Consider the following 72,089-nt stretch of genomic DNA (forward strand, 5'->3'; position numbering starts at 1 on the left):
TTCTCTAATTGTCTGGTTGACCCATTCATTCTTTAGTAGGGTATTCTTTAACCTCCCTGCTTTTGGAGGTTTTCCAGACTTTTTCCTGTGGTTGATTTCAAGTTTCATAGCATTATGGTCTGGAGGTGTGCATGGTATGAGCTCAATTCTTTTATAGTTATTAAAGGCTGTTTTTTGACCCAGTATGTGATGTATCATGGAGAGTGTTCCATGTGCACTCGAGAAGAAAGTATATTCTGTTGCTTTGGGATGCAGAGTTCTAAATATATCTGTCAAGTCCATCTGATCCAATGTATCATTCAGGGCCCTTGTTTCTTTATTGATCCTGTGTCTAGATGATCTATCCATTGTTGTAAGTGGGGTATTTAAGCCCCCTGCAATTACCACATTCTTATTAATAAGGTTACTTATGTTTGTGAATAATTGATTTATATATTTGGGGGCGCCCGTATTGGGCTCATAGACATTTATAATTGTTAGCTCTTCCTGATGGATAGACCCTGTAATTATTATATAATACCCTTCTTCATCTCTTGTTACAGCCTTTAATTTAAAGTCTAGTTTGTCTGATATAAGTATGGCTACTCCAGCTTTCTTGACTTCCAGTAACATGATAGATAGTTCTCCATCCCCTCACTTTCAATCTGATGGTGTCCTCAAGTCTAAAATGAGTCTCTTGTAGACAGCAAATAGATGGGTCTTGTTTTTTTATCCATTCTGATACCCTGTATCTTTTGGTTGGAGCATTTAGTCCATTTACATTCAGTGTCATTATTGAAAGATCATGGGTTTAGAGTCATTGTGATGTCTGTAGGTTTCATGCTTGTAGTGATGTCTCTGGTACTTTGTGGTCCTTGCAACATTTCACTAACAGAGTCCCTTTTAGGATCTCTTGTAGGGCTGGTTTAGTGGTGATGAATTCCTTCAGTTTTTGTTTGTTTAGGAAAACCTTTATCTCTCCTTCTATTCTGAATGACAGATTTTCTGGATATAGGATTCTTGGCTGCATGTTTTCTGTTCATCACATTGAAGATTTCCTGCCATTCCTTTCTGGCCTGCCAAGCTTCAGTAGATAGGTCTGCTACTACCCTTATGTGTTTACCTTTGTGAGTTAGGGCCTGTTTATCCCTAGCTGCTTTCAGAATTCTCTCTTTATGCTTGTACTTTGCCAGTTATACTGTGATATGCCGTGCAGAAGATCAATTCAAGTTATATCTGAAGGGAGTTCTCTGTACCTCTTGGATTTCATTGCCTGTTTCCTTCCCCAGATCAGAGAAGTTATCAGCTATGATTTGTTCAAGTACACCTTCAGCCCCTTTCTCTCTCTTCTTCTTTTTCTGGAATTCCTATGATATGGATATTGTTCTGTTTGATTGCATCACTTACTTCTTTAATGCTCCCCTCATACTCCTGGATTTTTTTCTCTCTCATTTTCTCAGCTTACTCTTTTTCAATAATTTTATCTTCTAATTCACCTATTCTCTCCTCTGCCTTTTCAATCTGTGCTATGGCTGCCTCCATTTTATTTTGCACCTCATTTATAGCATTTTTTAATTCCTCATGATTATTTTTTAGTCCCTTGATCTCTGCAGCAATAGATTCTCTGCTGTCCTCTATGCTTTTTTCAAGCCCAGCGATTAATTTTATGACTATTAGTGTAAATTCTTGTTCCATTATATTGCTTATATCAGTTTTGATCAATTCGTTAGCTGTTGCTACTTCCTGGAGTTTCTTTTGAGGAGAATTCTTCCGTTTTGTCATTTTGGGTAGTCCCTGCGGTGGCTCCAAACTGCAGGGGACTTTACCTGTGCTGTCCGGAGAAACTTGCATTGGTGGGTGGGACCTCAGTCAGACCCGATGTCTGCCCCCAGCCCACTGCTGGGGCCACAGTCAGACTAGTGTATACCTTTATCTTCCCCTCTCCTAGGGGCAGGACTCACTATGGAGTGGTGTGGCCCCTGTCTGGGCTACATGCACACTGCCAGGATTTTGGTGCTGCTTTGATGGGATCTGTTCAAGGGTGTATTAGAGGGGTAGATCTGCAAGATGCACAGGGATGGGAGGGGCAGGCTTAGCTAGCTTGGCTATCAGTGGTCCCCTATGGGAGGGGCCCTGCAACACCAGGAGGGAAGCAGGCCCATCGGAGGGATGGATCCACAGAAGCACAGTGTTGGGTGTTTGCGCAGTGCAGGCAAGTTCGGTGATGGGAACTGGTTCCCTTTGGAATTTCAGCTGGGGGATGGGAGAGGGAAATGGCGCTTACCAGCGCCTTTGTTCCCCTGACGAGCTCTGTCCTTCTTTCCGGAGCTCAATAACTCTCCTTCCTGGTGTCCTAGAGTAGAGCTGTTGACTTCTAACATTCCAGATGTTAAGTCCCACTGGCTGTCAGAACTCACGCAGTCCAGCCCCTCTGCTTTTGCAAGCCAGACTTTGGGGGTTCTCCTTTGCCCCACAGGCTGCCCCTCCACTGCCCTGTCTCCTTTCCGCCAGTCCGTGTAGCACGCACCACCTCTCTTCCCTTCCTATCCTCCTCCGTGGGCCTCTTGTCATGCTTGGCTCCAGAGAGTCTGTTCTGCTAGTCTTCTGGTGGTTTTCTGGGTTATTTAGGCTGATGTGTGTGGAAACTAAGCAATCAGCAGGACGAGGTGAGCCCAGTGTCCTCCTATGCTGCCATCATTTTCTTTAATTTCTTAATTTGTGGACATTTTAATTTGAAACTTTTTTTTTTTTATAATTTCGGCTCTAAACACTTCTTGAGATGATGAATTCAATAAGGCTATACTCCTTGCTATGTAAATGTTTGTTTAGTTATACTCTCAATCTTCTAGATGCTTGAGGTAGAGGTCTATGTAAGGTTTGCTCTGATAGGATATGAAATCATGTGTAATTTGGTGAATGTCAAATGAATGGCAAAGATACTAAGAGGTATAGAATGTCTGATGTTGTATATTAGCAAGAACTTTCATCTCAGTAATAGACTGTGATAAATTAGGTCTTGTTTACCAACTACTTTTTCCCGTTATTTATCTTTTAAATGAGGAGTCTACCTATCTTCAAAAGATAGATAAGTGAAATTATCTAGTTTAAATTATTTCTGTATAAACTTAAACACTAATGTTGAGATTTACTAAATGGGTAATACCATATCATAGCAAGGTTATGGCAATGCCTAGACTCCAAAGATTCTATCTTAATTTTATACTTTCCTGGAAAACCAAAGATTCTTAATTATTTAGTCTGTGCTTAGAGAGCAGCATATATTTGCTCACAACTCAGGTCAATTTAGTTATTTAATTGTGTGTGTGTATGTATGTGTATGCATATAATTGTATTACACCTTTATTTTTCCAACAGAACTCTCTTGATATCAGGTCACAAGAACTGAATAACATTCAAGATAGGAAGTCTCATAATGTATTCTCATCCATAACATCCTGCATAACATATAATAGATACTTAATCAATATGTATATCATTATTTTAAAAAGGATGGCAATTTATTTAGTTGCATTTTCCTTTGTTGTGTTTGAAGATGTAAAAGGAACTAGAATGCAAGATTCCTTGTGAGCAGCCTGCTCAGAAAACAGAATGCTTGTTTCATCCAGAGAGACATAAAGTGGGCTACTTTAAGCTGATAGGATCCGTGATCCTATAAAAGGAAATGTCCTTTTAAAACTCCAAGATTGATTTTGTTTGTTCTAATTATAATTAAAAATAATCAATTCACAAGAGTGGCAGGTTTATTACATATTTTGTAGTCCCAGGCACTACTTATTAAGCATTCCATTTTGCAGTGCCATTTAAAAATTCTTAGGTTAGATATGTACATAGTTGCTTTGTATTAAATGATGTTGGTATTTTAAATCTATAATTTTGAGTTAAGAATTAATCCATTGAAATGATAGTTGAGAAAAATCCAATAGTAATTCCCTTAAAATAAAAAGAAGAAAACAAACTCAAGCATTTTGTTTCATCTCTTCTGTGGGCTCTATGATAAAGTAATTATGCAATCAGTAATTAATCACTTCTAGCCAACAAAAAGGGCATTGTAATTCTGGAAAATAATGCATTCTGCTAAAATGGTTGGATAATAACCAACTAAGCTTAACACAAACATGAGATAATAGAAAAGAAACAATGAAAATAAGTTGTGCTCCTCTGGGAAAACAAAAACAAATAAATTAATATGCAAATATGCAAATTAGAGGGTGTGACTCCTGGATGTACATTAAAATATAGAGAGACCTGGATAAAAATGTTTAACTTGAGTATCCATTGGGAAACTCCTTTCCCTTCTCCTGTTATGGATTATTATTATTGTTTAATAAATTAAATCTCTCAGTAATATTTTAGATGACAAAACACCATCAGCTAAAAGAAAACAAAACTGTATAGACAAAATTAAATGAACTTATGGCCTACAGTGATTTTATTTTTTTTAACAATTTTTTTTAACGTTTATTTATTTTTGAGACAGAGAGAGACAGAGCATGAATGGGGGAGGGTCAGAGAGAGGGAGACACAGAATCTGAAACAGGCTCCAGGCTCTGAGCTGTCAGCACAGAGCCCGACATGGGGCTCGAACTCACAGACCGCAAGATCATGACCTGAGCCGAAGTCAGCCACTTAACCGACTGAGCCACCCAGGCGCCCCAAGTGATTTTATAATAAAATAAAACATTACCCCATATACGAAAACAATTTTCATTTTTCTACCTACCTACCAATTTTGAAAGGATAACTTCATTTAATTTCTGCATATCCCGTTTTATAAACATACAGGAAATAACAAAAGAATAAAAGAACCTACCTCAATTCTACCTTTACCCATTTACTTGGTATCATGCACAGTTTACTAAAACCTTCATCATTTTAGAAGATATCCCACAGTGTTTTTGTTTGGATCAAGTGTGATCATTTGTATGTTGAACCTCAAGATTAGGTGATAGATAATGGATAGATAGATAGATAGATAGATAGATATGTTTATTTTCCTCATTTATTTCTTCTACCCCAAAACTAAGAACCTTCCTGTCTACCATATTTGCCTTAGCATAAGAGCTTATAATTTTGGTGGGCACTGAGTAAGAATTTCTTTAGGATCAGAAATCTTCACAACAACAGACAAAGGCCAGGGAAATAACATTCCATATAAGAGGTACTAAATGAATTGATTTTTGATTGGAAATAATTATAGTTTAATATATGTACATTTTTTTCTGGTGAAAAAGTCCTTATTAATTGATCCAAGCGTTCTTAGTTCATGAGAATGTTAATTTTCATGAAACATGAAATATTGAACAAGAAGAAAAATATTTTTTATATCCACTAGAATTCCTCCTCTTTTCTCCTACCACTGTCACTCCCATAAGAAGGTGTGGTGAGAGTCCATTGATATAGAAGAAATGGTTGATTTCTCTCTACATCATATATATGTTCTGAGAAAAATCACTTGGCCTGAATACTTATCTATAAACATTTGTGGGGAAAAGTAGCAAAAATAAATTTTTACTGTTCAAGCTGTTAATGTTACTCATAGATAGGTAGGTGGATTGAATCAAAACTCTTTCAGTACTAGACCACAGTGAAAAAAAGTTGAAAGGGTTCGTACACCAATTAATACCAGAAAGAGATCAATATTAGGCAGCCTGTGTCCTTGTTGGTAGGTTAGAGGACCATGGTAGAATTTAAAGATTAGGTAGCCTGGTCTTAAAGCAGATTCTAAAAGATGATATAGAACTAAACTTTTGTCAGAGAGAATTTGATATGATATGACCTCATTGAAAATCAGTCAGCCGTTCGTGTAACAAACATTCCTGAGCACTTAACTTTCTAGCTAGGTGTGCTGATACAAATGACTGTTATCTGAATTTCTTTGGAACCGGAGTCCAAACATGTTCCCATTATTGTACTTCTGAAGACATGTGCTCTTGCCTGATCATAAAGAGAGATTCCTGATTAGGAGCCTATGATTAATGAGATTTGGTTGAGTGTCACTTTTTGCATTTTAAAGTTTGAAAATGCCATTAAATCTCGTTGTAAGTTGAATGGTGAGGAAACTGATGATGTGGTAAGGAACTTAGTTAAAAATTTGAATTTCTTTTTCTTGCAAGACTTTATTTAAATTCAGGTTAATTAACGTATAATGCAATGTTGGTTTCAGGAGTAGAATTTGGTGATTCATCACTTATGTATAACACATATAACAGTGCTCATCACAACAAGTGCCATCTTTCATGCTTATCACACACTTAGCCCATCTTCCCACCCAGTACCCCTCAGCAACGCTCAATTTGTTATCTATAGTTAAGGGTCTCTTATGGTTTGCTTCCCTCACTGTTTTAATGTTATTTTATTTTTCCTTCCCTTTCATTACATTCACCTCTTTTGTTTCTTAAATTCCACATGAGTGAAATTATGTGTTATTTGTCTTTCTCTGAATCATTTATTTCACTTAGCTTAAGACACTCTAGCTCCATCCATGTTATTGCAAATGGCAAGATTCCATTCCTTTTGATGGCTAAGTTATAGTTCATTGTGTATGTGTGTGTATATGTGTGTATATATATATATATATATATATATATATATATATATACACATACATACATACATACATACGTACGTACATACATACCATATCTTCCTTATCCATTCATCAGTCAATGGACATTTGGGCTCTTTCCATAATTTGGCTATTATTGATAGCTCTATAAACATTGGGATGCATGTGTTCCTTCAAATCAGTATTTTTGTATCTTTTGGATAAAGACCTGGTAGTACAATTACTGGGTTGTAGGGTAGTTCCATTTTTAACTTTTTGAGGAAAGTTTAGTTTGTAATTGGATAATTGGTTGATCAAATTTGTGTTCTGGTAGAGTAATGGAAGTATTCAGATTCCACTCCAACTTCTGGAATGCCTAGAGTGTTATAAATATCCCTGGATAGTTTCATATGCAATGCAACCTCTGAAAAAGTTATTATGGCCTGTACTTTTGTAAAAATAATAGTAATAACAATAATATTCAGTGAATTTACTTTCCCAAATAAAATGCACCAAATAATGGCAGAGCTATGAGTTAAACAGTTGCCTTTCTTTTTTTTTTTTTTTTTTCAACGTTTATTTATTTTTGGGACAGAGAGAGACAGAGCATGAACGGGGGAGGGGCAGAGAGAGAGGGAGACACAGAATCGGAAACAGGCTCCAGGCTCTGAGCCATCAGCCCAGAGCCTGACGTGGGGCTCGAACTCACAGACCGCGAGATCGTGACCTGGCTGAAGTCGGACGCTCAACCGACTGCGCCACCCAGGCACCCCAAACAGTTGCCTTTCTAATTCAGGTACACAACTAAGACTACTTTCAGGGAAGGATTAAAATAAGGGTTGATTAGTCAAGAGATTTTCAATAGGACAAAGCTTGGAATAAGTCTGAGGATGTAAACTAATAGCAACATTTCAATGATTTGTGGTGAGGATATTTGATTAATTAATTACTGAATGTAAGGGTGAGAGAGCAGGAACAATTAATGATCATTACAAGCTCTATGAGTTGGAAGACTGGGGAGTGAATGAAGGAACATAGAAAAACATGTTTACTAAATACAAAAATACAGAGATTCGTTTGGGACAGGATAAGTGGCCTGTGGAAAATACAGTTGGAGGTCATATAAACCTGTCAAGTCCATGTTGCTGGATGCTTGTAATAAATAAAAATCATTTGAGGATTTAATCTCACTCGGACCTAACACCAATGAAACCTTAATTGATATCAAGGATATTTGGTGTTCATTCTGTTAGTCATTGGAGTTGTGAAATAGTTTCATCTTCAGCTGTCTGGTTCCTATGGTCTGGGTGCTTTGAAATAAACAGAAACCCAATTTAAGTAATAACATTGTATAGTAACCCTCTTACTTAGAATCTGTTTGACAGATTAGCCTAGCTTGCTTTTATGTCTGTAGCCCAAGTAGTTTAAATCCTCTAAATTCCATCACTTTGGTTCCTCTGGATGCTCTTGCCCTCCCCGGGGTGGGCTTGAAATGTCATGCGGTTTCAGACACTTCTTTCAAACTATTAGTTCCTCCTTGAAAGTTAGTGTATTTCCCTCCAGTATTTTAATCTTACTTTCTTGGAGTCCTTACTTTGTCCCATGCCCATTTATTTAGGCATAAGGCATTACTCAGGAAACCTGTATACTTATAACAAAAAGTTGCAGAAGCCAGTGAGTGATACAGATTTTGCCTTTCAGAAAAGAGGTAGCACAATTTAGAGGTGGTGGACTAGGAGCTGGTACAAGTCATAAGAGGACTTCCAAATTATGACAACAGACTAAAAGAAACTAACTGAAAATCCATAAAGCCAGAAATTGCTCTTTAAAAAATTAGATCATTTTTATATTAAAGTGGCACAAAAATATCTTGAATGTTGTGATTGTTATATTCTCACTTAACTAAAGAGCCGAACTGCTTAGCAACCCTTTTCTTTTTTCATAATGGATTATACATGGAATACAAACCTTCAAAACCCATTCCCAGAGTGACTATAAGTACATGTCAAGCAAGTAGGAGATAATGTTTATTTTATTAGCATTACTTTATATATTTAATAGTAATATTTTCAAATATTTTCAACTCTACTATTTTATACTATAGTATATTCCATGGTCCTGAATATTTTCTATTGGTCATAATACAGGGAGTCGCTAAGTTTTTATCAATGTCCTTTATGGATTAGAGCAGTGAATCCTCACGTAACAAAGCAATTACATAATTTGGGTAAGTTATCACATTTCCCTGCCAATATCATAGACTGATACTGATGCAGGAGAAAGTTATCACATGAAAAAAGTATTCCCAAGAAAATTGTACATAGATATAGGTAGATTTTAATTACTATTATACAAATGGAGTGAGGGTCACAAGTTTCAGATACTGTGGAATAAAGGAAAGCAGTGACTCCTGGGGAATAAGAAAATATAATTTTGGAATTCAACAAATTTGCATTCTCATTCTGGCTTTGCCACTTTCTACTTGGGTGATCTTAGACAAGCACCTTAATCTCTTTGAATCAAAATATCACTGTCTTTAAAATTGGGGTAATAATATGTATTATTATATATAGTATGAATATATATGTTTTTCAATTTTCATATTGACTTGAGAAAATATATATTATATAATATACGCATTATATATATAACATATAATATATTATAATATAATATATATAATATATAATATATATAGCTGTATATATTATATAAGCTATAAAGCTTAATTCTGTTTCTGACTTAAAATGCTTAATAAATGGCTATTTCATATTATCTTTGCTTTCTCTGGGAATGATGTTTTAACATGTGAGTCTAGAAAAATAGGAAGATAACCAGTGAGTGGATAAAGTAAACTGGAGAGGATGTGGGAGGGAGACTAATAGGAATATACAAAATAAGCCACACCCATTTCACAGTGCTACCTGGGGCTGCCCTTGCCTATAGAAATTCTAATTGCATCTTTTCAAAAAGTTGTCTAATATACTGATTCAATTTTGGTCATTTATATAAAAATATATTTCTTCAGACTGTTAGTGTACAGTTAATTAAAAATGCAATAAGCTGACTTCTTCCTCATTGTCTTACTGGTCATGTTAAGCGTATATGAAAAATAAAAGATGGACAAAAGAAGAATAAACAAAATAACTGCAGTTTCTTGCTCTGGTTCAATTAAACTCTAATCTGACCTATTTACCACCATAATTAGAATCATCACTCTGTCCTCAGTGAAGGGTTCTGTAAATGTCACTAGTATTCCCAGATACTGAATGAATTTAGATGTACAACATTTGTGTCTAAGGTAAGTAGCCTCTGACATTCCCCATCCCTGCTCTCTCCTGGACCAAGGTTGAGGAATAGTCACAGGAAGAGACATTGTATTGAGATGCAGTGTAAGTGAGTAAAAAATACAGTGTAAGAATTATTCAAGTTTCAGCCTGAATTAGGTTTTTACACCTCTTAATAAGTTTCTCTCTTACAAAATTTGCAAAGTATGGTGGCATTTTTAGTTTGGGAAGTCCCAACCTGAAAATGTCTAAGGTGAACAACTTTCCTTTGATGCCTTAATAAAATTATGTCCTCAGACTGAATTATTTACTTAGTTGACTTACATGGCCTGCCATGTTCTTACTGTATGGTGGTAAGTTGCAGAGGATAATAGATTAGGTCCTGGGCTAATTAGGAAAAGGTACAAGTTGTCACCTCAACCCACCTTTGAACTGGCCAAAATGAATCTTCCACTCGGCCTGCAGTCACTCTCCTCTGGGACAGCATATTATAGTTGCATGAGGACTGTTACAAAAAATACCCATTCCTAGCTCCCACTCCCTAGAAGCCAGTATTAAATCAGAATTTATGGAGGTGGAGCCCAAACATGGATATATTTTTGTAAACATGTCTTTGTTTATTTTAATATGTAGTCAAGCTTGAGAACTCTTGCTATATAGTCTTAGTTCATTTAGGTTGTACACTAGGATTTAGGGCTTAATCTAATTTAGGGCTAATATGGTGCTCAGCTTAGGCCTCTGTGCACATTTCTCTATTGTGTCTTTCTGAAGTGAGTGACAGTCATTTGTGAATGTGATTTGAGTGTCCAGGTTCCTGAGTTCCTGACACCCCATCTTTATATCTCACATAATTTATCTTTTAGAGTTCAAGCAGCAAAGCAGAACCAATGGAGGGGGGTAATTGAAATAACATAATTGCTTAGCAACGCTTTTCTTTTTTCATGATTGGATTACTCATGGGATGTAAGCCTTCATGTGCAGGAGAGAAAGACAAAAAAAAAAGAAAAAAAGAAATTTGTATTTATATAATCTCTTTATGTATATAATATATATTTATTTATATATTTATTATCTATAAAAATTTAATATAGAAGTTTATATATGTATAATATATAAAATAAAATATATATTCATATTTTTAGGAAATTGTGGGGCCTGGCAAAGCAGTCATAACTGTCCCCACATGACTAATGCTGTAATCCAGAGGCATGACAGGTAGGAAAAGAAGATTAAGTGTAGCCTGGACCCCCATGAGCATGAGCAGAAACCCTAACAAGGATGGACTAAAACCTATGCCAATTCCTATTACTTCTGACCTAGCAAGGTATCCTGCAGAATCTGGGAATGTCCATCATGGAGCTAAACACACATACACACCTGGCCCAGGAGTCACAGGAACTGAAGAAAGTACAGGGGGAAGACAGAGAAATTGTAGGTCCAGCTGCTACTTCATACCATTAAGGGGAATCAGATCAGCAGCAATGAGGTGAGTGTGAGGGTCCCAGAATGAAGAAAGATTCTGCAGTTTTCTTTCCTGTCTGCCTTGTGGAGTCTCTGCATCTCATGTAGGGGGCATTAGTCCTTTTTTTTTTTTTAATGTTTATTTATTTTGAGAGATAGAAATAGGGAGAGAGAGAGAGAGCGCACACATGTGCGCGTGTGAGTTGGGAAGGAGAAGATAGAGAGGGGTAGAGAGAAAATCCCAAGCTGGCTTTGCACTGTCAGTACAGAGCCCACGGCAAGACCCGAATCCGTGAACCCATGAGATCGTGACCTGGGCCGAAATGAAGAGCCTGACACTTAACCGACTGAGCCACCAAAGCTCCAGGTATTAGTCCCTTTTTAAAGGCCTTTCACTTAATTAAGTCAGGAGCATCCATGATGTTCTTCCTTTTGATTAACTCAAAATAGAGGATTTTAATTACATCTACAAAATACCTCTGCAGTAGCACCTGTACTAGCCTTTGAATGACTAGAAGAGGTGTGTGTATACTGCAAGAAGGCTGCTGCCTTGCATTGGCCACCAAATCTCATGAGAGAATCTCCTCTGTAGTTTACCCTAACAAACATACTAGGAAGAGAATTCTGGGGAATATATTTTAGCCTAACCAAATTGACATATCATAAAACCATCATTCATAGTTTTTATGAATCAATAGATTATTATTATAAACTTTGTGGATGTGAAAGAAATCTCTGGTTTAGATCTATAACCACTCAAGAAATATCTGTACACCAGAGTACTTAAAAGGTACTGCTAGTATTTGGAAGCATTACTTCAAAGTTAGTAAGTGCTGCCCTTCTAAAGAGAAGTATCTCATATTGAAGCCTTACTTATCTCTTATCCCTTGCTTTCTTGTTTATGTTCTTTGTGTCTTCTTTTATACAACTAATTAATAGAAGCACTGGGACTCAAAATGCCTTCTTGAGACTTAGTTTAGTTTTCTTTCCTTTATGCTTCTGTCCCTAGAATAAGGAAATCAAAATGCTATTGATTTTATAGAACATTTGTAGACTCATCACAGAACTCCTGTGCTGTGCTTAACTCCACTGATATGAGAGATCTGGCTTTTTTGAAGTATGGTCAATTTGCTTCTGGGATTGAATCAATTGTGCAATGATCTGTTCAATTGCTCAGTCACTGACCTGCAAAGAATCAATTTGTTAGTCATGTAGATATGCCTCCCACTCTCACTAATTACTGTAAATGAGTCCAGTTTCTATTTAAGATAGCCATAAAGAGGAGGATTCAGTGAAAAAGACAAGAGCAATTTGGAAGGAAATCACTCATTCTCTCTCATTCATACAGTTGCTTGAAATGCAATTACAACTGACTAGTGAATGTGTTGTAAAGATAGGGCTGCTTATATGTCCTCAGAAGAAAATGATCCTAATGAAATTTATGAAATGACATTACATTTTCCTTTAGTGTCCCCAAATCTAAATCTATCCTTTTGATAACACTGGCAAAAAAATAATAATTCAAATACAGTCTGACAGATAGTAGATAAGTATCTTCTTCCATCTTCTCATGTTTTTTTCAAAACTAAGTGTTTCAAATCTGGTAGGAATATGTTCCAGCTGAGTCTCAGCACATTTAAATCTTCATGTCCTGAAAGAACTTTTTGTAAGGTGGACAAAATACTTACTAGGATGAAATTAATAAGATAAAATTTTAGCGGTGGAGTTTAAAGCATAATTAGTAAGTGGAAACAGAAAAACAATTTGGTAGGCAGAACATATTTAAACTTTGCTAAGCAAGCATTTAGATACTGGTACTCTATGATTGCCTAGAATTTATAAAATTGTTGTAAAGTCTCATGTACGTACTTGATAGGAGGTATGTATCTTTAGATTTAGCAGACAAAGCTATGGGAGAAGTAAAACACTGAAAAAGTCATTAACATATATTTAAATTAGGTCCCAGAGTTGTATGGCCTGAGATAATTTATCTTAAAGTCAACTATTTACTTCTGTGGACTTAAACTGGAGTATAACATTTTATTTTCCTTTTGGGGTGTGGGGTCTATTTCATGGCAGTTTTGTTAGCCTCAAAAACTCTAATACATTGGAAAGAACTATGGATGTCACATTGCGTGGTATTTTAATGTTTTGATGTGATGTTTTAATATATTTTTTTACATTTTAAGCTGTTTGAAGAATATGTACAGATATGGTGTATGCTTTAATTCATGCATTTTATTCTTCCTAGGTCTTACACAATCAGTAAGAAAGTCCTATTAACTATTGCCCTTAATTGTTTTAATGAGAATCTATAAACTAGAAGTAGTATAAGTTCCAAGGACAGGCTCTATTTCTGCAGTTTTAAGTGAAAATGAAATTTGCTATGACTTAAGCTCAGCACAATACTTGCAGCTTGGCACCCAGTTTCTGAAAACAGCCAGCTGTATTTAGATTATTTGAAGCTGTCATCTCTCCCCTAAGTTGGGGACATGTTTTATTTTTTTACTTTTTGAAAGCTTATTTATTTATTTTTAGAGTGAGAGAGAGCAGGTGAGGGACAGAGAGAGGGAGAGAGAGAGAATCCCAAGCAGGTTCCATGCCATCAGTGCAGAGTCCAACGTGGGGCTCAAACTCATGAACTGTGAGATCATGACCTGAGCTGAAATCAAGAGTCAGAGGCTTAACCTACTGGGCCACCCAGGTGCCCCGGGACACATTTTAAAAGAATGAAAATAAACCTATGAACCTAAGGGAAGAGAAGCAAAAATAATACAAAAACAGGGAGGGGGAGAACATATAAGAGACTCTTAAATATAGAGAATAAACTGAGGGTTCCTGGAGGGGCCATGGGTGGGGAGATGGGCTAAATGGGTAAAGAACATTAAGGAAGACACTTGGAATGAACACTGGTGTTATATGTAGGAAATGAATCCCTGGATTCTACTTCTGAAATCATTATTGCACTATATCATAGCTAACTTGGATGTAAATTAAAAAAAAAAAAAAAAGGGAAAAAAATCTGGGAATATGTGGTCTAAAGCCTTAAAGGAGAATCAAATATATATTTCCTGTTAGCCTAAATATGAGTCAGGAATACCATTTTTTTTCTTCCTATTACAATTCTGTGCCATAAAAATGACCTTAAAAGATTACTTTCCCCATAAAAGATTATATCTGGTTTTCAAGTGTTTGATTTTGGGTAAACTAGGTGAAAGAGGAGTAATCATTCCTCTGAACTACATGTAGAGAATCTGAATTGTGTCCAGTATATTTGCATCTCATAGCACTTTTCAAATAGATGCTGTATTGAGGTATAACATACATTCAGGCAGTTCTCAAGTGTAGTATTGCTGGTCTTCACAAATTGAAATAATCTCAGTAACACCCAGATCAAGAAAGAACACTTAAAGGACATGTGGGTGGCTCAGGCAGTTAAGCATCCAACTTTGGTTCAGGTCATGATCTCACGGTTTGTGAGTTCGAGCTCGAGCCCTGCATTGGGCTCTGTGCTGACAGCTCAGAGCCTGGGCCCTGCTTTGGATTCTGTGTCTCCCTCTCTCTCTGCCCCTTCCCCTACCCACATACTCTCTGTCTCTCTCAAAAATAAATAAGCATTAAAAATTTTAAAGAAAGAAAGAAAAAGAACGAGCAGTAAGTACCTCAAGAAACCATACCCTTATTGTTCTTCTTTCAGCCATTACCCTTCTCCCTCTCAAAGAGTGACCACTGTCATGACCTCTAACACTACGTATGAATTCAGCCTGATTTTGAACTTTGTATACATGAAATCATGTAGTATTATTTTTTAGGAGAAGGTTCTGCCTTCTTTTGCTCAATATGTTTGTGAAATTTATCCATGTTGTTACATTTAATTGTGGTTCCTTCATTCCCTCTGCTGTGCAGTATGCCATTATACAAAATATATCATAATTTATACATTCTATTGATAGACATATGAGTTGATTCCAGTGTTACTGCTACAGATTGTGCTAACATGAACATTTGTTTGCATGTCTTTGGGTAAACATATGCAGACATTTCTGTTAAGGCGTTTACCTAGGAGTGAAATTGCTATGTCAGGGGATAAGCATATGATCAATTATAAAATATACTGTGAAGCAGTTTTCCAAAACAAGAGTGCTAGTTTATACTTCTACCAGCAGTGAAGAATTCTTATTGCTCTACATCCTTGTCATCACTTGTATTATCTGCCTCTTCCATTTTAGCCATTCCAGTGGGTACACAGTAGTTTTACATTGTGGTTTGAATCTGCATTTTTTAAAATTTGATTTATAAAATTGAATCCCTTTTCATAAAAAGAAAAAAAATAAAAGAAACCTAACCTCAAAGCCAAACAGAACACTCTGTTATGATTATTGACATGATTATGCATGTTTGTCTCCTTTTCCTTGTAAGGCTATACTAAAATAATGCAAAAAATTAAAAGGTGCAAATCCACCAAGATATGAAAACAAGATGGGGGTCATCAGCTACTAAGTGATTCAACAAATTTCCACATCAGGACAGAATAAATGGAGGCATTTTGATAAATCAAAGGAGAGGAAGCCATATCCTTGAGCATGTGACATGATAGATCAGAGCCAATGGGAGAAGTCAGCCCAACAGAAACCTGAGAAAATTCTGAAGTGCCAGGTCCCAAAGGGTGGCTGAACACAAGACCTGGGATAGGAAGGAGAGTGATTACTTAAAGGTCTTGTATGAAGTAGTTGTCCCTTAGCCAGTCTTTTTCTTCACCTGGATGGGCTTCTAGGCAAGTATACCTGTGGTGAAATCTCCCATTTAAAAACACTCTTAACAAACTCTAGAGACCTCTGTTATCTTTTAATAGATTTATTTTGAAACACACACACATGCATGTACATACACATTGGTGGACACATATTCATATCCAATCAGAAAACAAAAAAGAAGGTATTTTAGGACTTCATGAGGGATAAAATATAAAGAGCATGAAAAATACTACCTATCCTGGAGGAAACAAATGATTTGAGTGAAATTAACTTCATAATTATCCCAATAAATATATTCTAAGAGAATCATGAAAACACAGCATCCATACAAAAATAATTCTATAGGAAAGAATAACATAAGGCTTTTGGAAACTTAAACTCTAATGTCCAAAATGGAAGAAAATTAGTAGAATCAGAATAAAGTTGGAATAAATATTTGGAGGCTATGGGAGAAGTATAAGTGAAAAAAAAGTAATTATCTTTTATAGTATTATTTCAGTGATTAAATCAATAGGTAACATGGGCATAATGGATATAACAGTAACTACCAGAAGAAATAGCTATTCGATAGAGAAACTGGAAGTGTTGCTTTTCATTGAAAGCCTTTTTGAACTATTCAGTGTTTTAAATAAGCACAATACATTGTTTTCATTTTAAAAACAAAAAAATTATATACAAAACTTAATAGCATTTCTTTAGATATCTACATAGTACATCATAATTTAGGTTCTGAGATAAGAATTAATTGAAACAGTGATTGACCTCTATATGTGAATCAAATTTACATCAATTTTAATTTTCTGGTGGTTTGTTTGTTTGTTTGTTTAAGTACCAGAAAGTCATGACCATGAATTTAAGACTATATAACTGAGCTGAGTAATAGAGTTTATATTAACATCATGTCACAGAAGCTGTTGTTATAACTGAATTGTTGAATTCATTCAATTTCTTCCCATCCAGCAATCTTTCTTAAACTTGTAGGATAGATCTATTTCCTGCCATTACATTGAGGTGTAGAAACAAAAGAGAGAGGGACATATATGGTTCCTGTTTCCTCTCTGTCTGAGAGATAAGAGGAAAAAATGATAGTTTTCCATATACCAGAATGAAGTAACTGAAACATGATATAGCTCTAAGAAAACTCTGCTAAAGAAGAGAAATTGTGTTCCAGTCAGGAGAAGGGTAAACTTTTCATTCGTTTCCCAACAGCAAAGAAGACAGCTGCCAAATATTGTTCCCTAAGACCAAGAATGGGAGTTTCTAGATCAAGCCCAGCTTTCTCTTTGCACTGAAAATTAGATTTCCAACAGATTTTGTATACTGTTATTTTGCTTCACCAGTTTACTGTGATATTTTAAAATATACTGATTGAAAGCATTTTAGCACATCTAACATGTAGACAATAATAGTAAAAAAGAGAGAAGAAAAAATACATTAAAAATAACATTAAGTTCATCTGAAATGTATTTTTCATTTTTCATTTAAAGTTAATAATAAAAATAAGTGTGATGTGTGGATATCCTTGCCCAAAGTTATCTGCATAAAAACAAACCAAGTTGAGGGGCACCTGGGTTGCTCAGTCCGTTAAGCATCTGACTTTGGTTCAGGTCATGATCTTGCAGTTCATGGGTTCAGGCCCCACATTGGGCTCTGTGCTGACAGCTCAGAGCCTGGAGCCTGCTTCAGAGTCTGTGTCTCCCACTGTCTCTGCCGTTCCCCTACTCATGCTCCCTCTCTCTGTCTCTCTCTCAAAAATAAAAATTTAAAAAAGTTTAAAAAAAACAAAAACCAAGTTGAGCAAAAAATGTAAAAACCCTAAGAGAAGTGTGCATTAAGATAATCAAAGTCATTAGATCTGTATCAGATCAGTTAGACTAACTGGATAGACAGGGAAATGTGTAATTTTGTTATTTATGTGGTCCTCTCCAAAGAACATGGAAATTTCCAGCTAAGTAAGAAATGTATGGAATACCTACCCCATGGCCTACATGTTTTCTGATATTATAGAATTATGAAAACAGCTAGCAGAGGCTTCTTTAGGGCCTGTCTTATCAGATTTATTCTCTTACTAATTCATTTATTTGACTATTTAAACAACAAGTAGTTATACGGATCATCCTCTATGCCGAGAACTGTGCTAAGCAATGGGAAATCAGAAGATAGATGTGTTCAGTCAACATTGATTGAGTTTCAAACACTGCTTTTATCATTCTGGGAGACAAAGAGAAGTATGAATATCCTTTGTTCCCAGTCCAGTAAGCATTCCATATAGGCTTGCAATGGCCAGTTTGTGTTGCATGAATTCATATCAACTCGTTTAGGGATCACTGTATGTTAGACTTTGTGTCTGGGCCTGTCAGGTACCTAAAGATGACCCATGATACTTTCCAAAATGTCTTCCATCTTATCTCTTTCACAAAGATGCTTACCAGAAATGTTTAAATATATTCAAGTCCTTCCCATTTCAAATCAAAGTTAAACAAGGAAAAGATGAAACAACCAAAGAAACATACCACTTTCACAGCCCTGCCTTATTTGCGGGGGAGTAGGGTTTAGGCTGGTAATATTTCTTCTCTCGAAGCCAAACTTGTAAAAATATATATATTTTTCTAGACTTAGTTCATTTTTTTCTTCTCTTACTTGCTATTCCTTACTCAGTCTACCATCATTCCCCTTTGGCTCTGGTCATGATGAACGCAAGTACTCCTACCAAAGTCATTAGTTAACTATACGTGGCTAAACCCAAAGCGCATATGTTGCTTTCCTCCTAACTTATCAAAAATACCTGAAATATGTCTCATTATCTATTTCTTAAAATTTCCTTCCTTTAACTTCCATGACAGTGTAGCCTCTTCTTTCCCTCTTGAGGCTCTTTCTCGTTCTGTGTTTTCTTCTTCTTCTTTTTTTTTTAATTTTGGAGAAAAAGCATGAGTAGGGGAGAGGGGCAGAGAGAAGAGAAGAGAAGAGAAGAGAAGAGAAGAGAAGAGAAGAGAAGAGAAGAGAAGAGAAGAGAAGAGAAAATCTTAAGCAGGCTCCACACTCAGCATGGAGCCCAACGTGGGACTCTATTCCAGGAGCCTGTGAGGATGACCTGAGCCAAAATCAAGACTCAAACACTGAACCAGCTGAGCCACCCAGGCACCCTGTGTTTCATTATTCTTCACCATGATGTTGAGTAATGGAATGTCTAAGCCTCCTCTCCGGGACTCCATCTTTTTTTTCCCACCCTTATTTTTCTCCCTACTCCATATTGTCTATGCCTGTGGTGCAGATTACTCAGTGATGATAACTTCTAAACTATTATTCCCTGCACAAACCTTTTTCCAACCTGAAGAGTATATAACCTGATAAAATATTTTTTTCAGACATTTTAAGAAAACTTCCAAAATGAAAAGGCCCCGAACTGAATTCATACTTTCCTATAAGCTTTGCTTCTCTCTGTCCATCTTTGTAAGAGGCACCAATATTCAACTAATTGCCAAAACTGGAAATGTGAATATCCTTGAAACTTCTTTTTCCCTCCCTGCTTGCACATAACACATAACAAAGGCTTATTGATTTTGTCTCATAAAACTACTTTGAACCTGACCACTTCTTATCCATTGAGACCACTTTTATCTGTGGTAATAACTATATTACTGTTCTCGTCATCCAATTCCATCTTGTTGAAATTTATTATCCATTTTGTAGCCAGAGAGGGCATATGCATATGGAAATTTTATTGTAATTTCCCTGCTTAAAATATTAAATAGTGTCTCAAGCTCCTAAACAAAGCCTACAACTTTGCTGTATGAATCTTGGTGATCATGGGAAGCTTGTCAAATATCTGTAAGCTGCTTTATTTATCATCTCTCTATGAACTTCACACATCCAATAAGTAATTATTGAGTTTCTGATACATGAAAGACACTGTACTATGCACTAAAACACCGCTGAAAAAGACAGCATGTAAAAACTGTCATGAAAATTATATTCTCAGGTGGGAAGACGTAGTGGTGCTGGTAGAGATGTCACTTTTGCAATCGTGATAGAGGACAATGCTATGGAAATGGAATCACTTTACTTGCTGTCATGAGACATCAGCTCCAAATATAAGTGTGGTTCCTCAGACCTAAGGAGAATACACTGAGTCAACTGTGAAATGAGAATTCCCTTTAGGTCTAGGCAAAGGCTTATTACTTAAGTGACCTCTATAGATTCTCCATTCCTTGGGGGCCAGTTTAGCTTCTGCAAAATAAGATGTACTTCCCAGTGAAATTGAGGTGACACCAAGCTAGTTTTTCCCCATGTTCCTAGAAAGAGAAAGCAAATAAGACAACATAATTTTAAAGAGAGGGAGTTTGAGGAACCAGATTCTAAAATGGATGGGCCCTACAGACAAAACACTATTTAATAAGTTTCTTTTTACACTCAAACTCTGTCTTGTAATGCCCCAATCTTTTTAATCTTAGAATCATAAGTCTAAGAGCTCTTCCTTGCAAACACATTCATACACAGAGAAAGAGAGAAAGAGGTGGGGGAGGAAGACAGTGAGAAGGAAGAACAGGAGAAGTAGGAGTAAAATATTAAATACAAATATAAGAAAGATGGGAAGAAAATCATCAATCAGTATGGAGGCAAGCCCACACATGGAAATCTAGGAGAAAAAGGAAATCAGTATAATTGGAGTAGAGATGAAGAGATTTTGTTAGACATAAAGATTGACTTGTACTTAGGGAGCTTATCATTATTATTCTGAATGGCACATAGGAAATATGGATTTTATTCAAAAGGCAATTATGAGGTTTATAGATTTTTTAAAAGAATGTAATAAGATAAAATCTAGGAAAACTGTTTAAAGCTCAGAAAATTAATATTTATATTAGGAGAGCCAATTGAAATTTATTTGGTTCCATTAGGGAAGCCAAGAGGCAAGTTTCAAATTAGAAGATGATTTTGTAAGTAGCAGAATTAGAAATACTAAAGCATTCTATCAGTCTGTTCTTGTCATAGTTTTTCAATTTTACTGCTGGCTGCACCAGCCTTCCTTCCCCAAGCAGATCTTGAAAAAGACTTCTCAGTTTCACCACCTCTACCTTACTTTCCTTCTTGCTCTTTGTATCCTGGACATCTCCATAGTTGTATTTTAATCAAGGAATTCTCCTCCTATTTTTACTAATCAGTGGGCTTTTTCAATGCCTGACTCAAGCCACATTTCCTTATAGAATATTTTGACTAGCTTCATTTTGAATATTACCCTTGAGGTGTTTTGTGTTTGTTCTTGCTTCTACTTTAATTATTTTATACCTTCTCCTTATGTTCACTTCTCCATAGCAACTCTTACAGTGCTGGACACAGAAGAGTCACATAGCCTTGCACTAAATGATGCACAAGTGATCTTGTTTCCAAATTGACCATTTATTTCACTATGTTTGGGACACTGTATGATGTCCAAAAGAATAGATGTTGTCAGGATCTTTGAGGAATTTAAGATAGGGTTTTATGAATAAATGAATCAGGAAGCAAAGAAAGGAACAATGAGGAAGCTTATTGCATTGTGTAAATCTCTTCCTGGGGGTAAATTAGACTCTAAGAAATGCTCGTGAAACTTTATTTTCTATTTAGTAACATAAAGAAATTGCATAGATGCCTGTGAGTCTGCCATGATATTGTTTCCTTACACACTTTAAAATACCAAAGAGAAGTTTTGTTTTCAATCTATAGTATTCAAAGAGGAAATTTTAAAAATACTGTTTGTTTCTTTGTTTGCTTATTTATAGCACTGGAGCCTCTGTTCCTCCCTTTATCTCTGTTTTCATAGTATTTAATGCACTCACATTTTAAAGATACATCATTTCTTATATATCCTGGTAGAGGCTAAAAGAGGACTAAATTATAGGACCAGAACTGTTAATTAATAAGTACTTGTTTCTTAACATCTTCATTGACTAACAGCTGAAATACCATCCTACCCCATTTGTTACGTTTATCTGCCATACATTTTAAGGCCCACCCTTCCCTCTGTACTTCTTCTGCCTTGCAAAAGTACAAGCTAAAAAGAAAACCCAAATGCCCTAGAAGTTCAAAATATTCAAGACCCTGCTTTCTCATGAGAACTAGCACTCCAGCCCCACAATCCTAATTACCATCATTACAGAGCATTAGAATGTATTATTACAGTACATCACATTATAAGCATTGTAAGTCCCAAACCAGATTTTGGCTGGAGATTCATAACATTTCTGTGGAGTGACTACAACATGACCTTTCTCAATTTTTAGACCTTTCTTCAAGAATGCTTATTTAAAAATTTTTCTTAAGATAGATCTATGAGATTTATAATCAGGTTTGTTTTAACTTTCTTTTAAAAAATCAAAGAGAATGAAAAATAATTTCACAGGATATAGAATTATTATATGTCAATTATATTCCCTCAGTAGCTGAGGATATTATTATGCTGTCTTCTGATAGGCTTTCTTTCTGCTGAGCATTTAGCTTTCATATAATTACCGTTCTTTTTAGATATATTTTATCTCAGGCTATTTTTTATAATTATCTTGGTGTCATTGGTTTTCTATAGTTACATTAACTTTTTTCTCAGAGAGAGAGAGAGAGAGAGAGTGTGTGTGTGTGTGTGTGTGTGTGTGTGTGTGTAATTTAGCTTTGGATGCATTAAACTTACTGAAGTAGAAATTTGGCTATTTCATTCATCCAGACATTTCCCAGATATTATTTCTCCAAATATTGCTTATGCCCATTTTTTGTCTATTGTCTCTTTTTTGGGACACAAATTATATGTATGCTGGACCTTTTTATTATATACTCTGTATTTTAAATGACTTTTAAAATATGTGCGTATATGTATATATCTTTGCTTCATTCCATGTAATAGCTTACTGTCTTACTACAAATGTCCAGGTCACTAATTTCCTCAACTGTGACAAATCTGAAATTTAAGCTCAATGTTTTATTTTTACATAACTTATTTTATTTTTTAACCCTAAAATTTATTTAATTTATTTTCAATTCTGTCAGATTTGTTAGTGTTTTACACCTTTATCATACTTTCATTTTATTTTCTATTTCCTTAAATATATAAAACCTGTTTGTATTATACTCTATAACTACAGTATTCAGCTTAGTTTTTTTGTTTTGTGTGTGCGTGTGTGTGTGTGTGTGTGTGTGTGTGTGTTGTTGGTTTTTATATTGTTATTGTTGTTTCATTGATGGCTTTATGGCTGCAGATCTTCAGGTATTTAGTTGTTTTTGAGTGTGAACCTCTATTCCTTGAATTCTGTTTTGAGAATTATTTGTAATTGTGATTAAGGGTATCTTAATCTAAAGAGGACTTGCATTTGTTTCTATCAAGTGCCTGTGGACTCTGCCAACTTTGAGCTCTTCAATCTCAAAGTATTTTTGGTGGGGGGAGGGGGAGAGTGATACAAACAAATATAAACCTGTGTGAATAGAGACTTAGAAATTCTCCAAGGATGCCTTCTACTCTGACTCAGGACCAAGGCTTAATCACTCAGGCATCCTCCCCATTTCCATAAAATTGGATTTTCTTTCAACTTCACTTATTGAGAGAATTGCTTCTTGAATTATTTGATTTTATGTGGGGTCCTTCAATCTGAACTCCCATTCTTTTGGGCCTCTCTTTTTGTCCCCCAATAACTTAGTTGTATAACTCATTCAAATTCTGACTCTAGGCCACCAGGAATTGAATATAAGCCCAAAGGAAATGCTGACCTGACGCCCCTGCTTCCAGTCAGAACTCTCATTTTCTTGTAGTTTCTGTTCTCTCATGAATCCCATTATTTGCCGTGAGCTAAGCCAGGCATTAAGGTTTTCTAAAAAAAATAATTTATACTGAAAACTTATGTGTTACTTTATTTGGAATGATTTCTTTAAATAGCCAGTTTGTTCTATGACCAGAAATAGAACTTCCCTTGCCATTGCTTCAAAAAATATTATAGTACCCTCTATCATTGGTGATACAAAAGTATTTTAGAGTACATGAGTTAAGTTTTATATATATGATGAAAATGGTCAATTTGGAAGCAAGATCACTTATGCATCATTTACTGCGAGGCTATGTGAATCTTCTGTGTTTTATTTTTTGAGAAGAGAGAGTGTTAGCGGGGAAGGGGCAGAAAGAGAGGAGAGAGGACTGGAAGCAGGCTCCATGTTGACAGCACCAAGCCTGATGGCGGACTGGAACTCGTGAACTGTGAGATCACGACCTGAGCCGAAGTTGGACCCTTTGAAAATCTATTTTTAAATACTCCAGCCCTGTCCTTTCACTTTAAGATGTTCATTGATTGCTTGTTGCCTTTCTTTGAAGTTTAGACCTGTTAGTGTGCCCATGAATTTTTTTTAATAATCTCAATTTTCCTGAGCCTCAATTTTCACTTCTAATTTTTCCCCTCAAAGATCTGCATTCTAGTACAGATTTACTTACAATTATTAAATGTGTTATAGACTGTAAGGCCTTTGGTTTATATTATTCTCTCTACTGAATAATCAAAATCCTTCCTGTTTCTGCCCTAATCATTTCCGCTCATAATTAAGCTTTTGACCCACTAGGCACTTGAGAAGAGGGATAGTCCCAGCATTCTCTCCAGCAACACTAGCTGTCTCCTTTGATATGTGCATAAAGCAAACCATGTCGTCCTCTGGTGTAGCCTTGCCAGATTACAATGTCATTATTTCTCTTAAGTCCTAATAGGAAGTCCCTGTTTCACAGGTATCATTATAGACTTTAGCATGTGCCTTGTACATGGCAGATAGTCAGTAAATATTTGTAGTATTAAGGGTATATCAAAGATTCTACTTTAATGTAAGAATTATTTGGAAATCATTTATCATTCATAGTAAAAACTAACTTTTTAAATGTTCTGCAAAAAAACAACCAGAAGGTTGTCTTTTTTTTTTTTCTTTGAGGGTTTCTTAATTGAAAATGGATCTACTTAATATAAGGCTAACATAATACTTACTAGGTTTTTTCTGTAGAGTTACAAATCAGTTTTACAATTTTTCTTAATGTTTATTTTTTGAGAGAATGGGAGACAGAGCATGAGTGAGAAGGGGTGGAGAGAGAGTAAGACAGAATCTGAAGCAGACTTCAGGCTCTGATCTGTCAGCACAGAGCCAGACACGGGGCTCAAACTCATGAACTGCGAGATCATGACATGAGCCAAAGTCAGATGCTTAACCAACTGAGCCACCCAGGGGCTGAGGGTAGCCGCTAAGGACTATAACCTTTCCCTTCTATGCAGAAAACAGTTATAATAGAAGGCCTGACTGCTATTCTTTGAAAGTTCTGCTTATAACTTTGCCCCTTAGCTAGCCTTGGGAACTTAGATTTCGGGAGGATTCCCACCATCCCCAGAACTGACAAGAGTGGCTTATTTACTATGTCTAAACTATTTGTATAAACAGTATAAATAATACTGAACACCTGATTTATGCTGGATGTCTAGAATTTTTGTAAGTGCTAGACAGAAACTGCCTACATGACCAGACCCCAACAAAGACCTGGATGCTGAGTCTTAAAAGTGCTTCCTGGGGCGCCTGGGTGGCGCAGTCGGTTAAGCGTCCGACTTCAGCCAGGTCACGATCTCGCCGTCCGCGAGTTCGAGCCCCGTGTCAGGCTCTGGGCTGATGGCTCAGAGCCTGGAGCCTGTTTCCGATTCTGTGTCTCCCTCTCTCTCTGCCCCTCCCCTGTTCATGCTCTGTCTCTCTCTGTCCCGAAAATAAATAAACGTTGAAAAAAAAAAAAATTAAAAAAAAAAAAAAAAAGTGCTTCCTTAGACAGATTTCATAAATGCTGTCACAACTTGCGATTGGGGAATTAAGTGCATCCTCAATGACTGAGAACCTTTGGAAATGTGAACCTGGTTTACCCAGGACTTCACCTCGTGTGTTTTCCCTTTGGTAATTTTGCTTTATAGTCAGTCACTACAATAAATCATAGTCAGGAGTTAGACTATATGTTAGATCTATTTAATGAATCACCAAACTTGGGTTGGTCTTGGTGACCCCCAGTGCACCTTCATACCACCTCTTTCTCAATATTTTCCCTCTTCCCTATGTAAATCTGCCTTATGTCTGCTTACCATTCTTTCTTGCCACTTTCTTTCCATTCCCTTATTCTTGCTTCTCTCCATAGAAGACAGCATCTGCTAGCTATACACTTTCCTGCAACTTAATTAATTTGCATATTAAATCTTACATTCCACTTTGAAAACCCACTCATTCAATCAGTAAGCATGTAACAGATATTTCCCATATGCCAGGTTTCATGAAACAGACTTAGTAAGAGAGTCATCTAAACTATTCAGTCATCTAAACCTTACATTCAAGTGGAGAAAACAAATTAGCAACGAGGCAGTTATTTTGTCCTGGCTATATAGTGCATTATGACAAACCACCCCAAAAGCTATTGGTTTAAAGCAACAATTTCATTTTGCTCACATTTTGTAAATCAGAAATGTAGAACGAGCTCAGGTGGGCGATTCGCCTGTGATGCACATAGTATAAGATACCGTGTCAGGCCTGGCAGATCCACCTCCACAGTGGCTTCTTCATTCATGTGGCTGGTGTCTCATTGCTCCTTCACCCTCTCTCTGTGCAGGACATCTCACTCACCATGGATGGCCTCATCATAAATAGGCATTTTAGGTAATAGGCTAATTAATACCTGATGGACCCATAATAATGACAATTCTTATCTGGATACTGGCTTCAAAATGGCAGGAGTCAAAAGCCGCCAGGCCTCATAAGGGTATTCTCATATCTGTTATGTTGTTAATTCTGCCATAATATACTAGTCAAGTCAGTTACTAGTCCTTCCCAGATCCAAGGGGTGGAGATATAGGTTCTACCTCCTCACAGGAACATGGCAAGTCATAGTGCGGAAGAACATACGAGATGGGAGATATCGTGGCAGCCATTTAGGAAAATGAAAACTACTACACATTCTATTGCACAACAAGTACTATACAGATTGAAAGATGACAGTTTGTCAGAAAACCAAACTGCAGCTACTCAGAACAGTGAAGTTCTGTAAAGTTTTTCCTGGAAGGTAAATTGATTTTGAAGGAAGAAAGGACTTATCCAATGAGGAAGATAGCAGAGGTAAATGTTTCAGACTTAGAACTGAGGTAAAGCCCAGAGGTGAGAAGGAACATTTTATTTTCTAAAAATTCAACAGTTTCCAGGGACTTCTTGTTTAGAAAATAGGTGTCAATGTTGTAGTAAGAGGTAAGGCTAATGCAATGGTAATGGTGTATGTAATGGACTCTCCACAGGTTCCTAGCACAGGGCTCTGCAATCTTCTTCTATAAAGGGCCAGAGAGTAAATATTTTTGGCTTTACAGACCAAGAGGCATAATCAAACACATTGTTTAAGTAACTATATAATTATTTAAAATATAATCAGTGTAAAAATCATTTTAGCTTACAGAAATAAATAGTGGACTGGATTTGCCCCATAGGCTATAATTGTAATTGATGCAGTAGATATTTTGAACTTTATAGGCAATGATTTAAAAAAAAGTTTTATTTAGGAAAAACACGTATCAGACATGAGGTCTGAAAAGACAAATCTGACAGCACTGTGGGAAGAGAGGCAAAACTAGTGACAGTGAAACTAGTTAGGACTTTCTTGAAGAGATCAGTTGATGTAATAATCTCTGAGCTAAAGAAGTACAGTAAATAGGACTGGTATTTCCTTAGAAATGCCATGAATAAGTAGTATGGAAAAAGAGAGGTTAAGGATAACTCTTTATTCTGTTCCTTGTGAAATCAGCCACTACTTGTGAATTTGATGATGCCATTTAAAAAGAAACAAAATAAGCAGAATCAGACCTGTAAATACAGAAAACAAACTGATGGTTGCTGGGGCGGGGAGGGAGCGGGGGAGTAGGGGGAATGGACGTAATGAATGAAGGGGGAGTGGGAGATACAGGCTTCCAGTTATGGGATGAATAAGTCATGGGAATAAGAGGCAGAGCATAAGGAATGTAGTCACTGAGATTGTATAGCATTGAATGGTGACAGATGGTAGCTACACTTGGGGTAAGTATAGCATAATGTATAAACTTGTCAAATCACTATGTTGTACACCTGAAACTAATATACATTGTGTGTTAACTGCACTCAAGTAAAAATTTAAAAACACAAAAGGGATGCATATAGAAATAATGAATTATGTTTTAAATAGAATTAGTTTAATATAGTAACAATAATTGAAACTATAATCCTAACTGGGCTTTACCAGCTGTGAATATGTAAACCTTGACATTGTTAAACATGAATATTTGTATATAAGAATTTCTTTTTTTAGAATGTCCTTTTGTAGCCTTCTTGTAGTTCTCCCTGGTAGTAGCTTTATTTTTTTCATAGCAATTATTCTTAAACTTCCATTTTTCACATTTAGACAATACTGTCTTTTAGTGATCAATTTAAACTCTTCCATTTAACATAATGCACTTAAAATGTGGTTAGTTCTATGTGATTTCAGGATGCCTAGATTAGGATTGATAAGGGACCTCATTTTGTTTCATATATCTTTCATCTTTGACTTTTTGAAAAGATTTTAGCTAAATGGCTCAAATCATGATTAGTTCCAGATTGCAAATAATTGTCCCCAATTACTTTCTAAAAATGCTCTGTGTGACTCAAAATAGCAGAAATCTCAGAGTTTACAGTAACTCTTTCTCTTAAAGAAAAGATAATAATTTGTTAAAAAATAAATGCATCACTTGCCTGGTAAAAAACATCTAGCTCCTCACGGTGTCAAATCTCCTAAGTCTAATATCCCTATATGAGTTGTAGGGAGATCCTATCAAATTAATACTGATACTAATTTCAACAAATACTGATAAGTAAACTTCTCTATTAGCTTTACCACATCATCGTAAATAATTTCACAGGGTCAACCTTATATATTAAGTTTTTGGTTTGTTTGTTTATAGCTGCTATTCATAATGTAATGCACGTTATACATTATCCTCACATCATCCTTGAAAAAAAAAAACACAGAGCAGGTAGAAATTTATGATACAGAAGTTGTAATTAACTCACCAAACCTATAGGCCCTGCATATATTCCCTTTGATCTTTAGACTTGCAAGTTGATAACCAAAGGCCATTCATTCCTTCTTTGGCGCTGAAGTATATTCTGAGTTTAAAGATCGGAGCTTACTCACATGGAAGAAAATGAGCCAAATATTGGAGAATACAAAGTAAATACGTATCTGTAGCCTAAGTATAATTTTCATAGGCCAGTGCAATTTCCCATAATGAAATGATCTTTTCCCTTTTTTTTGCAACACTTGGAGCAATCACCTTCACTAGTAGTTGTTGGGTGGAAGACCGTGTATCATTGGAGCAGTTAATTGATGCAATGAAAAATAGATTGGACCTATTTTTCTCAATGAAACTAAATGGAGATACTAAAAGTGCTGACCTAATCAAATAATTGTTTTAGAACTCTTGAGGAAGTCGGTAATTTATTTATTTTTATAGTCAGGACTAGACTAGTATGAGATTTGTTTTACAGTATTAAGCATATTGATCTATTAAATTTCTGTAGTAAGACATAGTCGATGTAAGAATATCAAGGATCATATAAGAAATCATGTTTCAGAATTATATTTATCTTTCAATTTTTATTGGCTACTTATTATGTTATTAGTCATCACCCATATCAAATTTTGTCACTTTTTCCTTTGGATCATTGCTAATTGATATTTCTTGTCTTCCTTTCATTTAGTTGGGACAATGTAGTGTGTCCTATTAACAAAATGTTCCTCTGGAATGAAGTGATTAAAAGCAGGCCTACCTTCTCCTCTAGAAAGGCTATATGTATAGTATTAAGGGAAAGAACTGCAGACACTAGAAGCTACTACATGAAAGGATATTAGTTTCTGAATGACCCATAACAAATTGCAATCTGATTAAAAAATACACCTTTATTAACTGAGCCACTGACATTTTGGGGAATGCTTATTTCAGCAGTTTCCATGATTTACATAAACTAATGCAGCTTTTCACTTGTCACCATTAGATTAGAAATTGAGTAACCACCAACCATACTCATTTTGAGATGTGTATGAGATTTACCTGGAAAACTTCTTTTAAAATGAATGTCTGGCCCAGTCAATTTAGGTTGATGGTGAGAGCAGAGCAGGCATGTGTACATCTCAAAAAAATTACATATAATTCTGATGTTCACTTTTGGTTAAGAATCACTCTGTAAGATTCTCATTTTATGAGAAGTATATTATCCTTCACATAAATCAGTCCATTCAAATTCATTACACATGTATCTATATCACTGCCAGATTTGGAGATTTGGTATTTTCACAATTTAAAATAATTATGATTGATATCTTCCAGCTCAAAATTCTGAATAACTTATTCTGTGAGTACAAAATGCATAGGATCTATCAAAAGTAACTTCTGAGTAGATAGTTTAGACAAAAGGCAGATCTAAGCTATCATGGTCACGTGGCTGATACTTTGCTGAAAATTACTCAGTTTCCCAAGATGTGATTTAGACTTACATATCTTGCATTTACTTTCAGGAAATATCTTGCATTGATTTCCAAAGGGGAAAAAAAAACCTATTTATCGTCTAGAAATATGTATTTTAAAAAAAAATCCCCACAAAAGCTGCAATTCTCGCATTTCCCCATCTTCTTCCTCTTCTTCAACACCCCTGATATAAAGGACATTATTACACCCTGTTATAACTTGACTGAAATGTCCAGACGATGCTCCATCTATGTATTTTTCTGCATTTGCGAGCTGCATGTTCATATAGCCATCTGCAGATACCAGGTGGTCTTTGTACTCCATTCTGGACTTGAGTTTTGTCATTACTGGCTTTCCTGTTAATCCTTTCAGGAAGGTTTTGGGATTTAGGGGCAAACTCATGGTGACTACAATCAAATGCTGCAGGCTACTTGCCACAATCTGAACTGCTTGCTGTGTGTCCCTCATGACTGGAGTAGTTACAGCAGGCACATTTGCTTTCACTTTCTTAATTTCTACAAAAAAAAATAATAAATTCAAACATGTTTGGTATGATTTAACAGAAGGCAGTTTTCTTTATTAAAAAAAAATTTAATGTTTATTTAGTTTTGGTGGGGAGGGGCAGAGAGAGAGACACAGAATCCAAAGCAGGCTCCAGGCTCCAGGCTGTCAGCATAGAGCCCAAAGCCAGGCTCAAACTCAGGAACCACGAGATCATTACCTGAGCTGATTTATTTTTAAAAGAGAAAAAGAGTGTGTACATGTGAGTGCATCTACTCTGTCAGTGCAGAGCCTGATGTAGGGCTCAAACTCACACACTGTGAGATCATGACCTGAGCTAAAGTCAGTTACTTAATTGACTGAGCCACCAAGGTGCTCCCAGAAGACAGTTTTCTTAATCTCACATTTCATCTCAGAAACTGAGTATATTTGTTGGGGACATAAGAAGACTTGAGTGACAAGACTATATAAAACATCTCAGATGGGTCAGCAATACCCAAGGTATTCAAGAAATACCTAGATAATATACACAGACATGCAGATACATAATCCCAGAGTGTGAGCTGCTTACTAAATCATGAGAAACATTCTTTATTCATTTACTTGTTTATTTATTCATAACAAATATCTGTTGGGAAATCCTTCAATCCTATGTTTGAAGCCTATACACTGAAAATAAAAATGACTATGGTCTCTTTCTTTTATAATAAAACAGAGTTCACAGTGTCTTTACCATCTGCTTTCAGAGAATAAGCATTATTTTCACTGTAAGCTCAGTGGTCTAGCTTCAGGTTTGGAGGAAACAAGTCATGGATTCTGAACCACATTGGCGATAGTCCCTCAGATAGCAAGGCAGGAACTCAAGCTAAGACAAGTTGAACAAGAACTAAAATGCTTATCCAAATAATGTTTTTTTCTGTTATTGGTATTATGGTTTTATTTTACAAGTAATAAAAAGAAAATCCAGCATTAGAAAAGAAACAAAGAATTTGGAAACAAATAGAATTTGGGGTTAATTTGTGTGGGTAGTTTACTAAGTGACTCGCTTTGTGGGTTGAAGTGCTATGAAACAAGTTTCAATCAAACTAAAGTTTGGAGGCAAAAGGAAAATAGGATGAAATGAAGGAGACTTTTTTAGGAAAATAGGATGAAATGAAGGAGACTTTTTAATTTATTTTACTTTATTTTTATTTTTATGTTATTTTGTATTTTTAAGAGTAACATTATTAATGAGTTTCAGATTAGTTTTATTCAAAGACATTAAGCCTGAGGTTATTTCATTGATGAACTTTTCATGTCAAAGTTATCAGTAGAAACTTCATATTTTCAGAGTGTAGGACAGAGGATAAAAATGGTCAAAAAAGGCTTTAGACTATGACATATGTCAACAGTAAATCCTGAACAGTGTGGTGGGTTCTTCACCTAACTGTAACAAAATCAGTAGGTTTGTGTCAATTTAATTATGTTAAATAAAAGCTTGAGCATTAATGACATACTACTTTACATATTTTGGGACTAGTCTGGAACATGGTCATTGACTCCACCTGCTTTTTCTCACAGTCTTTGTTTCTGTCAGTTTATCAGGCCAGAATATGTGATGTCCTATGACATGAGATTAAATGGGATAATTCATGTAGAAACACTCTGAAAGTTGTAGACTGAGTATTAGTCTATCTACTGCATTATTCATGAATAAGTGCGATGTTTCAGACCAGACAAGCTGTGTAACAGATCACATTGTTATTTTGTTGGCAATAGGAATGAATCCCTGCCTAATATTCTTCACCACAAGTTGCCATAGGAGTCTATAGTTTGAAGTTAGATATTATCCCTAAAGGGAAAACAAGTGTCCTATTTGAAAATGGCATGCTCTTGGGGAAGCTAACATACCAGGTTATGGTCATTTTCATATTAGTAAAGCAGCATATTTTTCTTTCATTTTGATATTTTTCTTTGATAGCAAAACACTGAAAAAGGGTAGATCTTGTAGGAAAAAAATTGAGTAAGAAGGCATAGCAGAACAGATTTCTCTAGGGAAAAAAGGATAATGTCCAGGATACCAGGAAGAAATTGGAATGAGTGAGTGCTGATCAAGGAGTCCAGAGAATCCTGTTTGCATCTTGGCTTTGTTATTGCCTGTTTTCATGACCTTGGACATCTGTAATTTATTCTAAATGTTTATATTTTAATGGCAATATTGTGAAAGTTTTAAAATTCTAAGTAGTTGATATGTGAGAACATTTTAGAAAGCATTTGCCTCTGTGCAAAAGATATGATCATAAATAGATTGAGGCTTAAGTATTTCCCCTAAGCTTTCTGCTACACATCTATTAGCCTGAATAGTATATGGATCTTTATATGTTTATTTTGTCTTTTTAAAAATTTATTATTCATTCTAAATTCTAAAGCAAAATTTATACCAAGCTTATTATTAACATTTCATTGCTTTTATGTTAAATGTAACCAAACTGTATTGAATGGTAGTAAAATCTTATTTTTCATGTAATTATTAAAAAAAAAGAGGACTCAAAGGAACCTCAGTAAACATTGTTTCCATGATTAAATGCACATGAGTAAGAAAAATATAAATTAGGTGACTTTAAAGAGAAATACAATCATTGCAGACAAAACACTTTTTGGATGGGCAAAATGTGTAGAGTTTAAGATGTAGATAATACTAGATTTATTTGGGTTAATCTGTGCTTTGCACACATTAATTTTTAGGGAGTATCTTCTATGTGTCTAAGGATTCATTGTTTAGATTTACTATGAATTATCTATCTCTATCCATTTAAATTATCTATTATACCCCAAGCCCTAATATATTTCTTAAAATCAATGATCTGCCTTCTTGAGCAAAGACACAGCCTACATGTCCTTCTACAAGGGCACCAAGTACTGAAGGTTTGACAGTGAGCACCTGCGAGTGGAACTGGACTACCCCAAATCCACCCTGTGGGACTTCACAGGCTGCCAAGAGTGTGTGGACACAGGACTCCAATGGCCCCACGTGGCCTGTCTGCCCTTCAACCCTGATGGGTGTGCAGAGCCCGGGGTGCGCAGTGACAGTGAGAGGGCAGCGATGAGGGCCATGAGGCTGGCCCAGGTGGCAGAGAGGGGAACTTTGGGGAGGGGACAGATGAGGAAGGGGGCAGCTGAGTGTTGGTTAACACATTTCCTGGTATGTACACACCTCCTGGAGCCCATACCTCCTGGCCTGCCTTACCCAGGACCAAAGGGGGTCTGTCAAGGCCTCTCCACCTAGGAGCCTCACTCCCACCAAGTCTGGGCTTCCAGCCCCCATCCACTTCTCTCTGAGCTATGATGCGCTTGGGCATCTTTCCTGGGGCTCTTCCCACCCATCCTCACCCACACCACCACCCTCAGGGGTCTCAGAACCCCACCGGCCTCTGGCACCCACTGCCAGGGTCCCAGCTGCCCCAGGGAGACAGGGTGCTGACGGGTGCACCAGGCACCAGGCTCAGGGGTTCCTCCCCTCCATTCCCTGTCCCCCAGGGCACTGGGAGAGGGGACACTGTGGAGAAGGGCCAGCAACTCATCCCCTCACGCAGACTGTGGAATGTGGCTGTGGAGCCCCCAGAGGAGCCCATTGTGGTCCTGGAGACTCCCCTTTTTCTTGGGTCAGCCCTAAAGGCAGAGCCACCTCTTCCTTCTTTTCCTTCCCAAAGTAAGCAGGCAGCAAGGCCGCTGTGGAAATGGTACTGTACAGCCGGCTCTGTCCCCTCTGCTTCCCTCAGCCCAGGGCAAATGGGTCTGCCACCCAGATCCCCAAGGCCCCTGGAGGGAGAGGCTTCTCACAGGCTGTCTTGCTACCCCTCCATCCTCAGAACCAGAGAGCAAGTTAAGGGATGGGGCTTGGAGGTCCATGTCCACCCCCATACATTTCTTTCTGTAAAATAATCTGCACTGATTAAATTGTACAGCCAGCCAAAAAACAAACAAACAAAACAAAACAAACAAAAACAAAAACAAAACAAACAATCTAGTAGTTGGAGACAGAAGACAAGCAGAATTGATTGGAAAATCAAATGCAGAATTGAGAGAAATTTGTGCTCAAAAGCAACTTTTTCAGAAGCTCAAGAAGCTCAGCTTTGCTTTATGTGATGTATTTTTCTTCTCAAGACACTTCCTTGTCCTCTGATGTTCAACTACTCTCTTATATTTCAGTATTTCCAGTCTTGCCTTCATGGATTCTGTTTATAAAGCAAAGAGCAAGAGGTCAAAGGGAGGAATTCAACCTTTTGTTTGGTTTTATATCACTGGTTACCATGTTTACACATCCTACATTTTAGTGTCCTGGATACTATACTTTTTTTTTTTTCTTTTTGTTTGCCTGAACTACTTTAAACCAGTGTGAATATAACCTCTGGGCTACAAAACCCCTGTTAAGAAGTCAGTTCACTAATACAGCATGCACTGAGCATCATGGGAAGAGGAAGCTCCTGTTGCCTATCTCCAAATAGTCTTAGTTTCTGAAGGGCTGTCAACAATATCTTCCACATACCTCAGTCATTTCTGCTATTGACCATGAATTCAGGTCTCCTGGTTAATCCTCACCTCATATGTTATAATTTGATAGATTTTTTTTATTTTTTTATTTTTTTTTAATTTTTTTAGGATTTTAAGTCCACTTAGCTAGGATTTCATAGAGACTTCACTAACAGTCCTTAAAAAGAAATATAGTCTCTGCAAAAATAATTGAGAAAAGTCTCTAATTTAAAGTCTTTAGTAATTTAAAAACAGAGAAAGAGAAATCTTGAGTAAGTATAAAAATATGATTTCCAGAGTCACCATGTTATAATACTCAGATGTTCAGTTTTACAACAAAAAATTGCGAAGGATTCAAAGATACGGGAAAATACACCTCTTTCAAAGAATCAAAATAAGTTGACAAACTCTTTCCAAGTGAACTCAGATATCAAAATTACTGGAAAAAGACTTCAAAACAACTATCTTAAATATGCTTAAAGAACAAAGTAACATAGACAAAGAACTACAGGAAATCAAGAAAACATTTTATGAACAAAATAGGGATGCTAATAAAGAGATGGAAATTATAAAGAAACAAAACAAAAATTCTGGAACTGAAAAGTGTAACAATTAAAATGAATTCATTTGGGAGTTCAACAACATCTATAAGCAGACAGAAGATAATAAATAAACTTGAAAATAGGATAACTGAAATTATCCATTGTGAGGAAAAGAAAGAAAAGAATAAATAAAAGTGGACCCCTGGGGGATACCATACAAACATGCACATTATGCAAATCCCAGAATGGCAGAAGGAATATTTGAAAAAAATAGTGACCAAATCTTCCCAAATTTGGTGAAAGATACAAATCCACACATTCAAGTTCAATGAATAAACTCAAATAGATCCTTTCTGAACACATTATAATCAAATTGTTAACAGACAAAGACACAATCTTGGAAACAACAAAACAAAATTGACTCATCACATGTCAGGAATCCTCAATGAGATTAACAGCTTACTTCTTATTGAAAACCATATATATCAGAAGGCAATAAAAAGTCATATTCACAGTACTGACCAGAAGACTATTAACTAAGCAATTATATTCAGAAAAACTATTCATTAAAACAAAGGAGAGAAATTAAGACATTTCCAGATTATCAAAAACTGAGAATTTGTTGCTAGCTGACTTGTCCTGCAAAAAATACTAAAGGGAGGCTTTCAAGATGAAATCAAAGGACATTAAACAGTAATTTAAACCCACAAGACAAATAAATAACCTGATAAAGTTGAATACATAGTCAAATACGAAGATAGGATAAGGGTATCTTTTTTTGTGACTTTTCTTCTCTTATCTCAGTTAAAAGGCAGTTGCATAAAACAATTACCAATTATGTTTCTAGGCTCATAATATGTAAAGATGAAATTAGTTTATTCATAATTTTACAAAGGGCAGTGAAAAATGTAGATATGTTAAAACTTTTGCATAATAAAGAATGTAAATTGATATTAATCCAAACTAGATTGTTATAAATTTATATGGGAAACCATGAAGTAAAATAATTTCTAAAATATTGCCAAAGCAACAAAAAGTAAATTCAAATAGTATGGTATGGAAAATCTGTTTATCACAAAAGAAAGCAGTCATGGAGCAATAAAGAAATGACAAAAGTGTATGGAAAAGAAATACCAAAATGCAGACATATATCCTATCAGCAACTGCATTTAATGCAAATAGCCTAAACAATCCGATAAAAAATAATATTGGAAGAATGGATTTTAAAATATCATTTAATTATTCATTGTCCACAAGGAAGGCATATTAGATATACAGACACAAATATGTGGAGTACAAAAGGACAGAAAAAGATTACCATACACACCAAAAGTATCCTAATAACTGACAAAATAGACTGCAAGACAAAAATCATTACTAGAATTAATTTCAGTTATAAAAGGGCCAGAAAATTGGGAGGACATAATTGCCAACACACATGCAGTTAAAAACAGAACCCTAAAATATATGGAGCAAAATTGACAGAATTAAAGGAAGTAATAGATAATTCAACAATAATAGTTGGACATTTTAATACTCCTCTTTATTTTTACCAGCTTTATTGAAATATAATCAACACATAAAAATAATGTGCATTAGGGTGTATAATGTGAATTTTTGAAATATATGTAAATAGTGAAATGATTGCCACAATTAGCTAATGATTGCCATAGTTAATTAATGTATTAGCACAATAATACCACTTTACATTTTTGTGTGTCTGGTGAGCACACTTAATATCAACTCCCTCTCTCCCTCTCTCTCTCTCTCTCTCTCTCTCTCTCTCTCTGCCTTTTTGAGAGAGAGGGGTTCGATCTCAAGACCATGAAATCATGACTTGAGCCAAAATCAAGAGTTGGATGGTTAACTGACTGAGCCACCCAGGAACCAGGCACCCCTAAAGTCAACTCTTTTAGAAACTTTTAAGTATATAATTCAGTATTATTAACTACAGTGAACATGCTATAGGTTAGATCTCCAGAAGTTATTCATTCTACCTAACTGAAACTTTCTGATGTTTGACCAACATCCCTCCACTTCCCCCGCCCCCCAACCCTGGCAAACACAATTAATTCTATTCTCTGCTTTCATGAATTCATCTTTTTAAGATGCCGTATATATAAGTGAGGTAATGCAGTATTTGTCATTTTGTAGCTTACTTATTTCTCTTAGTATAATGACCTCCAGGTTCTTCCACGTTCTTGCAAATGACACATTTTCTATATCCATACATCTACTGGCAGATAATTAGCTTGTTTCCATGTCTTGCCTATTGTAAATAATGCTGCAGTGAACACAAGTATGCAGATGTCTTGTTGAAAAGTGATTTAATTTCCTTTGCATATATACCCAGAATTACTATAACATAAAGTATCTGTTTTTAATTCTCTGAGGAACCTCCATATTGGCTGACCTCATAATGGCTGAACCAATTTACATTATCAAAAATAGTGCACAAGGGTTTCCTTTTCTCCCCATTCTCACCAGCACTTGTTATCTTTTATCTTTTTTTTTAAGTTTTTAAATGTTTATTTTTGAGAGAGAGAGAGAGAGACAGAGAGACAGAGTGTGAGTGGGGGAGGGGCAGAGAGAGGGAGAAACAGAATCTGAAGCAGGTTCTAGGCTCTAAGCTGTCATCAGACTCAACTCAGCGCAGGACTCAAACTCACAAGCTGTAAGATCATGACCTGAGCCGAAGTCAGAGGCTTAACTGACTGAGCCACCCAGGTGCCCCTATCTTTTATCTTTTCAATAATAGCCATTGAAACAAATGTGAGATGCTATCTTATTGAGGTTTTAATTTGCATTTCTCTAATGATCAGTGATGTTGAGTAACTTTACATATACCTGTTGAAGATTTGTATGTCTTCTTTTGAGAAATCTCTATTTAGATCCTGCACCATACTGTTGATTACTGTAGCTTTATAGTGTGTTTTGAAGTCGGAAAATGTGATACATTCAGCTTTGTTGTTTTTGCTTAAGATTACTTTGACCATTTGAAGTCTTTTCAGGTTCCACAGAAATTGTAGAATTGTTTTTGTTTGTTTGTTTGTTTTCTTTTTTTCCATTTCTGCAAAGAATGCCATTGATTGGAATTATGATGGGCATTACATTGAATCTGTAGATACCTTTGGGTGATAAGGATATTTTAACAATATTAATTCTTAAAATCCATGAACATGGGATGTCTTTCCATTATCTGTGTGTCTTCTTTTTCTTCCCGAATGTTTTACATTTTCAGTGTATAAATCTTCCACCTCTTTGATTAAGTTTATTCCTAAGTATTTTATCTTTTTGTTGCTATTTTGAGTGGGATTGTTTTCTTAATTTCATTTTCAGATAGTTTGTTTATGTGTAGAAACACAAATGATTTATGTGACTTTGTATCCTGCACCTTTACTAAAGTCACTTTTTAGTTCTAAAATTTTTTGGTTGATCCTTTAGGGTATTCTACATATATCATCATGTCATCTGCAAACAAAGATAATTTCACTTCTTCTTTCTTTTTCTTCCAAGTCTAAGTTATACTTCCTCTTGCTTAACAATTCAGCATTTAAGTAATTTAAGTCATCAAGAGGAACCAGGATGCTCCTTCAAAATTTTGTGTAGGTATTTTCTCAAATATTCAGGTTTTTTTTCCAACTCACAAATTTAGCCTTCCAAAAAACACTAGAATACGGAAACAATTCATCCAAGATTTTTGCCAATTTATAATAAGGATGGCTTCTTCTCCATTGTCTAATAACATATTTCTCATTTCCATTTAAGACTTGACCAGAATGACCTTTACTATCCATATTTCTACCAACATTCTGTTCAATTCTTAATTGGTTCTTTAAGAAGATTGAGACTTTCTCTGCATCTCCTCTTTTCTTTCTGAGATCCACCAGAATTGTCCTTAATGGTCCATTTACAGCAATGTAGGCTTTTTCTAGCATGCACCTCCAAAGTCTTTCAGCCTCTGTTTATTTCTTAATTCCAAACTACTTCCGCATTTTTAGGTATCTGTTATAGTAGCACCTGTATCTCTTGGCATCAGTTTTCTGTCTCCGCTTTCTGCTAAAACAAAAATGCCATACACTGAGTTACTTGTAAACAATGAACATTTATTTCTCAGGTCTGGAGGCTGGGGAGTACAAAAACAAGGCACCAACAGATTCAGAGTCTTGTGAGAGTCAGCCTCCTGGTTCATAAACTGTTTACTATGACCTCACATGGCAGAAAGAACAAGAGAGCTCCCTGGGGTCTCTTTTTTAGGGGCTCTAATCCCATTCATGAGGCCTCAACCCTCATAATCTAATTGCATCCCTAAGCCCCAACTTCCAAATACCATCACATTGGTTTCAACATATGACTTTGGGTGGTACACAGATATTCAGTCTGTAGCAGTTATTCAGGGTGGCTAATTCAGGGCATATTGAGACTTGGGGCAGTCTAAAAATTTAGATCTCTATTTCTTTCCATCTTAAAGTTTTTATTTCACAGTGCTTTCCAGTATCATTATTACTATAGGTTGTTCAGATGTATTTGATATATTACAGGAAAATCAAATTCTTATCAATGTCCAAATTAGTTTTCACAATTTATCTACAAATATCTTGCATTCACACTATGAATTATATACCCTATTATCACATAAGACAAAGCAAATTCTAATACTTGTGGTTAGAAGGCAATTACCTTTAGAAAGAAGAGAGGGTCCAGGTTTGGAGTAATTTGGAATAAGATGATAGCAGTGGTCATATGTGGATCTTGAGAAACTTAACAGAACACCACAGGGGAAGGGAAGTGGGAAAATAGTTACAAACAGAGAGGGAGGAAACCATAAGAGACTCTTGAATACAGAGAACAAACTGAGGGTTGATGGGGGGGAAGGAGCAGGATAGAGCGGGAAATGGGTGATGGGCATTGAGAAAGGCACTTGTTGGGATGAGCACTGGGTGTTGTATGTAAGCAATGAACCATGGGAATCTACCCCAAAAACCAAGAGCACACTTTACACACTGTATGTTAGTCAGTGTGACAATAAGTTATATTTAAAAAAAAGAAAAGACAGTAGCGGTGGAAACAGAAGAAATAAGATATGCAATAGGACTTTGGAAGAAGTGAAAATCTAGTTTAGATAATGTATATACAGCAGTGAAAGGATTGCTGCTCATGATCATTTTAGGCAGCTCCAGGGTCCACATAATGCTTTGAAGTGTGTGACTTTCAGACAGCAGCTTGCTGTTTGAGGGAGAGACACTCTCTGGAGCAAAAATGATTGCAGAAGAGGGATGCCTAGAAGAAGGGATGCTAGGGTGAGATCCTTCCCACTTGATATCCCAGCAGATGTTTCAGAAACATAGTCCCTACAGAACTTTTACAGTCTCCCAAGTGTAGACTCATAACTATAGAAAGAGGGTATTTGTTGTTATTTTAAAACATTCATTGCCTCCTTGGTTATAAAGTTCAAGCTGCAGTATTTATTTATTTATTTATTTATTTATTTATTTATTTATTTATTTATTTATTATTTATAATTTAAATCCAAGTTAGCATATAGTGCAACACTGATTTCAGGAGTAGATTCCAGGGATTCATCCTCTATGTATAACAATCAGTGCTCATCCCAACAAGTGTCTTCCTTAATTCCCCTTACCCACTTAGCCCATCCCGCCTCCCACGACCTCTCCAGCAACCCTCTGTTTGTTCTTTATATTTAAGATTCTCTTATGTTTTGTCCCCCTCCCTGTTTTTATATTATTTTTGTTTCCCTTACCTTATGTTCATTTGTTTTGTATCTTAAATTCCTCATATGAATGAAGTCACATACTGTTTGTCTTTCTCTAATTTCACTTAGCATAATACCCTCTAGTTCCATCCATGTTCTTGCAAATGGCAAGATTTCATTCTTTTTGGTTGCTGAGTAATACTCCATTGTATATATATACCAAATCTTCTTTATCCATTCATCTGCCGATGGACATGTGGGCTCTTTCCATAATTTGGCCATTGTCAATAGCACTACTTTAAACATTGGGGTGCATGTGCCCCTTCAAAACAGCATACCTGTATCCATTGGATAAATACTTAGTAGTGCAATTGCTGGGTTGTAGGGTAGTTCTATTTTTAATTTTTTGAGGATCCTCCATACTGTTTTCCAGATGGCTGCAACAGCCTGCATCCCACAAGCGGTGCAAAAGAGATCCTTTTTCTCCACATCCTCGCCAACATCTGTTATTGTCTGAGTTGTTAACTTTAGCCATTCTGACAAGTGTGAGGTGGTAGCTCATTGTGGTTTTGATTTGTATTTCCCTGATGATGAGTAATGCTGAGCATTTTTTCATGTGTTGGTTGGCCATGTGGATGTCTTCTTTGGAAAAGTGTCTATTCATGTCTTTTGCCCATTTCTTCACTGGATTATTTGTGTTTTGGGTGTTGAGTTTGATAAGTTCTTTATAGATTTTGGATACGAACCCTTTTTCTGATATATCGTTTGCAAATATCAACTTTCATTCCATTGGTTGCCTTTTAGTTTTGTTGATTGTTTCCTTCTCTGTGCGGAAGCTTTTTATTTTGATGAGGTCCCAATGGTTCGTTTTTGCTTTTGTTTCCCTTGCCTCTGGAGGCATGTTGAGTAAGATGTTGCTGCGGCCAAGGTCAAAGAGGTTTTTGCCTGCTTTCTCCTTGAGGATTTTGATGGCTTCCTGTCTTAAGTTTAGGTCTTTCATCCATTTTGAGTTTATTTTTGTGTATGGTGTAAGAAAATGGTCCATGTTCATTTTTTTGCAGGTCAATGTCCAGTTTTTCCAGCGCCATTTGCTGAAGACACCTGTCTTTATTCCATTGGATATTCTTTCCTGTTTTGTCAAAGATTAGTTGGCCATACGTTTGAGGGTCCATTTCTGGGTTCTCTATTCTGTTCCATTTTTCTGAGTGTCTATTTTGTGCCAGTACCATACTGTCCTGATTACAGCTTTATAATATATCTTGAAGTCTGGGATTATGATGCCTCCAGCTTTGGTTTTCTTTTTCAGGATTGCTTTGGCTATTCGGGGTCTTTTCTGGTTCCATACAAATTTTAGGATTGTTTGTTCTAGACCTGTGAAGAATGCTGGTGGTGTTGTTGATAGGGATTGCATTGAATTTGTAGATTGCTTTGGGTATTGTCGACATGTTAATGTTTGTTCTTCCAATCCAGGAGCATGAAATTGTTTTCTTGTGTGTGTGTGTGTGTGTGTGTGTGTGTGTGTGTGTGTGTGTGTCTGTGTGTGTTCTTCAATTTCTTTCATAAACTTTCGATAGTTTTCAGTGTATAGATTATTCACCTATTTGGTTAGGTTCACTCCGAGGTATTTTATGGATTTTGGTGCAACTGTAAATGGGGTAGATTCCCTGATTTCTCTTTCTGTGGCTTCATTATTGGTGTATAGAAATGCAACCGACTTCTGTGCATTGGCTTTATATCTATCTTGTGACTTTGCTGAATTCCTGGATCACTTCTGGCATTTTTTTGTGGAATCTTTTGGATTTTTCATATAGAATATTATGCCATCTGTAAAGAGTGAAAGTTTGAATTCCTCCTGTCTGATTTGGATTCCTTTTATTCCTTTGTGTTGCCTGACTGCTGAGGCTAAGACTTCCAATTTTATATTGAATTGCAGTGACGAGAGTGGATATCCCTGTCATGTTCCTGACCTGAGGGGGGAAAGCTCTCAACTTTTCCCCATTGAGGATGATATTAGCTGTGGGTCTTTCATATATGGTTTTTATGATCTTGAGATATGATCCTTCTGTCCCTACTTTCTTGAGGGTTTTTATCAAGAAATAATGTTGTATTTTGTCAAATGATTTCTCTGCATCTATTGAGAGGATCATGTGGTTCTTGTCCTTTCTTTTATTGATGTGTGATGTATCATGTTGATTGTTTTGCAGATATTGAACCAGCCCTATATCCCAGGTATAATGTTTTTCAGATATTGAACCAGCCCTGCATCCCAGGTATAAATCCCACTTGGTTGTGGTGAATAATTCTTTTAATGTATTGTTAGCTCTGGTTGGCTACTATCTTGTTGAGGATTTTTGCATCCATATTCATCAGGGAGATTGGTCTGTAGTTCTCCCTTTTAGTGAGGGTCTTTGTCTGGGTTTGGAATTAAGGTAATACTGGCTTCATAATATGAATTTGGAAGTTTTCCTTCCATTTCTACTTTTTGGAACAGCTTCAGAAGAATAGGTGTTAACTCTTCTTTAAATGTTTGGTAGAATTCTCCTGTAAAGTCATCTGGCCCTGGACTCTTGTTTTGGGGGAGATTTTTGATTACTAAATTTGATTTATTTACTGGTTATGGGTCTGTTCAAATTTTCTATTTCTTCTTGTTTCAGTTTTGGTAGTTTATATGTTTCTAGGAAATTGTCCATTTCTTCCAGATTGCCCATTTTATTGGCATATAGTTGCTCATAATATTCTCTTATTATTGTTTGTATTTCTGCTGTCTTGTTTGCTATCTCTCCTCTTGCATGGTTGGTTTTATTTATTTGGGTCCTTTCCTTTTTCTTTTTTATAAAACTGGCTAGAGGTTTATCAGTTTTGTTAATTCTTTCAAAGCCTGGGTTCATTGATCTGTTTTATTATTTTTTTTGTTTGGTTTGGGTGGTTTGGTTTGGTTTTGATAGCATTGATTTCTGCTCTAATCTTTATTATTTCCTGTATTCTGCTGGTTTTTGTTTTTATTTGCTGTTCTTTTTCCAGCTCTTTAAGGTGTAAGGTTAGGTTGTGTATCTGAGACCTTTTTTCCTTCTTAGGAAGGCCTGGGTTGCTATATACTTCCCTCTTATGACTGCCTTTGCTGTGTCCCAGAGGTTTTGGGTTGTGTTTTTATCACTTTATTGGGCTTCCATGTACTTTTAAATTTCCTCTTCAACTTTTTGGTTAGCCCATTCATTCTTTAGTAGGATGTTTTTTAGCCTCCAAGTATTTGTTATCTTTCCAAATTTTTTCCTGTGGTTGATTTCATATGTTGTAGCATTGTGGTCTGAAAGTGTGCACAGTGTGATCTAGATCTTTTTGTATTTGTTGAGGGCTGATTTATGTCCCAGTATGTGATCTATTTTGTAGAACGTTCCATGTGCACTTGAGAAGAATGTGTATTCTGCTGCTTTAGGATGAAATGTTCTGTATATATCTGTTAAGTCCATTGGGTCCAGTGTGTCATTCAAAGCCATTGTTTCCTTATTGATTTTTTGTTTAGATGATCTGTCCATTCCTGTAAGTGGGGTGTTGAACTCCTCTACCATTATGATATTATCAATTAGTTTCTTTATGTTTGTGATTAATTGATTTATATATTTGGGTGTTTCACGTTTGGAGCATAAAGGTTTACAATTGTTAGGTCTTCTTGGTGGATAGACCCCTTAATTATTATATAATGCCCTTCTCCATCTCTTGTTACAGTCTTTATTTTAAAGTCTAGATTGTCTGACAAAAGTATGGCTACTCCAACTTTCTTTTGTTGACAATTAGAATGATAGATGGTTCTCCATCCCCTTACTACAATCTGATGGTGTCTTTAGATCTAAAATGGGTCCCTTGTAAACAGTATATAGATGGATCTTGTTTTCTTATCCATTCTGTTACCCTATGTCTTTTGATTGGAGCATTTAGTCCATTGACATTTAGAGTGAGTACTGAAAGATAGGAATTTATTGCCATTGTGTCGCCTATAGAATTGGAGTTTCTGGTTGAATTCTTTGGTCCTTTCTAGTCTTTGTTGCTTTCTTGTTTTTGTTTTGTTTTGTTCTGTTTATATTTTTTTGTTTGTGTTTTGTCTTTTCTCCCCTCAGAGAGTCCCCCTTAAAATTTCTTGCAGGGCTGGTTTAGTGGTCACTCACTCCTTCAGTTTTTGTTTGTCTGGGAAACTTTTTATCTCTCCTTCTGTTTTGAATGACAGTCTTGTTGGATAAAGAATTTTTGGCTGCATGTTTTTCTGATTCAGCACATCAGATATATCCTGTCACTCCTTTCTAGCCTGCCAAGTTTCTGTGGATAGGTCTGTTGTGAACCTGATCTGTCGTCCCTTGTAAGTTAAGGACTTTTTTTCCCTTGCTGCTTTCATGATTCTTTCCTCACCTGAGTATTTTGTGAATTTGACTATGATATGCCTTATTGATGGGCGGTTTTTGTTGAATCTAATGGGAGTTCTCTGTGCTTCCTGGGTTTTGATGTCTGTGCCTTTCCCCAGGTTAGGGAAGTTTTTCTCTATGATTTGCTCACATAAAACTTCTATCACTATATGTCTCTCTTCATCTTCTGGGACCCCTATGATTCTGATGTTATTCCTCTTTAATGAGTCATTAAGTTCTCTAATTCTTATATCATGTTCTTTTGCTTTAGTCTCCCTCTTTTTTAATGCTTCATTATTCTCCATAAGTTTGTCCTCTATATCGATGATTCACTGCTCTGCCTCATCCATCCTTGCCGCCATAGTATCCATTTGAGATTAAAGCTCAGTTATAGCATTTTTTATTTCATCCTGACTAGCTTTTACTTCTTTTATCTCTGCAGAAAGGGATTCTAATCTATTTTCAATGCCAGCTAGTATTCTTATTATCGTGATTCTAAATCCTGGTTTAGACATCTTGCTTGTATCTGTGTTGATTAAGTCCCTTCCTGTCATTTCTTCCTGTTCTTTCTTTTGGGGTCACTTCCTTCATTTCATCATTTTGAAGGGAGAAAACTAATAAGGTAAAAAAATAAAATTTAAAAAATTTAAAACAACACAAAAAATCAAATAAAGGATGCTAGATCTTAGGTGTGTTTTGGTCTGGTTATTAAAAGAAGCTTGATAGAATAGAGAAAAAAGGAAAAGAAAAGAAGAAAAAGGGAAAAAAGGAAAACATTTGAAAATTTGTAAAAACAAATACAATAAAATAGAATAAACTGTGGTGATGAAAGTAAAATAAAATTTAAAAATTTACAAAAAAGTGAAAAATATAGTAGAAAAAATTAAAGGAGAATCTTTTTATACAAAAACAGAAAATAAAAATAAAAATTTTGTCTTTCTGTATTCAAGAATAAAGAAAGAAAAAGGAAAAATAATTGAATAGATGGACCATTGCACAGAATGAAATATGATTTAAATTACCTCCAGTTTCCCCTAGAAGGCAAACTAGGAAGCACTTTATAATCCATAAACTAAGCTGATGGAGAGACTTTTGGTGTTCCGCAAGAACACAGTTAGCCCAGTTGGGCGGGCTTAATGTAATGGCTCCTTTCTCCACTAGATGGTGCTGCTTAGCTTACTGGGGTGGATTGCCCTGGCACTTGTAGGTGTGTATGCACATGCGCGGGAGGGGTAAAAATGGCATCACCCAGCTGCCCAGTCTCCACTATTGGAACTATGTGCTCTCCCCGTCTGGCAGTCAAGAACCCCTCCTTTGTCTCTGGCCTCTGTCCACTCCCTGCTTCTTCACTGTCCGGGACCAAGCCATCAGTCTGCCAGGTGCAACCTATTTCCAGAGTTTTATCTCAGATGGGGCTGTGTTTCGCAAGCCCTCACTTCTGAGGGACTGCAGCCTTGACCTGTTCAGACCCTCTGGGGGAGGGTCTAGCCAAGAAATACCAGCCCGCCCCCAGGAATGTTCATGTGACCGTGGTGCTGCCAATGTGTAGAGACTGCAGCTTGGTGCCAGCCTGCGTGAAAACGTTCTTGGGATCGTGTAGCATCAGCATTTCAGGGACTATGGCAAATCACAACACACATCTGGCACCAGGTTTCACTTCCAATGTCCTTGTTCCAATACCAGCGAATGTTGCTGATCTCTACCATCTGCTAGGACCCTTGCCTTTGGTGAGGCCACACAAATTCTACCAAATGTCCTCCCAGCAGAGGAACCACCACTCCCCATATGGCCCACTGACCCCTTGGACCTTGCTCTCTGCTCCTGGCGATTCACCCTTCCTATCACAGCACCACCAGGTATTGAGCTGCATAGTTTCAGACTCTGTGATCCCTCTGTTTATAGAGTCTTAATGGAATTTAAACCCTCTGCTTTCTCCTTTCTTCCTTTTTTGTTCAGTCCCTTGCAGCTGTTTCCGCTCTTCTTTTTTCTCTCCAGCTGCTTTTGGGTGAGGGGTGCTTTTCCCATACTCTCCCTCGTGTCTGTCCTCTCTTGGCAAGCAAAAACAGCTCCCTGCCCTCCATGGCTTCTCTCTCCCCCAGTTCACCTCTCCATGCTGTGTACCTGCCGAGTTCTTTGGTTCAGGTTGTGCAGATTGTTGTGTTAATCCTCAAATCAGTTTTGTAGGTGTGCAAGGTGGTTTGGGGTTGATCTCAAGCTGCAGTTCTCTCATGGTAATATAGTCCTGGCATGGGAGGAGGAATGGAAAGTGAGTAAGAATTAAACAAGACACAGTCCCCAATATCAAAATGCTTACTGTCTAGAGGGTGTAACAGTAAGCCATCATGATGAAGCAGGATAACTATTATAATGGAGGTGCTTCCAAGGGCAAGGGGAGAATGCACTGGGGAAGTCAGCTTGACTGAATCAGTTGAGAACAAGGACAGCGTGTAGATGATGTTATCTAGTGAGCAACAAGAGCTCTGTCAAATCTCCATGACCTGATAAAAAAGAACCTGTTCAGCAGCTATAGATGGGAAAGGTAGAGTTGGTAGCAGGGAGACTCTCTGACAAAATCTGGTCTGTTGGGTATTGATGCCAAGAGTCTTTGGACTAATCTTTTTTTAGAATACCATATAATAAATTTATAAGAATAAGATTTTATTAAACTTGACAACAATTATTAATCCACTAATACATGCACTTGTTTTTTTTAACCAATTAAGAAAAAAATATTGACTTCTTTGGATATACCAAAGTATTATCAAGGTTCTACAAATATTTAAAACTCCTCTCCTTTTAAAGCCTGTCATTATTGCCTAAATGTAGTGATTTATTTGAAAATGATGAAATACTTAAATAATTTCATAGACGGCTAATGCGCGAACTCTTCCTATGAGATGCTAAAAGTCAGATTCCTTTGTTCATATTGTTAAAAAATCACGATGCAACAAACCTTATAGGCTATAGAAAAGCAAAACTGAGACCCAGAGAGGGAGAGTGACTTGGTAAAGGTCATAATGCTAATTGGCAGACATGACATTTAGAGTTTAAGGTTGACTTCACTGAGCCTTTTTTTGAGGAAATGGATTTTTGCAGAAATCAAACAAGTAATGTGACAGCATAGAGATTTTGCTGGTGGTGAAAAAGGGCTTCAGACAGGAGAGTGGGAGGGGTAGTGAAAGAAGCTGCAGAGACAAGAGCAGGTGGTCTGTGTGATGTGCCTATTAGAGGTTATTTATAACCTCCTCTGTCAGCCAATGAAGTAGGATGGCATAGTGCTTAAACGGACAGATGCTGGAGTTGCCTAGCCTCTTACTATTTATGTGACCTTCATCTATGCACCTAAACTCTCTGTGGCTCAGATATCCCATCCGAAAACTGAGAACAATAAATGATCTCTTAAATCACTGTGTAGTTACAATATGTTAATTTTAGATGAAGTGCATGGCATATTGTAATCCCCAAGTTAAGATTACTCTCAGTAATTGTGGCAGTGGCCTCCAGGAGGACTGTGTGTGTCCTGATCTTTCTGGTTCAGTGGAGAATTAAGAATTATTGATGAGGAAAGCTTGAATGAGGAGGATCTCAGAGATGAAGTGTTCCACATGTAAACTTGGGATTCTGAGCAGAAAGAAAGTTGTGGAGTACATGCTCCTCTGTGTCACTAGGAGATCAATTGCATACACATGAGTGGACATAATAACACAATCTGGGGAAGTATTTGTAGCGTAAGTGGAAGAAAGATGAAAAACACAGTGTCCTTGTTTTCTGTGGTATAATTGTGAAACTATAAAATACCAGTCCTGCTAATATTTATTATAAATATATTAGAGATTATTTCGTCGAGCAGACTCACTTTACAGATACAGAGCTCAATATTCAGGAAAGTAGTTTTATCAATATCACATCTTACTTAACTCCTAGAAGAATTGGAAGAGTGTGCTCAGCACTTGGCTCCCAGTCTAGTGAACTCATAGAAATACAGCTGGCCCTATGTAACTAGCATTGGCAGTATTAGTTTATTTCCATTTGTGTTGATTTCCTTTCTCCTTGCTAACCCCATCCTGACCCAACAGCCTGAATTTCTTTTTTTAGAGAGTGGACCAAACTAGGAGGTACCAGAAGCTGGTAACTAGACAGTATCTATGGACAGGACAATAGCCAAGAATCCCTGGAGCTGAGCCTTCTACATGGAGCAGCAGGTTCATCAGGCAAACGGGATGCCAGCACAGCCACCGGAGCCCAACCTGAGACTAGCAAATAGAGTTTGTGCTACAGCGTGATATTATTGAGATCTAAGCAGAAGCACGGCCTTAGAAGAATTGGTGTACTGGATTATAAATAAATAATGAGAGGGTTACCCCTTCTTAAAACAGCACAACTGTAGAAAGTTGTGGGAATAAGAAATAAAATAAGAACCCGGTGATTAGTAACGGGCCATAAATAACAGTAGAACCAGCTAACAGGGTCAACTAATGCTGAGCCTCAAGACCCAGCATTGGGCCCTTTACATTTCTCCTTATTTTAAGGATAGGTTGCTAAACCCAGGGAATATAGGAAATGGCAGTGGGTGATGGGCCCTCAGCAATGTCAGTTTAAGTGTGGGCAGAGTCAGGAGTATATGGGCAGAGTCAGGAGAGCCATTAAAGCTGTAATGCACCTCTGGTTGGATGTCCTATGAGTTTATGATCTTGAGTGCAAGTTAGTTCAGTGATTTACAAACTGAGTTGCATACCTGTAGAGTTTCTTGGAAATACTCGTGGTCCTAAGGCAAAAGGGTCAAACACTTGGAAATCTCCTTTTTCATTCCTCTGTTATATGTTTTATAGAGTTTTATATAAATTTTATTTAAGGGCTAACAGCACTGCCAAATATAATAATCAAATTATAAAACTGTTACTGAATATCTTGACTTCCGTCTTCCCTATCATATCTTTCCTGTCCCGAGTTATGCTTTTTTCAGGGCTTATTTAAAAACTGGCAAATTTTATAAATTTACTTGATCTCAAATGTTCTTAAGTGATAATAGCTTAATTCATTCATTTATTCATCCATAATGTGTCTAATAATCCTTTCAGCAACCACTGAGGAGATATAAAGCACATAAGAGTAACAATCCTGTGTGGAAATTGGTGTGCAAAAGAACAGTATAGCATTGTATAAAAAGAGACAGGAATTCTATGGAGGAGCAGGCTTGCTCGTGGGGAGTTGATGCTAGGGGACAGTCAGGAACTTCCTGGAGTATATACATTGTGAGGAGGGCATGTTTGTATTAATCACACAATAAGTAACTTAGGCTCTTAGAGAAAAACATGTTCAAAGGCACATTGGGGTTAAAAAAAATCAATAACTGAATGTCTTGTGCTGGTTACTACATTTACTCTGAAACGATGTTCCTCATCATGACTGGGAAGCTAGGTTTTGAGAATGTGCAGGTAATAATAGTCTTTCTGGTGGGCTAGTGGGGAAGCTGTCTTGGGTATGACCATTCCCACTAGTCTACCTCCCTTGTCTGTGTTACAGCTAGCCCCAGACAGTACAGCATCTTGGCTCTTGTACCAGTGGAGTTTTCCTGATTTTTCTTAAACACATAAACTACCACTTAATGTTATTTTTAAAAAACAATTTTTTTAGAACTGTATCAGCCCAAGTGAACATGAATATTCTGGAAAAAGGCCTTGGACTATAATCCTTTAACAATAGATCAAGTAAATTGTTATAATCACAGATATTGTGCAGTTGGTACCATCACATGGACAGCTCCAGAGGGCATCATTTACAGTATTTTCACAGCAGTATTCTTGGGCCCCAGCTTCAGAAAGGACTCATCTGACAGGCGAATTAATACCTCGTACCATTCACAATGGGAGATTGTATGACATTTTGTTTTTAAAAAGTAGCAAGAATGTTCATGAAAAGTCTGATTTGGGAAGGGATGAATTCATTTATAGACATACAAAAAAGACAGAGGAAGCTTTAAAGTAGAAACTTCCAAGAAGAAGAACAGAATGGAACATACTAAGATAAAAATGAATTTTAAGAAATAAAAATGCAGAGCTGTTTTGTGGCTTGAGATTCCATCTCATCACAAACAAGGAAAATAAGCCAGAAGGTGCGTGCCCCTCCTTTATGCTTTTCTTTCCCTTGGGAGCCCACTTAACATTTGTTAGATTATCAGGGATGAGCTTCACTTACACACCTGCATAGCAACTTGTGTTACTGATGAAACCCATGAGCAAAAGTCCCTCAGTGGAAAGAACAAGACGAGTCAGCAGTGATAATTAAAGAGCAAGAATGGAAGAAGTATGCACCTGTGATTTATGACTCAGTGGCTTTGGAGTAGATTGTTTTCTGAATGTTGTTTTTGTGTTTTGGTTAGTTGCTACTTTTTTTTTAATCTCCCCTGTAGTTTGAATCTTATTCATGATATTTGTAATGTCTTTTGGTCTGTGATTGCTTAGCTCAAAGAGTTAAAGCAAGGATAGAATCCTAATGGGACCAATTTAATGTGGTTAGGCTTCTGTGAAATAGACTCTGTTAATTATACCACTCCCTTGGTCCCTGGTCTCCTAAACAGTGTAACATGGTCAGGAGGATGATGGGTCTAGGTGATGAATTAAAAATCAGAACAAAAATGTCACATGAACCAGAAAACATGCACTAAAATAGCTTCTCTCCCCCCCCCCCCACCTTTCAGAAACAAATGGGTTTAGGAAAGACATTACCTATAGCAGCAATGCAGTGAATATTGTTAGCCCACTCTGATAACTGAAAAGAGGCAATAAATGTCCAACAGAAGTCTACTGAAACTGCCTTTGCTATGTTCTCAACTATCTTATGCTTCTTTAGTGTCAAGTCATGGGAATAAAAGGTACAGCACAGGGAACATAGTCAATGATACTGTAATAGTACTGTATGGTGACAGATGGTAACTATACTTGTAGTGAACATAGTATAACATATAGAGAGGTTGAATCAGTATGTCGTACACCTGAAACTAATGTAACATTGTATATCAACTATACTCAAATAAAAAATTAAAATTAAACTTAAAAAATTAACATTGTCCTGGCTACCACCAGAGAGTATATTTTGATTTTGTCCTCAGAGACTTCAATCGGATCATAGAAAAAGAAACAAAAAACAGCAACAACTTGAAAACTCAAAACAACACGTACTATGAAACTACACAACGTAAACAGGTCACAAAAGTGAATTTGGAATCAAAATAACATCAGACTCGCAACTATCAATACCTCACAATAGAGCAATGCCTTCTACATTCTGAGAGAAAATTATTTTGAACTTTAAATTCTATATCCAGCTAGGCGTGCCTGGGTGGCTCAGTCGGTTGGACATCCAACTTCGGCTGAGGTCATGATCTCTTGGTTCCTAAGTTTGAGCCCCGTGTCAGGCTCTGTGCTGACAGCCCAGAGCCTGGAGCTTGTTTCAGATTCTGTGTCTCCCTCCCCTCTCATTCTCTGTCTCTCTCTCTCTCTCTCTCTGTCTCTATCTCTCTGTCTCTCTCAATAATAAATAAACATTAAAAGCAATTTAAATTCGGGGCGCCTGGGTGGCGCGGTCGGTCAAGCGTCCGACTTCAGCCAGGTCACGATCTTGCGGTCCGTGAGTTCGAGCCCCGCGTCAGGCTCTGGGCTGATGGCTCAGAGCCTGGAGCCTGTTTCCGATTCTGTGTCTCCCTCTCTCTCTGCCCCTCCCCCGTTCACGCTCTGTCTCTCTCTGTCCCAAAAATAAATAAAAAAATGTTGAAAAAAAAATTTTTAAAAAAGCAATTTAAATTCTATATCCAGTTAAACTGTCAAATAGAAGGGGAAGAAAGGCATGAATATACATGCATATTCTAAAAAAGAAGAAAAAAATCTTCTTGAAACTTTTCTTAGGAAAGTAGGAAGGTAGGGTGTAGTCCTTAAAAATCAAAGAAATAAACCACTCACAAAGAGCTCGTGTTGTATGCAAAACAGGGAACTGGAGATAGAAGTGAAGTGTGTAGACTTCACATGTCCACAGCTCTGCAGCTGGTCAAGAGAACAGTCCATCCAAAATGGTACCAGAGAACTTAGGCTCCATCCCCAAACAGTAACAAAAAGGGGATGATTAACTCTCATGTGTTTGCTTTTATGGATAGTAGATTAAGACTGCTGTCAAAAAATTTATGCCTGTAATAGTGATAAGCATATAGAAATCTTTTTTTTAATGTTTTATTTATTTTTGAGAGAGAGACAGAATGCAAGTGGGGGAGGAGCAGAGAGAAAGGGAGACAGAATCTGAAACAGGCTCCAGGCTTTGAGCTGTCAGCACAGAGCCGATGCAGGGCTCGAACTCGGGAATGGCGAGATCATGATCTAAGGTGAAGTCGGATGCTTAAACGACTGAGCCATCCAGGCACCCCTAGAAATCTTATAAAATAAGTGGTAATTATTAACTGCATGTGAAAAATGATCAAGAAAAAAACCCATATATGTAGCTCATAACGGACTCAGCAGGGAACAATAGCGCACACTCATGATAATATAAAAAGAATATGCATTTAACAAAATAGTGAAATGCTTTCAAGGATATAAGAAAGGTCACCTGTTTACATGGATATAGTGTGTGTGTGTGTGTGTGTGTGTGTGTGTGTGCGCGCGCGCGCGCACGCACGCGCGCGTGCACAGTTTTTGGGTAAACTGAATTTGGTTTCAAAGTGGACACTGGGAGGAAATTGCTATTCTTCATTCTAGCCCTATTCTAAGTTTTAACTTTATAATTTATACATGTTCTACATTGATTAAAACATAAAGTAAGACACTGGGCATTTCTTCAGAAGGTGTTGACTCATTCAGACTGGGGTGTTCTTGAGTTGAAGTTTTGAGGGAGTTGTATGTAGTCTCTCATGTTACATAATGTTACCAAAGACACCTGAGAATACTTGTAGAAATGGAGAGGAAAAAGGAGGAAAGAGAATGCTGATTGCCACTTCTGTGTTTATTATAATCAGCCTCTGCCATTCTAGCATGCTTGCTACAAATTGTTCATCACTGATTCCCAAGTGTGTGCAGCCCAATAGGATCTTTTTTTTCTCTCTCTCTGTTTCTCTCTCTTTCCCTCTCTTTCCTTTTTTTTACTGCTGCCCAGTGGTCTCCCATATCATAAATAACTTCTGGAAAACTCTTCATTGGTCCCCTTTTAAAAATTCTAAGACAGTTTTGCTTTTCTATGCAATAACTTGCTTGTTTATTTTCTATATAATTTCCTTTTATTACGTGTATGTTGGTTATTTTTAAAAGACAAGTTCCAAAAGCTTTGGTAAAGTTGTGTGGCTTGGCATTTTTAGATAAATTTGTTTGTATGTTACAGCAAAGAATTTTCCTCTTGGGAAATAAATTATACTAGCAAAATTAGGATTAGCCGTTTTGAGGCTATTTCTGCCTTACACTTGGGCCTTTCAAGTTGCATTATTTTTTTTTTCTTTGAGAAATGATAATGTTTAAAATGTGATTGTGGTTCTTTCTTGAAAATTACAGAGACCCGGACACCCAATGTATGATTTTGCAATGGGTTACTGTAGACATATTTTAGAACTTCATTTTAGGCTTCTGGCTTCAGTGATTCACTAGCTTTCTAGTTGTTGAACATGTCACTATGGTAACAGTTCATCTGATTTGTTATGGAACTGTGTGACCCCCACCGTCATTAACTCAATTTGAGCAACACAGATTTGTAAGGATTCAATTTATTAAGGACTTAATGTCTGGTGCACAATCTATTGTGGGAAAATATGAGGAACAACCCCATTTGTAAGTGAGACTGTAGAAGATGTGTTCAGCTAACTTAGAGGAACAAAATATCTATTGTCTCTAACACAGTAAGTGTTTCTATGAAGATAGATTCTGCTGCTAATGAGACCAATAGATATATTATAAAGAGTCCTACTTGGAAACAGCTCCTAAGCAATGTGTTCTGGTTATCATATGATTTTGAAAGTAAAGTTGTCTTTTATCTACAAAATGTTTCCCTTCAGCTGGAAATGAGTTCTCTTTCTTTTATCTGTCAAATTTTTAATGTATTTATTTAACACAAATTTATTTGGTGTTGAGGTTACAAAGATGAATGAGACATGCTGTGTTCTGAAAGTCTGTAAAACTCATTAGAAAACAGACATGTAAAGGATTGGAACCATTTGTTGTAAGTACGGCTGTTTTAATTAATTAAGGTATGATATAGCTCAAAGGAAAAAAGTGCTAAGATTTTTTTCCGAAAGAGATAGATGATATAGTGATTGCTCCAGATAGGTGGGATAGCATCTACAAAACTACAAAGCCCAAGAAAACATATTTCTTTGTTTTCCTTCCTATTCTTTTCTTTACTTTTCTCTTTCTTTCTCTTCTTTCTTTCTTTCTTTCTTTCTTTCTTTCTTTCTTTCTTTCTTTCTTTCAAGGAAAGCCAAGGAGTCTTTGGCATTTTTTAAAAGTGTATTTATTTATTTTGAGAGAGAAAGAAAGAGAGAGAGGGGGAGAGAGGGAGAATACCAAGCAGGCTCCTTCCGCACCATCAGCATACAGACCAATGTGGGGATCAATTCCTCAAACTGAAAGATCATGACCTGAGCTGAAATCAAGAGTTAGATGCTTAGCCTACTGAGCCACCCAGCCTCCCCCAAGGGAACACATTTCTTTCTTTTTGTTTTTTACACATTTCTTTTTTTTTTTTCAATGTTTATTTTTGAGGGGGGGGAGGGGCAGAGAGGGAGACAGAGAATCTGAAGCAGGCTCCAGGGTCCAAGCTGTCAGCACAGAGCTCAATGTGGGGCTCAAACTCACAAACTGTGAGATCATGACCTGAGCCGAAGTTGGCCGCTTAACTAATTGAGCCACCCAGGTGCCCACATTTCTTAAGTGGAAAGTAAGTACTGTACAGTGAGTAGAGAGGCTAGAAATAGTGTTGTATGCCATTTCAAAAAAGGTCTCATAATAAATTCTAAGACATCTGAAAATGTAAATAACAAGATGGAGATCTATTAAAGGTCTCAAATAGATTAGTAATATGAATAGAAATTCAGTCAGACAGCTCAGAAGAGTGGCTACAAGCCTGGACACAGGGGAGTAGATGGAGAAACTAAGTAAATCACATAAGAGAAAATGTAAACCAGACCTAGGATAGCAGAAATCTGATAAGCAATTATGTTGACACAGTTAATACAAAAAGATTTATTGACTTGGGATGTAGGGATATATTTATGTGTATTTGTGTATTTGTGTGGAGGTGTAAACTGTCAGGGAGAGGGGATAAAATGGTGAAGAAAAATGTCATTGATAATTACTGTAAATTGTAGATTACCTTATATGTCTCCGTCTTTTCTTCTCAAATAAATAGCAAGTTCCTTAAGTCAGTAATTTTCACACATTTTTAAAAATTGTGGTAAACTATAGGTAACAAAACCATGTTTAACTATTTTTAAGTGCGTTTTCAAAGCTTGTCATCCCAAACAAAAACTCTATAATCATTAAGCAATAACTCCCCATTGCCTGCCTCCCTCCAGCCTCTGATAACTTTCTAATCTACTTTCTGTCTTGATGAATTTACCTACTGAAGATATTTCATGTAAGTGGAATCATATAATTTGTCTCATTTCACATAGCAAAGTTTTCAAGGTTCATTGATGTTCTTATGTATACTGGAACTTCATTCCTTTTCTAGCTGAATAATATTCCATATACACACACACACACACACACACACACACACACACACACACACATACACACACCGCATTGTATATATTCATGTATTGATGGTCACTTGGATTGTTTCCAGATTTTGACTGTTGTGAGCAAAGTTGCAAAACTGCAGTGAACATTGGCATTCAAGCATCAGTGTGAGTCCCTTTTTTCATTCTTTTGGAGATATAGGAATAGAATTGCTTGGGATAATTCTGTTTCACTTTTTAGGAAACCACTAATTTTTTTTTCCCCATATAGCCTACATCTTTTTACATTCCCACCGACAATGTATTCAGGTTCCAATTTCTCCACATTCTCATCACCACTTGTTTTTTCCCTTTAAAAAAAATTATAGCCATTCTAGCAAATGTGAAGTGGTATTTTTTGTGCTCAAGGTATCTGTCTTGAATTCAGCATATCGAATATGTATGCATATAAAATTACATGTGTGTACAAATTTATATTTTATATACATGTATCTATATGTATAAAACTATATATTCAGAATTATATACACATGTATACAATTTGATCTTTAATTCAAATCAGACTAATTCTTATGGCCCAGAAATTCTTCCCCTATGTGTATGCTCAGAACTAATTTGTAACATTTTTAATAAGCAGCAAAACTTTTCTGGCTGTTGAAAACTAAATTGTGGTTATTCATGGAAGGAAATGCTACACAAGAATGAACTAGCTACTGCTACTATAACTTCAAAACAATGGGGGAAACAGCATGCTGAAAGTAAGAAGCTACATGTGAAATAGTACGGGCAATGTAATGCTACTTACGTTTCAAAAATAAGCAAAAATATATCATGTTAGAAATAGGGACAGATTTTTTTTTCTTTAACCTTAGGTGGCTAGAGCCCGAAAGATGCTATAATGAATGTTTTTGGAGTGCTGGTCATGTTCCGTCTCTTGATCTAGGTGCTGATTCCTTCGGTGTGTTCACTTTTTCAATATTCATCAAGTTATGCACCTAACAATTTTTGCACTTTTCTTTATAGACTTGTTGTAATTAACAAAAGAAATAAAGAGACAAAGATGCAATAGTTTTCTAGTTGATACAGGAAAATTTTCATGGACTTTTTAAAAAATTGAGTAACATGAATTCAAACCTTCGCCCAGTCCTACACCAGACATGGGCATGGGGTATTGTATATCAAATATCAATGCCTCAGTCAGTATAACTGTAAGACTGGGGAATATATATTTCCATGAAGTGTGTTTTAATGATCCATATGATGTATAGATCTTATTTATGCCATTAATACACATTTATAAATGCTGTTTCCCTCTCCACCCACCATATTTGTTATGCTGCAAAGCTGAGGTTATTGTGTTGAGTAGTTAAAATGATGAAATTATAATATCATCTTGCAATCAGATAGAACATTAATAATTTCTCTATTTAACAGGAAATTCAGAGAATCTTTTCATTTTCTTATTCAAAATAGCCAAAATATGTGCATATTCTTTTTTAAATGAAAGTGTTTTTTTTATGATTTCATGAAGTATCATTAACTATAACTTATAGAAAGAAAAAATTTATATTGGGAATTTGACTCAACATAGTGAACATACAGGTAATAGATGTTAAAAATGCATTAAAGAGAAATTATAAATTGAGTTTCAACTGAAAGATACTAACCCAGTATTATTTTCTCCACAACTGTTATTGTGAAAAAAAAAAAAAAAAAAAAAAATTGGTGTGTTACATAAAATGTAAGTTTAAAAAGTCCAAGAAAAATCATGGTTATAGTAACTAAAATATGGTCAGTATATTAAGGTGGCCATATAGTATTGCCCCAAGAAACCAAATAAGGAGCTTATCATAGTAGAATTGAATTTAATTTGGTTGTTATAGATGATAGGGCTCCTGAAAGCACTTTTAATATTCTAATTTCTAACATTCCACACTGTCTCATTTAATTCACACACAGACCTATACTGTATATATGACACATGATAGTGTTCCAATTTTTAGATATAAAAACTGAGACCTGGATAATTAAACTTTCAAAGACTCCACAGTCAGTAAGGCAGACTTTGAGCCAAGGTCTTCTTCTTATTCCTAAGCAGTTTCTAGTCAGCTGTAATTCCTGAGTTTTCCTATTTGGAGCTCAAACACCTTTTGGCTCATTAAATATGCAGGTTTTTAAATCACACTCAGTCAGCCCCCAAGGATTCTGAATAATTAATGCAGATTTCTGCGACAGGAATCTGAATTTTCACCAGTTGTTGATTCTGTAGTGGTTACTCTGTGGATCACATTTTGAGAAACAATGTTGATCTGGTCTTCATTTTTTTTTTTTTTTTTACCTCAATTCCTTGCCTTGTGCTGCCGAATGCTGCAGACACTGGCAGGAGATTACATGGTGAGAGGAAGAGAAAATGGAGTGTCCTGCTGCCCCACCTCACCCTGTGGCCCTGACAGTCCTGGTATATGTTTGGGTAGGGTCTTCACAGTTCCACCTCCCACCTGAGGGCTACACACTGTTTCCATCTTCTACCAGTTGACTCTTGAGCCCTGGGCTCTAGGAACTCCTTCCCTTTGTCCTTATATTCCTAGGAGTGAAAGTTTCCCTTGCTGTTGCTCGTGTTTGGGTTGCGATACCCTCCCCTTTTTGGCTTCTTTGCTGTTCCCTCAGGATTTGAACCAACTCCCTGTGCTAAGTGTCATCTATTTTAAATACTAAAAGTGAGTTTCTCATTTCCAGTTTGGACCCTGACAGATACAAGTGCCATAATTTTTGTCCAAATGAAGCTAATTTATGATTCTAAATGCCAACTGAGTCAGTTATGCTACGTGCTATTCCAAATCCAGGCTATACCTGTTATCTACCAGCAGGGTCACGAGAATCTAATTGGTCACGTGGAGCCAATCTAGGAGTATAAGGGTTAAACAGAAATGTTCCTAAGACAGATCCTACTGAATTAGCAACTACGGACTTTATTTGTTCATTTACATATGTATTTATTAAAGTACAAAGTTAGTACTAAGGTGGATAAAAGACCAAAAATATGGTGAAAGTCCTGGTTGATTGTTCTTGCTCACTAGGGTTGCTACACAAAAGCAAGCTAATGAGAAAAGATTGAAAGACTGGAGGAACTAGGTTCATTAAATCTTTCAGGAGTCCACCATCATAGTTTGTCTTGAGACTCCATGGAGGAGACAAATTCAAAACCCCAAGCCTTTTATTTTTTTTTTATTATTTTTTATATATATGAAATTTATTGACAAATTGGTTTCTATACAACACCCAGTGCTCATCCCAAAAGGTGCCCTCCTCAATACCCATCACCCACCCTCCCCTCCCTCCCACCCCCCATCAACCCTCAGTTTGTTCTCAGTTTTTAACAGTCTCTTATGCTTTGGCTCTCTCCCACTCTAACCTCTTTTTTTTTTTTTCCTTCCCCTCCCCCATGGGTTCCTGTTAAGTTTCTCAGGATCCACATAAGAGTGAAACCATATGGTATCTGTCTTTCTCTGTATGGCTTATTTCACTTAGCATTACACTCTCCAGTTCCATCCACGTTGCTACAAAAGGCCATATTTCATTTTTTCTCATTGCCACATAGTATTCCATTGTGTATATATACCACAATTTCTTTATCCATTCATCAGTTGATGGACATTTAGGCTCTTTCCATAATTTGGCTATTGTTGAGAGTGCTGCTATGAACATTGGGGTACAAGTGCCCCTAGGCATCAGTAACTCCTGTATCCCTTGGATAAATTCCTAGCAGTGCTATTGCTGGGTCATAGGGTAGGTCTATTTTTAATTTTCTGAGGAACCTCCACACTGCTTTCCAGAGTGGCTGCACCAATTTGCATTCCCACCAACAGTGCAAGAGAGTTCCTGTTTCTCCACATCCTCTCCAGCATCTATAGTCTCCTGATTTGTTCATTTTGGCCACTCTGACTGGCGTGAGGTGATACCTGAGTGTGGTTTTGATTTGTATTTCCCTGATAAGGAGCGACGCTGAACATCTTTTCATGTGCCTGTTGGCCATCTGGATGTCTTCTTTAGAGAAGTGTCTATTCATGTTTTCTGCCCATTTCTTCACTGGGTTATTTGTTTTTCGGGTGTGGAGTTTGGTGAGCTCTTTATAGATTTTAGATACTAGCCCTTTGTCCGATATGTCATTTGCAAATATCTTTTCCCATTCCGTTGGTTGCCTTTTAGTTTTGTTGGTTGTTTCCTTTGCTGTGCAGAAGCTTTTTATTTTCATAAGGTCCCAGGAACTCACTTTTGCTTTTAATTCCCTTGCCTTTGGGGATGTGTCGAGTAAGAGATTGCTACGGCTGAGGTCAGAGAGGTCTTTTCCTGCTTTCTCCTCTAAGGTTTTGATGGTTTCCTGTCTCACATTTAGGTCCTTTATCCATTTTGAGTTTATTTTTGTAAATGGTGTGAGAAAGTGGTCTAGTTTCAACCTTCTGCATGTTGCTGTCCAGTTCTCCCAGCACCATTTGTTAAAGACCAAGCCTTTTATTTTTAATTTCTATTTTATGCAGCAGAGAAGTTACTAGACCAGAAAAGTGGAGTTCTTGTTTCTTGTCCCAATTTTGTCACCAACTCACTGAGTGACTTTGGGACTCACTTTCCCATGTATAAAATGAGTATGGAGTAAGGAGATCTGTTCCTATTACAGAGTATGATTCTTGCTTCTTTTTTGCCTCCTTGGGCAACAAGGAATATTTACCATAAGACCATTCAGTGTTTGTGAAATATGAGACTGTTGAACATGCCAACAGAAACAAATTAATTAGCTAAATATCCAGTAGCAGATATGCTCTTTACATTCAGAGATTTCTTTCTCTATAGTAATCAGTCCTTTCCCTACTACATTAGCCAGACAACTTGAATTGAGCAGACTACTAATGCAAATTCTTTGAGAGATGATTATATTACATTTGCACCCAAGATGTTTTATTCTAGAGTAAAAGGACTGAGCTTTATACATGTTCATCTTTGAAATGCATTTTTAGGAAATATATTCAAAGCAAAGCTTTGAGAAGATTTAAAGTTCCCTTAATTTATTAGTCATGGTGCACAAAATGTAACTAAATGTAAAATAGTGAGTTTTCTCATTTATCGTTTGGATTCACATATCAATTTTAATTTTTTTGAGTGAATTCTCAAAATTAACAGTGAGGAGAGGACTGAAGAACACGTGAAATATTCTTCTGTATAGGGAGAAACCCTATATACTGTCAGCTAACCCTGTGATTTCCCTAATCTGACATTTTACCTGGTTTAGGTCTCTGGAATTTTCAGAGGGTCTAACCCATTCAGCATCACTGTTCATTTTTGTTATTGAACTATCAATTTCCTTTGGCTTCTCTAGAGCTTCCCTTAACGAGATTAGTTCCATCATCCATTATTATTCTACATAGTTTCTCATTATTATTTTACACTTATCGTCTTGCTTTTCATGTTCTTTAAATCTCTACCTGTTATTATCTTCTTCTTAACATTGTAAGGGGAAACCACACTGCACTATTGTCCCAAATGCTCCACTGTTCACTCTCCACAACTGCATCTTCTAGGTAGTGAAACTGTTTATACTCCACTTGGAGTCAATTATTGTTAACATTTTGTCATATTTGCTTGAGTGTCATGGGGTAAATGTCACTTTTCATAGGCCATCTATTACTACTTAATTATTAATTTTCAAAATGTAATGTCACTGTTCATCAAATCTATTTGTGTGTGTGTGTGTGTGTGTGTGTGTGTGTGAGTGTGTTGTCACTTTTGAGTGAATCTTATTCCTTGCAACTCTCTCTTCCTTATCTCCAATTCTGTTGCCCTTATTTGATACTGACCTCCAGGAAAAGTTCAATGCTCTACTCTGTTAAACTCTAAAATTTGCGTAGTCACCTCATGATTAGTTTTAATTTTTCCGTGGACACACTTTGATGAGCTAACTAGAAAAGAATTGCTGTGGACCTTTGGGGAATACCTTCTCTTGTGCTGTTTCCTTTTCCTTGGTTTGCATTCTTTTTTTTTTTTTTTTTTTTTTTTTTTGCATTTAACTTTCCTCATCATTGGATTAGCAAAATCTGTAGTGTCTAAAGTAAGACCGAAGCAAGCATACTAAGAAGGAGATGTGACATATAAAAGAAGAAATTCCTGTAACTCTATATGATTCATCACTGTTACCTGAAGACTGGATTATGGCCTGGGAACACTGTCTTATGGCAACATTTTTAAGTAATTTTGTTTGTAGCATCCTGTCAGCATGCCTCTAAACTTAAACAGGCATGTAAGCAGTTTTTCAGTGTCAGGCGTTCTGCCAGCAGCCAAACATATTTTGACTAGAGTGCTTACCTCTTTTGTGTTCAGGTGTGTTCATTTTTGTTGATGTTTTTCTCCAGGATTTAATCCTTAAGCGCAAAAGTAATATCTTCAAAATTCTAAACTTAATTTTTTTGTTCTTTGTCCCATACTCACTGAGTGACCTTATTTGTTACCACTTCCTCAACTACTATCTCTAGGTCATTAAATTCAAAATCTGTAATTGTAATCTGATAACCCTCCCAGGAGATAAACTCATTTCATAGTGCCTACTGGACATTTCCATCTGCAAATACAGTAACATTTAATATTTCAGTAAGAGAATTTAGTCTTTTATAAGTAATGTACCATTTCTCCCCCAATTCTTGTATTTATTTATATCTTAATGATACTACAGTCCAACAAGTACCTTAGAATTACAAACAACAAAAAGTAGCAACAAAAAACAATGTACAATATGTCTCTCAACCCTATGTAAATAGTCACATATTTGGTCAATTGTATTTTAGGTGTATCTTTATTTTTCTTTTCTTTTTCTTTTTTATTTTTTTCCTCCATTTTGTCATTTGATACTTTTTTTAGTATGAAAGTTATTGTCAAATTGGTTTCCATACAACACCCAGTGCTCATCCCAACAGATGCCCTCCTCAATGCCCAGCACCCACTTTCCCCTCCCTCCCACTCCCCTTCAACCATGAAGCCATTCATTCACCAAGGGTCTTCATTTTCTTGTGCTTGAACCTCTTAACTCCTCTCCATAGAAATGGATTTATGCCCATTCCAAACCATCTGTCACATTGCTTCCATTTTTTTTTCTAGATTAAAGGTTTATCACATCACTTTTCTGCTTAGAAAGAAAATAAAGAAATAAATGAATACTTCTTTTTGGCTTTCCATTTCCATAGTCATAGGATAAAACCTTTATTCCTGTTCCTGACTACATTTATATTCTCATTTCTTATTATTAGTATAACAGTGAATTTCTCTTCATCACATTGGATAAATCAGACTAACTTTCAGATAAGTAGCTTTGTATTTGCAATGACATTTGCCCTGAATGTCATTCCTCCCTTACATTTATGGCATACTCATATACATTTTCCAGGATTTAGATAAAAGTAGATCTTCAAAGGATTCTTCTTTAGCAATTGGAGAGAAAGTTAATAGCTCACATATCACATTCAACTGATTTCATGCTAATGACAGATCATACTTATTTAAAGATATTTGGAAATTTAGGGGCACCTGAGTGGCTCAGTCAGTTAAGTGTCCAACTTTGGCTCAGGTCATGATCTCGTGGTTCATGGGTTTGGGCCCAGCGTTGGGCTCTGTGCTGACAGCTCCTAGCCTGGAGCCTGCTTCAGATTCTGTGTCTCCCTTTCTCTCTGCTCCTCCCCTGCTCACACTCTGTCTCTGTCTCTGTCTCAAAAATAAATAAACAACAACAACAACAAAAACCTTTAAGATATTTGGAAATTAAGATGTAAAGATACCACGTCTTCCTTCAACCCATTTACCCATCCTGGATTTATCCAGTTGTAGCAAAAGTCTATTACATAGCCTATACTAGATAGAATATTTATTTATTTATTTATTTATTTATTTATAATGTTTATTTAGTTTTGAGAGACAGAGACAGAACACGAGCAGGGGAGGGACACAGAGAGGAGACACAGAAGCCCAAGCAGGCTCCAGGCTCTGAGCCATCAGCACAGAGCCCGACGCGGGGCTTGAACCCACAAGCTGTGAGATCATGACCTGAGCCGAAGTCGGAGGCTCAACCGACTGAGCCACCCAGGCGCCCCAAGATAGAATATTTATAACCACACACCTTTAAGTAGAGAAAACCCTATTCTATGACCAAAAGGAATTCTCTTCAATCACAGAAGTGAAGATACATTTAAACAAACTTTAAAAGCGTATATATACACAACATAACATCATACAGATGGTATCAAGACAGCTCGGAAAAGAGAGTAATCATCTCTCTTTGGGGTATGACCAGGGAAGGACACCTGTCAGAGGTGATTTCTGATGATAAATATAAAGGATGAATGAGCTTGAACCAAGTATAGGGGACAGCATATAGGATATCCCAGGGACAGAAGCAATATCTGCCTGTTGAGTTAATTGTTATTTTCTATTCAGTCCTTCAACCAACATTTTTGATAGCTATTATATGTAAAGAACATGTGATATTAAGGTTTAGACATACTCTTGAATTCAGAGTTCACTGTCTAATATCATCACTTAGTATCTAAAAGATATATATCATTCAGTAATGCCCAAATGGTGGGAAGCAACTTTCTTCCCTCCTACTGGTTGGTATGATTTAACAATGAGGCATCAAACGTACTGCAAGCAATTCATTATATGATTGTCTCCCACAATAGCTAACATGAAATTATCGGGAAAAGCTCTGAAACACCCAAAACACACTAAACTACCAAAACGAGAAAGTGATGTCCTACTGGGTGAAATCCCCAAAAGGTTTATTTTCCCCTGGAAGCATGAAGATGAATGGGCTTTCTGATTTTCATCCCAGCACCTGTTCATTCCATTCACCAAGCTGCTTAATCATGTGCTTCAGCCAAAGGAATGACAGGCCATATTTCCTAATATGTTTTAGTAGTTAAAATTACAAAATAGTAGATGTGATTTATTTGACATAGCAACTATAATTTGGGACATTCCCAAATGTTCTCTGGGTTACTTTAGGCAAAAATCATCCTCTGGAAGGTGGAAATGTTTTTGTATGAATCCAGTCAAATTTTAACTGGATGCTCTAAAAGCTAGGAGAGAAACCGTTGTTAATAAAATAGTAGTTTTTTTTTTTTTTTTGCCATATGCATGTATCTACTGTGTTTAACAGTGAATTGCTTCTTATATTTTTTCATTGAATAGTTAAGCTGGTTTGCATTCCCTAGACAAATGCTTACTGACTTGAAACTACCTTTTTAAATGTGTGAGGCAGTCACTTTGGCCTGGTAGGAATTAGAGCCCATGTTTGGTTTTATACATTTAATTGTCTGGTCAAGTTCCTGTTGTATGTGGAGTTTCTCTTAAAGTACATGAGAGCATCTATATGAGAACTGACATGGGAGTGCCTGGGTGGCTCAGTTGGTTAAGCAGTTGATTTCAGCTCAGGTCGTGATCTCACAGTCTGTGTGTTCAGGACCCACGTTGGGGTCTGTGCTGACAGCTCAGAGCATGGAGCCTTTTTTGGATTCTGCATCTCCCTTTCCTTCTCTCTCTCTGCCTCTCCTCTGCTTATGCTCCATCTTTCTCTGTCCCTCAAAATAATACATCAACATTGAAAAAATTTAAAAAAAGAGAGAGAGAGAACTGACATGGCTTAACAGAGAGAACACCAAAGGTCACAGGCAAGATTCTGCTCATGGCAGGCAAGTACTTTCGGTCTCTGAGAATAGCATGCCAGTCATATTTAAAGAATGAGAAGTAGACACACCAAATAAGCACAAAGATGTTCAGTCAGTCTGGTGGGCTCTGATGATTTGTCCCCACTCAAATGGTCCCATTATAGTTGAGCCAAACTTTTATCAAAATGTCTAAACACAATGAATAAAATATCCCGTTGCCTTGTCAGATGAGTTATAATTCAGTAGTAAACCTACTGTTTGGAGCACATAAGAAATTTTTTTTTTAACTCCCATTCTTTTGCATCATCTTTCTTGCTGTATTACAAACCTATGTTCACTGTACTTTCAAGGTGACCTTCCTATAAATTAATAATTGTTTGTCTAACTCCTCGACCTCATTAAAATTCTGAAAGCTCCAGTCTAACCAAATTTTGATAATGCCACACAGATTGAAGTAGGAGTTAGAGGCAGTTCTGAGTATTCTTTTATGAGGAGCAGTTAAGGATAAATGTCACATACTTACCAAATCATTGCAAGTTGCAAGTATCTTTAGCAGCTACAAATTCACCTACACACATACACACACACACACACACAGACACATATTGGAGTGGCTATTGTTATTTTTTAATAACTTTGTTTTGTCAGATGAGAAAATGCCAACAAATTAGAATATAACCTACAACTGTACATTATAAGCATCCCAAACTTAACAATAATATTCAACCTATAAACAACATGTCAGATTTGATTATCTTATAAAGGGTAGTGATTCCTAGGAGGCCAATCTGAAAGCTGTCTTCTCATTATTCTGACGGATAAAGGTGATAGATGGTTAGTACTGGGTTTTGTCCTCTCAGGTGACAAAGGGAAAGCTTGCCATTGCAGTCCCTTCTTTTCCACTACTATAATTTGGCCTGTTATTTCAAACAGGGAAGTCAATTAACTCAGTGGTTACACAGCATTAATGAAAGGTTTCTGGACAACCTTTGCAACAAAGATGTTTTGATTGCCTCTCTACCTAAATATATCAGTTTATTTGTATCTTCTTTATAATTCCCCATAAAAAGATCATGGTCCAGAAATTAGTTGCCTATCAAAAGTTAATCTAGGAGATTTTATGGAAGAGAAAACATGTGATTTTTGAAATCTGAGACTGGTGCCTGTATTCTCTATCCCCATCAAACACCAAGTGATCTTTCTGTTACTCACTCTCTTGTATACAGAGGTAGATATAGAAGAGAGATTTGAAGAAGAATGAATTGACAGTGATCTCTCTGCAGGTCCTTAAAAATGCATTATACCTCATACCTAAATGTGATTGGTATTGACCTTCAACAAATAGGATTAAATTCATGAAAAACGAGCTCCTTCCTTCCTAACAAAACCTGTTCACAAAGAACTGACCTGTGCTGGAAAGAGGCCTAAGTGCAGAATTAGATATTACCAATCTGATCCAAGTTGTTGAATGTTATGACCTTGGACACATCATTACATCTTTCTGAGGCTCATTTCCTACATTAGTAAAATCCAGATATTGGTCTAGCTCCCTTCTATCTTCAACTCACTATGGCTATGTAATTATATGAACACATTTTTACATGGGCTTTCAATTGATATTTTATGCTTTCATTATCACATATCAACTCACAAATAATGGAATGTGATAAATTATATTATCTGTTAACAAAAATTAAAATAAACTTTTGGGGCACGTGGGTGGCCCCATGGTTTTGGCTCTGGTCATGATCTCATGGTTCATGAGTCTGAGCCCTGCATGGGGCTCCATGCTGCCAGGACAGAGCCTGCTTGGGATTCTCTCTCTTCCTCTCTCTCTCTCTATCCCTACCCTACTCACACTCTCTCAAGATTAAAAACAACGACAACAAAAACAAAACAAAACAAAACAAAACAAAAAGCAAAACAAAAAAAACACAAAACTTAAAAACAAAGAAACAGGGGCGCCTGGGTGGCGCAGTCGGTTAAGCGTCCGACTTCAGCCAGGTCACAATCTCGCGGTCCGTGAGTTCGAGCCCCGCGTCAGGCTCTGGGCTGATGGCTCGGAGCCTGGAGCCTGTTTCCGATGCTGTGTCTCCCTCTCTCTCTGCCCCTCCCCCGTTCATGCTCTGTCTCTCTCTGTCCCAAAAATAAATAAACGTTGAAAAAAAAATTAAAAAAAAAAAAAAAACAACAAAGAAACAGACTTTTAAGGGTCTTGCCCACCACCATCCTTCCCCACCAAGAATGCTTAAATCTGCCCACCAGTAGTGACATTGGGCTTGGTCACATGACTTTCTTTAGCCAGTGAAATGTGAGTAAGGATAACATTAAGTTTTCCATGTGAAATTTCATAAGCTTTATAAGCCAGCATATAGTTTACCATGTCCCTTTTTTCTCTGCCAAGAGACCAGTACATTCCAGATTGAGTATGTTTTTTCAGCCGAGGACTAGAGTGAAGTCAGTTGGAGCAAAGCCACATCTGACAGGCAGTGGGCACATGATTAAGCAGGAAATAAGCCCTTGTCATTGTAAACCACTGGGATTTTGGTGTTATTTGTTTCCATTGCATAATGTAACATAAGGTAACTAATCTATAGTTGTATATTTGTAAGTAGTGTTCTGCATTTTCTACTTGTCTCAGATTACATAGACATGACTATTTCAATAAATGTATTACTCATATGTCATAGTTAGCCATTATTTTTATTATATTAGAAATACCTGTGGTTCCTGTTTAGGATGTTTTCCCCTCCTCTCCCATCCATGCTTCTTGGCCTGATCCACTCACTCCTGCCCCGTGAATATTTGTTGGGTTTGGACAGTGGGTTAATAATAGCAAGAGCCAGAAATGCAGGAAGAGTAAGAGGTCAGTCAGGTAGGTGTCCCCTCCCCCAGCCTTCTCCCTCACCGTTATGACAGAGGCTGCATTCCACAGGACAAATCCTGTGAGATGGCCGTCCCTATTCTAGGGAGATGAGCTCTGTCTAGGCTCCAGTGACCCAGTTCCCTCTCTTCTTCTATCAGGCCTAAGGTGGTAAATGGCTTCCACTGCTGCCAGTCTCTGGAGGCTTCACTACCCCATGTCTATGACTTCACCTGCTCATACCTCCTGAATAGCTCCTCAATAATTCTATTGAGTTTGATCTTCAAGCCTGAAGTCTGTTTCCTATGGGAACTCAGTACTGTAGTGCCCTATGGATAGTTATTCTTTATGTAGATGAAACATACATAAATAGTATGTTCTGTTTAAGAATGAAATTGGTTTTGAGGTGCCTGGGTGGCTCAGTCAGTTAAGCATCTGACTCGGTATTTGACTCAAGCCATTATTCCAGGGTCATAGGATCAAGTCCACGTCTGGCTCTACACTTGGTGTGGAACTGCTTAAGATTCTCTCACTCTCTCTCCCTCTGCCCCCCTCACCTGCCTGCGTGCTCTCTATCTAAAAAAAAAATTTTCTAAAGAACAAAATTAGTTTCTGCTATCATTATTCAAATGGTATATTTGAATAATATCCATATTTAAACTTTTTCATCAACCCACTCAATTATATATCACCTTTATGTGTCTCCTTTAATCAGATATGCATATTGTCTCTCAATAAAAATTTCTGCCTCTTTTTCACTAGGATTATGTTTTAGATACGTCCATGTATCTTTCTATGTTCTATTGTAGTGGGAATAGGATTTCATTAAATTTTATTTTCTAACTTGTGATTTCTGACATAAAGACACACTGCTTTATATAACTCTATTGCGCCCAGTCACTTCCAAACACTTTCCTAAATCATTTTATATAAAATAATTATGGCTTTATTTCTATTCTTGTTTCCACGTCATATTTACATGGGCTAGAACTTCCACAACAGTGACATTTAATGTAGATGCTTCATAGTGATTAAAAGAAAAACCCTAATCTTGCCGTAGAAATGGGAACTTCTGTGTTCCTACAAAATCAAGGTCCCTTACACTCTTTTCACTCTTTCCTTGAGAGGAATAACTTTCCCATTATGTGAAAATAGTAAAACCTTCATATTCCTTGGGCTGTATTTCCCAGATGACAGAGTCTCATCGTTGAGAAGGCACTGTGGGCGCTGCCCTGGTAGAACATGGATCTGTAAAGCAGACAGTGACCTCTGGGCAGCTGGCTGGTTAATGTATTAAGACTGCATTATGTTTTTCGGGTGTGAAGTTTGGTGAACTCTTTATAGATTTTGGATACTGAGAACAAATTGAGGGTTGATGGGGGGTGGGAGGGGGGGAGGGTGGGTGATTGGTATTGAGGAGGGCACCTTTTGGGACGAGCACTGGGTGTTGTATGGAAACCAATTGGACAATAAATTTCATATATTGAAAAAATAAATAAAAAATAATAAATAAATAAATAAATAAATAAATAAAAAATAAGATGTCCCTACTTTGGCATTGGTCCCAGTTATATCCTCCAATCCAGTTTAAATTTGG

The 72,089-nt window shown here is 36.7% G+C and overlaps 1 protein-coding gene across 1 annotated transcript; it reads right to left on the reverse strand.

Annotated features, from left to right (window-relative positions):
- Positions 1-29,042: 29,042 nt before the first annotated feature.
- Positions 29,043-30,970, reverse strand: LOC115511262 (small nuclear ribonucleoprotein F-like). The gene is made up of 2 exons (XM_030311802.1): positions 30,702-30,970; positions 29,043-29,052 (listed from the first exon to the last, which is right to left on the reverse strand). Exons 1-2 carry the CDS (start codon positions 30,968-30,970, stop codon positions 29,043-29,045), a joined length of 279 nt encoding a protein of 92 aa, XP_030167662.1.
- Positions 30,971-72,089: the final 41,119 nt, after the last annotated feature.

This window comes from Lynx canadensis, chromosome A3 (genome assembly GCF_007474595.2).
Source record: "Lynx canadensis isolate LIC74 chromosome A3, mLynCan4.pri.v2, whole genome shotgun sequence".
Lineage (NCBI taxonomy): Eukaryota > Metazoa > Chordata > Mammalia > Carnivora > Felidae > Lynx > Lynx canadensis.

What these genes read in the sequence shown, in the direction of transcription:
- LOC115511262 (XM_030311802.1), bottom strand. Translation starts at nt 30,970, where the DNA reads ATGAGTTTGCCCCTAAATCCCAAAACCTTCCTGAAAGGATTAACAGGA.